Raw genomic sequence first — 72,089 nt, 5'->3', positions numbered from 1 at the left:
GGACAGCATGTACTTACAAGAACAATGCAGAGCTAAAAAAACATTGGCATTGGATATATTCTACACTAATGTAACCATTCATACAGATCAGATAATTTGGAGCAAACAATTGATAAGCAAGCTATCATGCATACTGCTGTCACATAATGAACCAGGTATGTATGCAAGTACAGTGATACAGGACAACAGGTACTAACAAGAGCAAAGCAGCGGGCATCATATTTGCGATATCCTATCGTTCTTGTCAAACCGGAATTCTTCTTCGAGCAGATTTCCTGCAAAAAAGATCCGTAAGGCACATGCGGAAAAGTAGAAGTTCAAATTGTCATGTGATTTCATAGACAGTACCTCATCCTGGGAACGAGACCAGTGCATAACAAGGTTTTTCCATTCAATGTCTTCTAAATTTAGCACAGGAGACTTCACCGGAAATTCGTTTATAGACTTGCCATCAAAGTGTGATTTCCTCAGGTAACACCGATACTGCTGCAATGCTTCCTTGAAAAGCACAAGCAAGCTTTGCTCGTCATGACTATCCAGATTGACCCTCGCCTAGTTACAACAATGTAATGTAAATCATTGATGTGTTCAATCAGCAGAAAACAGGAAAATAATAACCATGAATAATAGCACTTACACGTAAGTTGGACAGGAAGATGTGAAAATGGTGTTTGTCTTCACAATAATCTTCCCATGACGGGAATATATGCACGTAGTCCCTAACAACATTGAAATCCTTGTCTTTTAAACTAGGAATAAATGGAATGGGGTTCCAATCTGCAGGAATTGGCCGTCTCTGCAGTTGGGATAGGTCTTCGGCCGGTGGACTTGCTGTACTTTTTGCTGGAGTGGGATTTTTCTGTGGTACAGCTGGTGCTATGGCAAATGAAATCGGTATACCTTTTGCTGGAGTGCAGGTCCTGTGTGGTGGGGCTAGTGGTGTGGCCAGTGAAGTATGGGTACAGTCTGCTGGAGTCGGTCCTACGTTTTGTGTCACTGGTTGTACAGCCAATATAAGTGGGGTGATGTCTGATTTCTCCGGCACCATCACGTTTTTCAAGGACTTTGCTGGTGCTCCTTCAGGTTCGGCAATCACCCTCTTCCTTTTTGATGTCTGATGCACAAGAACAACATTTGAGTGGAAAAACATGGTATGATGACAGATGGAATATGTATTGATAATGGATGGGCATGGCATCTCGACATATATGATGAGTAAACTAAGCAGATGGCGGTGCAACAAAGTAGAAGAAATGCAAGACAACATATGCAAGATACCCGCAATCAATAAAACATTGCCAAATTAGAACAGGCACCTTGATGGGTGAACAGACAGGCCATCTGCCTTTGACTCCTCGAGGTTAGAATAGTCATTAGGATCATATTCTGAACAAGAATCAACAGGTGGGGAGCGTATGAGTTTCATTGCATCCAGAATGGCACTCAATGCCTTGGTGCCAATTTTGTAAGTCATTGCAGTGTTTAGCTTCAAGAGTGGACTACTGCTAGTGCGACACAAAGCAGCTACACAGATCATAGTGTAGATATAACGGGAAAACCTTAAGCATCAGAGTAAAATCAGCAAAGTGGAACTTGCTGGAATATATGTGCTAGTATTGCCGGTATGGCTAGAAAGGCTTTGGATACCAGCTATCTTCAAGAGAAGGTGCGGTACTGTTAATATCAGTGTAACTCTCAAACGCGACACAGCTCCCCGCATTTCCTTGCTATTCTTATAGGATTCAAGTGGGCAGGCCACTACAAATCCTATTCCTATGTTTACAAGATCCTACGAATCAAAGAGGCTCAAAGTGTCCATCACAACCGACCGTATAGACCTCTACAGTGCAAATGTCCCTGCTCATCTTCAGTATAAGGAACATACTGTACTACTATCATACTCCCTCTGTTCCAAAATATAAGTCTTGGTTGAGATTTCCACTATGGATCACATACAGATGTATCCAGATACATTTTAGAGTGTAGATTCACTCATTTTGCTCCATATGTAGTCCATGGTGGAATCTATACAAAGACTTGTATTTAGGAACGGAGAGAGTACATATTAAAGAAGAACAGAAGAGGAACATGGTAAAGAAGAGCAAGCAGATTTTGGATAATAAAATGTTGGTTGCGCAGTGCCCACACATGATGAACCAGAGCGCATTAAGGATGCAACTCCCAGCTGTCTCTCGACCATTTCAGGCGGTTGGATGAAGATCCTACGTCTCCTAACCCTTTTTCTTCCTTGTCTCTGATTCTTCCCATACAGAACACCGCACAGGCCGCGGGCCGGACCACCGGCCCCCACCGCCTGTGTTCCTCCGCCACCCCCACCCCCACCCCAACCCCCACCGGTGTCGAGTTTTCTTCATTCGGTGAGGCCCCACAACCACCCAAGCCCCTTCGATCGCACCGGGGAGCTCTGAAAAATCGACTGACCCAATTTTGAAATTTAGTCTACTGTGATTTAACTAGTGTGGAATATAAAAGGGGAAAACCATAAGCATTGGGAGTATAGTGTTGAGCGTGCCATGGCGGATCTGAAGGTGCAAACCGGATAAAGGAAACTTCGCAACCAAGACAAGAAATCAGAGTAAAGTAGTGGCGATCGATTTTCTTGCTGCGATAAATAAGTTGAGCAGATACGAAAGAGTACCGCCTCTGGTGCGGCGCCGTGTACGCATCTGCTAAGAATTTGACGGTGCTGCGGTAGCGATGGTTGTCGGCGGCGTGGAAGCAGATCTAGGAGGGTAGACGGTGGCGGCAGGGCGTGGTGGACGAGACGTTCATAGGAGCGGCGCCAGCAAGGTGGACGACGGCGGGGATGAAGCGAGAGGACGGGATGCAAGGATCTCGGTCTGAAGCCGTGGATGAGAGAGGTCGATCTCTTGTAATGGACGGCGGCGTCGGGGTATCAGCTCCGGCATGGTGGAGGAGGACGGCGGTGGATGGGGTGGCGGACGGCGGCGGACGGAGGAGGGTAGGGTGGAGAGGGTGTTTTGGCGCCCACGGAGTACGAATGGGGACAAGGGAGGTAGAGAGGAAGGGGGAACCATGTATTCAGGGCACACTTGTCTCAAATGCGAGGAAATTTACAAACTTAGCCCCCGTTTCAAATTTCTACTACATCACAACAACATTAGTCGGTTGGGGATAGGACGGTAATCTCGCATACACCGAATATTTGCCGACGAGAGTTTGTTTTTGGCGCCCACCATGTATGAATATGAATCAGGGAGGGAGTCGATTTCGGCCGAGGACACACTGTGTTTTGGCGCCCACCGTGTATGAATCCGGGTGAGAGGCGGTTACGTCACGTTTGGGTGAAATTACAAACCTACCCCTATCGAAACCTATAGAAATCCAGCAGATAGGCTTTGCGTGGCAGGGATAGGCAGTAGTGATTTCCATCTCGCAGATTTTGGTTTCGGGCGGTTACTGCGACTTTCCCCGCTTCGTTCAAATTTTGCAGAGTGCACGTTTACCGTGCCAACTCAATTCGAATCCCGTTTGTATTCTATTTTTTTCGGGCGGGATCCATTTTCAATTGGAATTACATTCTATATACATCATTTTTTATATATACTTTCAAAAGCACAACAAAGAATTCTGCTCCTTTATATGTATAATATGATTTACAAATACAACGATCTCGAAATCTTAAGGTTGAATTCGAAAAAATTTAACCAAATTATGTTCTACTAAAATGTATGGATCAGTAATATCTACATATTAAATAACATAGATGTGCGTGAATTCATATGAGTATGCATGTTTGATACATCAATTTTGGTTCGAGTATGGATTACATGTATCATCATCTCGAATTCAAATATTTGAATCCCTTTTTTGTTCACTCCTTTCACGCCCATCTCTCTCGCATGCATGCTCCTTCAGGTAGCTATCACTCTCTTTTCTCCAGCTCACCCGCACGCTCACTTCATGTTTCTCCTATCCTCGCAAACATGGTCTCTCGACGTCTCCCTTGAGAAGTGTCACACTCTCCCTATCATTATACATTACACGGTTTTCATTATCTCTCACGTCTCTACTGTTCTCTGGTATCACTCGGTACCTAAGCTTTCTTTTTCACCGCCACACACACAGTCTCCACTCGTCTTTCACTTTGTCTTTCTCTCTATGGGATTCTCTCACACACCCTATATGTCTCTACATATGACTCATACCACTAAAATTACTCTCTCTCTCTCTCTCCTGTAGACACAACATTTGTTGTGGTCTCCTTTTCGTCTCCATCCCAGACTGACATTATTCATTTGTTTACCAATCAGACAACCCCGACTACCGTCTCCTCTCTCTCTCTCACACAGACACACACACACACAACTCTTGCTTCCACTCCCCTTCCCGACTACCGTCTCTCTCTCTCACACACACAAAACTCTCGCTTTCGCACCCCGACTCGTATTTCTCTCACAAACATTTATCGACTAGCTAGCCTCTAGATAGGTTTATACACCCGCACACTCGTGCTTCCACCATCGCATACATGTCTCTCTCCCGCTCCTTGTATCTATGTAGATTTTTCTTCCCTTCTTGATACACGCCCTCTCGATCGTGCACACACACACTATCGCCTCATTTTAAGCTGATACCTATCGCACACACACTCCTTGTGTCTTTGTCACACATGCACTCCGTCCTCCTCCACTCTCCCTCTCTCTCACACACACATGGGCTTTTTGCAACAACTAGCAAGATGCCCATGCGTTGCACGGAACATCAAGATGCATTTGTATGAGTAGTTTATCTTGTGGGGGAAAAGGATGAACGAGGGAAGGCCTTATTTTCAAATGTGGAGAGGGGTGTGGGTATCTTTTTTGCAAAATTGCCATAGTTTCCTTCCTATCCGTCAGATATAGATCGGACGGCCTATATTGCAGGATGGCAGGCACACGATCATCACCGACAATGCTTTTTATAAGAGTAGGGATAAAAATAGAGTTGGTGATGATGGTGGGCCTGCCATCCTGCAATGTAGGTCGTCCGATTTATATCTGACGGATATGAAGGAAAATATGGCAATTTACCCGCACTCTTCACCACATTTGCAAATAAGGCCTTCCCTCATTCATCCTGTTCTCCCACAAGATATTGAGGTTCCGTGCAACGCACGGGCATCTTGCTAGTAAGAGTAGAAATTAGACATATACCACTTCTCGAATCTTGAAACCAACAACATTCCTCCCTTATCTCATCAAAACCGCCAAAGGAATATATTTTGAGTGAAACATAACATATTTTTAGTGATATACGTATTTCAAAACTAGACTTTTTTCTATCAAATCGGTGAATATGTATTAATCTACTTTGATCGTGTGGCAACGCATTGGCACATTGCTAGTAGTTATTATAATTTTTTGGACACCAGACAAACGGTGGAGTACATATATGAAGAGAAGAGGCGCACGCACGCAGTCGGCCTCTCGCTGTCTCGCACACATGAGTGTTACGTAAAGGCGACGTTAACAAATAAACCCTAAAACCCTAGGTGCACGATTGCTGCATTCACGGGTACCGGGTACGTGGTGGAGCACCTTTGTAGGAATAGTCAGCTGAGCACGCCTCCTCACCACGTAATTGCTCTAACATGGACGCGACCTCTCATAGCGCAGACATTGAACCGATGCGCCAGCCGCACTCGCTGCAGGCCCGGCTGAGCACGCCTCCTCGCCGCGTGCAACCAGCTTAAGACTGCCCCGCCTGCAGGCATTTTAGAACACAAAAATGACTAAAATATAATTGATTTACGCATGGTCTTGACTTGTTGTGCTCGCACTGGTAGCAGGAACTAGTAGAGGATTTTCTTTATTTATAACTCTCCTCACATTTTTTTGGCTTTGAAGTGAATCATGGTTGTGGACATTATGTATGAATGTGCAGATGTCTGTGAACATGAGTTTGATGTGGAAGTTTAACTTGGAATGTCAGGCTTGCGCGTGAACTATACCATGTCCAATGCTTCGTCTGTTATTGTTTGGAAAGTAATTGCTGTTATTACATGACCCGAAAAAATACATTTTGTGCCACATCAGTAGATGCACGGACATCACAACAGGCATTCTGACTGGATAAACATTTGAACCTAGCTATTATGAAGGAAATTTTGTATTGACAACAGTTTTAGATAGCAGGAGACGCCTAGCCTGCTCTGCCTCTGCTAGCTTATTTCTGGCTTCTTCCATCTCTTCTTTGGCTTGGGTGAAGAGAGCATCTGATTGCTCTTTTCGCTTCTTCAGGAACTCAGCTACATTCTCAAGGGCTGCTGCACGCTTTCTTTCAGCCTTTACTAATGCCACGAGGACACGAACAGCTGACGACTCCACCTGGCTTGTGTGTAATCCAGCATCATCTGGGAATTTGCACCTTGTGTCTAATCCAGCATCATTAGGGAACTGGCACCTTGTGTGTAATCCAGCCTCATTTTGGAAACATGATCTCGAGGTTGACCATACTTCCCTCCTCGCAGGAACTGCATCCTGACATGAAGTTACTTCTTTTTTAGATCAATACTCAGAGCAACCTAGATCCATTTAGTAGAAGCCAGATAAACAGAACTCGGAGAAGTGAATTCAAAAGGAAAAAAATAAAAACAGACTACAAGGTGAGAACACCCACTTCCTACATCAAGCTAAAAACGAAAGCATTAGGACGATTAAGACTCTTCTTATTACACATCGAAGAACACCACGCTTAAGAGAAACAGAAACTACAACATATACACATCGAAGAACACGAGGCTACACGAAAGTAATTGAAAGGGTGTTACTTACCAAAGCTCGTTTTACAGGTTCGGTGCAGCTCCTCTTTAACTTGCCACGCTCCTTGAAGATGTCCCGAATATCCCGTGTTTGGTCTTCATTGCTCCTCTGCATGTTCGCACTCGTGGTTTTAAAATCTCAACATGGCAAGAAAAATATACTACTAGTAATACTCGCGCATCTTGTGGGCAACATTAAAGCACTCGTCTGCCATGTTAGAGCATCTCCAACAGAATCGCAACGCGCGGCGCTTTAAAAATCTCAACATGCTATCTCTACTCTCTTCTCTACTGTTATATTTATTTTATATTTAATATTTATCTCTACTTCCTTTACTGTCTACTTTTTTCTCTATACTTTTTTCTTGCAATATAGGCCGTCCGATTTATATCTGACAGATAGGAAGGAAACAAATGGGAATTTTGCAAAAAGATACCCATACCCCTCTCCAGATTTGCAAATAAGGCCTTCCCTCGTTCATCCTTTTCTCCCACAAGATAAACTACTCATACAAATGCATCTTGATGCGTGCAACGCATGGGCATCTTGCTAGTTCTAAAAACCTTTCCATCATTTGCCACACTACTGGTTGCAGATGAAAAACCTACCCAAGCACAGCGCGATACAGGAGCGACGCACAATTACAAGCTGATATTCTGTTGGATAATGGAGGCTATAACCAATTACTTTTACGGAACAATAGCACCCAGGAAATTTGAAGGGTGGGTATGAACAAAATTGGAACTGCACATGTACTGCTAAGTGATTCAATACACACATTACCAATCGAGGAGGAGAACGATGGTCGCGGCGGCCTCTGTGAGTCATGGTCGGCAACGGGAGTTAGTTCATTGTCCACGACGGTGGTACTTCTGCGCTTGGCGTCGGCTTCCGAGAAGCAGATCCGAGACTGTGGAAGACGATGCCGGGGAAGAGGCTCCGTGTACGACGACGACGGTGGACCGGCTCCAGTGCGGCGTACAAGGTCGTCGATGAGGCAGATGCGCTGCGGTGGACGAGTGCGCCGATGTAAAGGGGAGGAGCACGAAGGCTGCGGTGCCGTGGAGAAGTCTATTTTGCGGTGGGGATAGAAAATGGGGAGTATTCAGGTGTACTACTCTGGGTGCTGGGGTGGGGTTGGCTGGGTAGGGTGAACCTGAAGTTACGAAAACAGCCCCCTACCAAGCGTCATCCGTAGGCCTGTTCCGAAGGCTATGATGGTAACTTCCCACTGCTCGAATCAGGGTCGCGGGAGATTTTCCCGCCGACCTCAAAATTTTGTGACACTGGACTCCCCGTGTGGCGTGTTGAGTGATTCGGCTAAGCAACTAGCGAGTAGTAGTAGTAAACTCTGCATATTAGGTTTGACCGAAGTCAAACTTCCTAAAGTTTGACCAAGTTTATAGAAAAATATAAACATTTACCATAACAAATATGTATGATGTGAAAGTACATTCAATAATGAATCTAATGGTATTTATTTGTTATTGTATATGTTAATATTTTTTGTTATAAGCTTTCTGAGAGTTTACAAAACTTGACTTTGACCAATGCTAATACGCGGACTTAAATAAAAACGGAGGGAGTACACATTTGTTTTCTTAGTTTGTAGTGAACTAATCATTTGTTGAAATTGTGAAATAAATATATTAGGCTATTGACTTCGAATGTAATGGTCTATACAATTCAATAGTTACAATCATTGTCGAATCCCAAGATGTATACAAGGTCTATAGTACTTCACAACATGCTCAAACTCACATAATCCCAGTCAAATGAGAATCTAAATGCATTTCATAGTTATTACTTTGTAGGATGCAACAAAAACAACCATAATTCTACATCAGCCATTATAGAAGCAACATTTTGACATATGCCAATGTGTGAATGAAACGTGCAGAGAGAGCTTTTGAAGATGGAGCAGATAGGGCGGGAAAGATTGTATGTATGTGGACGAGAGAGTAGGAGACAAACCTAACGAGATAGAGAGAGAGAGAGAGAGAAAGAGAGAGGAAGAAGTTAGGTCTTTGAGAAAGATGGATACATGTAATATACATGAGATGCGTGTGCATCTGGATTCTGTATATGTGGAAGGAGAATAGACAACATGTTTGAGATGATAGCTAGAAAAACATGGACGAGAGGGGAAGGATCTCGTGGGTTGAGGGATTGACAATTTTGTGCAGGGTAGAGAGGGATTGGTAATTTTGTGCAAGAGAGAGAGGGCGGGGGGAGGAGTCAGTCAGCCGTCATCACATCACCCTGCTTCCAAATGACCCCGCATTCTCTAGCACGGTGTGGTCGCCGTCTTTGATCTGCCTGATGCCCTCTTTGAAGATTGAGGTGTTGTGCATGTTGGGGGTGCAAAGAAGCACAAGTGAGAGTGGTCGCCGTATAACCTTGGATGGGGATGAATTGTGTGCTCGGGGGAGTGTGTGTGTGTGTGTGTGTGTGTTGTGCTGCGTGTGTGTGTGTCAGATATTGAAAGAAAACAAACCTAAGGAGAGAAATGGGTATTCATGAAGAGATTGTGCGGGCCTTGAGGTGGGCAGGGGCCGGGTGAGGGTGTCAAAATGTGCACGTTGATGCATGTGTTGCATGCGACCGTGCGAGGGACGGACGAATCGAGAGAGATGGTTGTTGTGTTACGGATGCTCCTCTCTCTGTCTCTCTCTCCCTCTCTCTCTCTCTCACACACACACACAAGTAAACTAGAAGACCGTTCTCTCATGTATACACAACGTATCGGCATCTGTCTATGTCTCACTCATGCATGATCATTTGCACATTCACACCTCTCTATGTCTGTATCACACGCACAACGTCTCCACATTGCCCTTCCGCCACAACACACATATGGACACATACACACGTTCTCTCTCAGTCACACACACAAAATCAGTATTAAAAAAACTAGGGCGCACCTAAAACGTCCAAATCCAAATAAACACGAACTGGAGCTAAATTCAAATATATGGAAATATTGCAGCGTCAAGAACTTTCACAGGAAAAAAAAGTTGAGTAATATTCGAGGATTGTTTTCACACACACAAAAAGGTTCGGTGGATGTCCTTCGAGCGCGACACGGTGACGCACCGTTCGATCGACCGCGCGGCCGCGGTTCACGCGCTTGCACAGGATTCCGTATCGTGGCTGTGGTACTAACTAATAAAAGCGCTGCCTAAGTATAATGTTTACGTGTACTAGTACGGTTTTCTTTTAAGTTTGACCAACCTTATATATATAACTAAAGTAAGCTCCCACACGCGCACTCATCAATATGTCGCTGCCGCTGTTGCACATGCCGGCGCCCGCCTGCTCCGGCCAACAATTTCTCGCCCATCACCGCCGTGTCGCCGCCATCCCTGTGCCATGAAGCCGAAGGCTCGCCCGCTCACGTCGTCTGCGGTCCCTCCTCGCGATGCCGCCGCGCTGCCAAGCACGTGAGCAGCTGGTGGAGCCGCGTCTATGCACGCAGCGTATGAAGAGGAGGACGAGCACGTGCTCCAGCATGCCGGCGAGGAGGAACTAGCGTTTCATTGTCGTCTCCGCCCACGCGGAGGAGGCGTGCATGGTGGCTGTCGCGACGGAAGCCGGTCGCGCGCGCGTCGAGCCCGCAAACCGGGTGCGGACGCGGAATCTACCTTCGAGACCTTGAATGCCACGTGGATCCTGCAATCTGAAGGAGCAATTTGGGTCAGTCGACTCATGTGAGCCGTTTGATGCAACATGGATGGCTAGAAGGGCTTCTTCCACCTCTTCTGTCGACTTCTTCCTTCGCTCCGTCGAACTTCTTTCACAAATCGACTGACCCAAATTATACTACTAGAACGAACGTATTAAGTACAGTAGGAACACGAAGATACGAGCAGTAGTACCAACTGCAAGAAGAACAGTAGTAAGACATAGTACTAGTACTACTGTACGTACTAAAGAGTTCAAATAACGAGAAAGAACATAAACATAGTTCTGCTGGGGCCTCAGCACAACACACCCTTGAAAATAAACTAAGCAACTAGTCCGCTTGACACTGCAGTAGAACCAGCATGAGCGACGGCACTGCCACCTACTCGGAGTCCGAGTCCACGTCCTCGACTTCGTCCTCGTCCCTCTTCCTCTTCCTCTTCGCCGACGCTTCTTTGCTTGAACCGGACACTGGGCTCTGCTTCTTCATCCAACCCTTGTAGATATTTAAACAAAGGTAGGCATCCATTGCTGCGTACAGGATGTGATCTTCATCTAATGTCTTCGACTCCCATGCATGATGAAACTCGTGATGAGGTTTCTTCAGTTTAGCGTACGAAGGATCAATCATGGCTGCTGCCAGGGTCAGCATTGAAGGTTGAGAGGAGGACACCAGGCTTGCCTTCTGGAGATCGAAGGGCTGGCCTACAACGAGACCTATCCGACGCAGGACATCCCTGTCGTTCTTAAAGCCTACAGTAACGAATTTCACTCTTTTGTCCTTGAGGAAGTTCTTAAAATCCTGGCACTCAACGTCGGCATGGCATATGTGGTAGACCAAGCAAACGTTATGTACGCAAACCTGGATCACGGCGGGCTTCTTCCTCTCTTCGTCCTTTAGATCCTTCTCTCGTCCCAGGACTGTGGTGTACTCAACATCTAGCCCAGCGACCCACTCATCCGTTGAACTGTTGAACATGCGTAGGAAGCGAGCAAGCCATGCTTTCACCGTCTCGGATCCACGTGTGTAGATGACGATGAACTGATCGCCGGTGATGGCTCTAACCTGGTACTCAGCGGCGACCATGGAGATTTGGGAGGCCATGGATTTTGGAGGAGGGTTAGGAGAAGTTGAACTGTTGTACCCCGCAAAAAAACTGGGAGCGAACTAATGTGAAAGGACGGGACGACTGGGAGCGAACTGTTGTAAGGTAGAAGACGGGGACGAGTAGGGCGTGCGAACGGCGTGGGGTTGCTGGCATGCCCGGTGGATAAACGGCTTGCAAGCCCCCAAAGAGTTCTCGAGAACTATGCGGGACCCACTAGATGTCATGTCTACTAGACCCATATCGTAGGCCTGACGGTATAGCTTCTGCCTGTTCGCACGCCATGCCGGCGCGTGGATGTAACTTCACTTAATTCCGTCAAACGTCGCGCCTCCCACGACCTTTGCCTCCCTCGCGCGTTCGCGCCCTTTGAGACTTCGACCGACTATAAATGAGCATTTTTTTGCCTTTTTTAGACAAGCAAATTTTTTGCCACATCAGCATGTTTGCTATTCCCGTGTGCATGTTTGCTATTCCCGTGTGCATGATACCAGCTAAGATACCACCATTATGGCCAGCCTTAATCATCGCATGCAATAATTTAGTGCACCTTGAAATATGAACATGTGTGGGGCGTGTATGTTTTTAATGACTTGAGACTATACCTAGCCCGGCATGCAAGATGACTTACTATGCACCGTTCCCCATGTGTGGAAACAATATGCCTGCCAAACTCTCCTTCTCCCTCTGGCGGTCCCACCACTCCACCCCGTGTGAAAAAATCTGCATGCATGACTCTCCTCCCCCACGCTCGTCTAATCCGTTGTGACTAGCAATATTTCCACCCCTTCGCTCCCCCGTAATTTACTCCAACAAATATGCCCACGTAGATGTTACTTAACTGCAGGTGCATTGGGTCACGGACATATGGGCCCAACAGGGGTCTGGCCCACATGTCAGTGACGCAACTGGACCTGCAGTTAAGTCAGTGCATCTCAGTCCATATCTTACGTAGGTGTGCCATTGCTCGCTATAAATATTGCGCCTCCCACGACATCGCCATCTCCTCCCCCTCACGTTCATGTTCATCGCTATCTCCTCCCCCTCCCTCTCACATCGACCACCATGGCATCGCCCCTCCCAAGCCCTAGGAGCCCCTCGCTGCACCGTGTGGACGGTCACGCGTCGCCGTTCCGTTCCTCGCCGCCACTAGTCGAGGAGGACGCGCCAGTGTTCCGATCCTCGCCACTACACGACATGTCGTTGTTCCGTTCCTCGCCGCCACTAGTCGAGGAGGACGCGTCGGTGTTCCGCTCCTCGCCGCCACTAGTCGAGGAGGACGCGTCGGCGTTCCGCTCCTCGCCGCGACGCGTCAAGGTGGACGCGTTGGTGTTCCCAATCTCGCCAGCACACGCGCCGGAGGACGCGTCGGCTCCCCGCTACGAGGAGAACACCACGCCGCCCGCCGAGCCCCCCAGCCTTGAGGAGCTTTGGAAAGAAATGGATGTCGCCTTGTGGGAGGCTTTGCCTCCAGCGGAGCGCGCCAAAATAGAGGTGGAGAAGAAGGCCGAGGAAGAGAAGCGCACCGCGGAACAAGCTGCCTGGGAGGCCTATGTCGCGTCCGAGAGAGTCAGGCGATTGGCTCTTTGGCAGAAGGCTCGTGCGAGGGCCGTGAGGGTGGCGGAGGACGCCCATGCCGACGCCCTGAGTGCAGTCGGGCCCAAGCGCCTCATGTACGCTTGGCGGTACATGGACCGGGTGCACGCTTCCAGCGAGGAGGAGTACCTGTTGGCGCCGGATCACCACACCGGTGAGATCGCGCTCGCCCGCCGGCAAGCCGCCAATCAGCACCTCGCGAGTTGCGAGGCTGAGGAAGAGGCGTTGTGTCGGCGCGCTGGGAAACGGCCGCGCACCAGGGCACTCGTGGCGTGCCGCAAGCGCTCCTGCGAGCGCCATGGCTTTTAGGAGGAGTATAATTTTTGTTTCATAAGGCGATCTCATTAGTTTTGGGACGCAAATGATAAATCCCGAACGTTCAGGAATTTTTAGCGTCCTTAATTAAGTATGTAAAAGGGAAAGTTTGGAAACCTTGTGTATTCGTACGCATTTTGCAAGTACGTGCATATAGCACAAACTTTACTATATACTATCGCACTACACGTCTCTCTCGATATATGCTTGCAGACTGTGCTACTCCCTTCGTCCATGTAAATAAGTCATCTTTTGTTGTGCACCATGACCAAGAAGGAGGAAAGACTTATATACCTAGACGGAGGGAGTACTACTATTACTTATGTACGTGCAAATGCACGTTTTAACATTACGATGCGGTTTTTTGTAAAAGTAGAAAAACAACACTAGTCAAGCTTGTGAAATGATTCAATGCAAAACAAATGCAAAAATGCTTGTTTGATTGTTTACTTTTAGCTTCCTTCTCTGTGGTTATTTCTCTGCCGTACTTTGTACGGAGTATCTCACTGGTTGGAAAGGCATGCAAATTCCCAAACCGCTTCCTACACACTGTATCGAATTTTTTGCCTAACAAGTTGTGTCGTGTAATTGGAATTCCAACTTGAGTACTACTACTAGTAGGAGTACCAGGGGCCAGTTCTTTTTGGCTTCTAGATTACTAATCCCATAACTACTACCTCCGTCCTGGTTTATTGGTCCCCATTGTAATCTGTGTCAAATTTTGATCATGAATTTAACTAATGAAATGTTAGTGCATGTCACATGCACTACTCCATCCATCTAGGTGAGTAAGTCATCTTAGGCTGTGCACTGTGACCAAGGAGGAGGAGAAAACGAGAAACGTTAATGTTTATTTGTTAATTAATAGTATTGCATGCAATGAACTAACCACTACATGTCGTGTTTGATATCTCAAGTCATTAAAAGCATGCACGCTCTTTATCTCTTATTGGTTGATATGTCAAGAAACAAGAAACGAGGTAGAAGTTAATGCACCGCGCCTAAGTGTTTTGGGATTATTTGGTTTTCGTAAGACGGAGGCATTACAATGGTGAGGAATAAACCAGTTAAATCTTTGGTCAAAATTTAGCACAAATTACAATGGTGAGGAATAAACCAGGACGGAGTAGTAGTTTAGAAGCCCAAATAAATGAGTGAGGCGCCTTATTGTTACTCTCCACTGTGACTAGTCTTGTGGGAAAAGCTGGGGAAGCTGCCAAAAGAACTGGCCCTAGGAGTAGTAGCTAGAGATGAAATGCAAAAAAGACGGAGGGATGTGATGGTTGCTTGTCCGTTTATTTTACCAGGCCACTTATTACTGCGAGTGGTTGGGTTTTGTGATATGACAGCTTTACTGCCGCGCCACGAGCGGGGTGAGAGGTGAGACTCCCGTGCAGCGCCGCCCTCTACACTTGTACTACATCGGTCGTGGTTTATTAGTCCCCCATTGAATTTGACTGAAGATTTAACTCACAAAATGTTAGTGCATGTCAACAAAAACTATATCGTTGGATTCGTATTTGAACATAGTTTTGAATGATATAATTTTAGGTGACATGCATCAGCATTTATCGTACTATATATAATGTTAGTTCAATTTTTGGTCGTACTAATCTATAGTAGTAAGGTGCCCGTGCGTTGCACCGAAGAGTGAAATGCATTGATCGGGGAGTTGTTTATTTTGACAAAGGATGTGGGGGTCATCTCATGTGTAACGGGTATCGATAGGTTTCTTCGGATATTATTTCATCTCTAGAGCTCACAAACATCCGGGTGAAATAGATAAAAAGGTATCTTTTGCAAACAAAAGCGTTCAACTGTTCAACCTGCATCCAAAACTTGTGAAGAAATAACACTTATTGTGCTTTGCAAGAAATGACCTTTAAGAATTAGTTTTTGAGTATCGATTGTTATACATGTTGGCTACATATGACATGGCACTTTCTTATAGTCAACAGTTGGCTATACTATTAAGTAATATTAACCATGCCCTTATACACCTAGACGGAGGGATTAAATCAGGATGACTTGCAAGCGGGCAGAGGAGATATAAGAAATGGTTCATCGTAAGTCTTTCACCAGTACTGTAGTAAAAATTCATACATGGAAGATTCCAGACTAAACAATAAATGGATACACTTTTATTCATGCGCGATACTCCAATAGAGTAAGATCCTGCATGGAAGTCTCCACATGCTTAGACAGCGGATTACATTGAGCGAAGACTAATGATCAACATTTAACTTGAAAATGCAGATGTCCAGGTGAACCTCCTTGGAGTCCCCATGCACATTGTTGGAGTTCAAATAACACCATGGGTTTACCATGTCCACATCGGCGGGAAGGTCCCAACTCGGCAGAGTCCAAGTATGCTTGGCGTAGCCAGTGTCGCCACCCACATACCTCCGAGGGGTAGTAATAGTGAGCATGCACGCGAACATAGGCCTCGTGTTAGTGTCAGCGTCAGCGGCGTCGCCCCTGACGCACACTACAGAGATGTGGCGGTGGCCTGCGCGGGCCTCACCGGTGGCCACGATCAAGAGGAAGACGTTGTCGTCCTCCTCCGAGACTAGCAGGCGGCGCTGATCCTCCAGCGACTCCAGCATGGTGAACGGGTAGCACGTCTCGTACTTGATGTTCTTCTCCAAGGGCCAGTAGTGATTGCCGCACGCCTGCGTCAGGTGATGCACGATGTCCGCCAGCGAGCCCCAAAACGGCACCGGGCACTCATAGCAGTAGACTAAGGGCTCCTTGGAGGCATCGACCAGGTCGTCCATGAAATAGGAGTGGCTGTAGGGGACGTTCCGCCAGTTGAATATATGAGCAAGTTACTACGAGATTTACTACAAAATAAATCATGACAGCTATAACAAAGATTAAACTAATCATGCAGACTAGCATAGTAGATGAACAGATCGAATCTAGGACCTAGACTAGAAACATGAATTCTACCACGATTTCGAACAGGAAGGATAGACACATACGGTGCAATAGGAGCAGCACCATTGACGTTGAGGTTGTCGCCCATGTCGTTGAGGAAGAGGTTGCCGAGGTCGGGGAAGAAGTCATCGTCGGTGAAGTCGTCGCTGCTAGCAGTCGCGAGAGTGCGCTCCCCAAATTTCAACAGCGCCCGCCGAATGGAGCGCAGGAGGGAGTGGCTGTAGGGGACGTTGCGGCCGCCGAATGGAACACAGGAGTAGCCCACAAAGCAGTAGATGGTGCTCCTCCCTAGTCTCTATTCTTATCTCTATCTCTACTACTCTTCTTTGTTTTTTATAATATACTAATTTTAGCTGTCAAATCGAATAGTACTGCGCCGTCCACTGCACGCCCGGCTGAACACGCCTCCTCGCCTCCATCAAACCCCTCCGTTAAACCCGCATGCAAACCGAGAAACCTACTCCGGCCCGCGGGAGGAAATTTGCCGGTTGCCGTTGGAGAACAATAGAGTCACGTCCAATCCATTTGAGTTAATTGTGTGTATGATTCTCCCTCTATAAAAAGTTAATTGCATCCTTAATCTTGTATTCCAAGTACTTTGTGGGTTCCACTATCAGTATAGTGTACATGACTTGCAGGCTGGCTACAGATTCATACAGAAAGTTAAAAAGAAACAAATCCATGACTTGTAGGATTGGAGTTAGCATCGATGGCGGTTCGTAGTCGTTCCACGCTCGAGCATTGAAGTTTGTAACTATTTTAGATTAGAACATACTACTCCGGTGCTAGTAGTAGAGCAGAGTCCTACTCCACTACTACTACTCTACTCAAGCAAGTTAGGGCATAGTAGCAGGTACTGTAGGGAGTACCAGTACTGTGATCACTCAAGCAAGTTGTCTGACTTCGATATGACCCTACGCTGCTGGTATGTGTCTCGTAAGTCAAGCGGCATGCTGTAGTCATCATCACCTGTCCACTTCCCGCAGCACATATTCGCTTCTCCATCTTTGTCCGCTCTTCCGTCCCCGCTAAGGCGCCTCCCCCCTCGTCCTAAACCCAAGCACTAACAATGGCAGAATCGAGCAGCGTCCGCCGAAAGAGTGGCTGGAATTCGCTCCCCACAGAGGTAATCAAGCTCATTGTTTCGCGTGTGGACAATCTCAGTACCATGCCGCTCGCCGCGTGCTCGTCGGGGCTGTACCGTTTACTCAAAGCCCTCAGGCCGAGCTTTTTAAGCCAGCTCCTTGCTTGCTGATGCGCCTGATCTTCAGAAACGGCGTGTCACGCAGCATAACGATCGTAGGGTGGCGAGCATCAACCCCCTTGACTGCGATCCGATCCCCGTCAGCCTCAACTACATTAACGGTATGTACTGGGTCGGCATGAACACGTCTTGGATGGTGCTCGTCGACGGTCGCGGCAGCTGGATGCTCGTGGAGGTCTACACCCGGCGATTGATCCCCCTTCCTTCGATTAACACTGCACTGCTTTGGCACCGCGGCCCAGAATACTCGGAATCTTACAGTAGCCAACATGATACCAAGTTTGATTTGCTCAAGGTTGTAATCTGCCAAGTGCCCACAAGATCTGCGAATTATAAAGACTTCAGGCTAATTGCGTTCTTCAACCGCGGTCTCGCCTATCTGACAGGTCACTGCGGTAAGTGGATAAATCTGCACGTCCATCGCAGGATCATACATCCTCCATGGTTCTCTGATGCCATTGAACACAAGGGCTTCATTTACGCTGTCGACTCCTTCTATGGCTGGACGTATTGCTGGCCTACTCCAGTCATCGCTACAAACGGCTGTTACAGCAGTAAGTTACTTTCCTATGATATCATGATGGCTTGCTTATATTGCTGTCAACATTTGCTGAAAAAATATTCATGCTCATAACATGTTGTTCTTAAGATTGACTAAATCAAGAGCCCTTTTTTATTTGACTCCAACTTGATATGATGTTGTAGGCCGCCTGGTGTCCCTACCCTTCCTAATCCCAGAACCTTTCAAAGAAAAGCGGCATGGCAGTTGCAGGTGGTTCCTGGCTCGATCAGACGACGGCGAAAGATTGATGATCGTTCGCACGTACCGGACGTGTTGTTTCGCGGAATACAATCACAGTCACTGCAAGGTCTTTGAGCAGGATCCCAGCTTCTCTGGGCCTTCAGGAATTTTTGACTGGAGGCTGGTAAGTAGCCTTGGTACACGCTCTCTGTTTGTCGGACTGAATTATCCGATTAACCAGGAGATAACCGACGGCAAGGATCATGATGGCAGCGCGGTTTCGTTCATCAGGCAAAACTGTGTGTACACAGCGTACCATGCGTCTCTGCATGCACCATACCCTGATATGTGCCGCCACGCTCTGCAGCCCAAAGTAGGAGAGAGGGTCGCAAGTATCAGACTTCGACCTGCTGGCTGGAGTTTCCCCCGTCAGGCACCCATCTGGTTCAAGCCGTCAGCCAATCTCCACAGCTTAATAAATAGTAACGTCTAACTGAGCCAGTTAGTTAGATGCGTACACTTGGTGTAGTAGGATCTTTATTTAGTTTGATGCATACACTTGTTCTTTTTTGGTAGCCCTTTTGTAATGATGGCTGATGTTTGGTTTGGAAGAGAGAGCTGCGTCTTCACTCTTCTGGCCTGCTTACTGCTTCTGTTGCACCCCCAGCCCTGGTTGCTGCTGCTGCTGTTTTCAATGTACAATCAGTAGTATATTTCGTCTGTTGGTTGAATAAATGTGTTGTTAGAACGACAAACACAATGTTTTGGAAGTCGTTGCACGGTTCGATCCTTTAGTGCCCCGTACCGTACGTAGCGCATACTATTTTTCGTACGGAACACATTTTCCACTTGTTGATAACATGCAGCCCACTGATGAAGGCCCAATAGAGAAGCCCATAATTAACTGGAAGGGAGGCTCTCACATGAATCCGGCCCAGGTACATGCTCATGGTCCCCTAAACATAAATAAGTAAATAAATAAATAAAGCTAAATGCTCATGCACCAGTTCTTTGGGAAAATAGGTAGCCCAGTATTTCTTTTTGAAGAATACCCAAGCTAGGCCTATTTGTTTTCTCTGAATTACTGGGCTGCAAATCTTTCAAGACGAGGAGGGATGCATTCCGGCCTGGCTTAAGAGTATGGTCAATGTCTGTTAAAAGTAATATCAAAAGGGGTTGAAAATTCCAAAAAAATTATAGCAAATGGGATATAAGTTTCTTTTTTTGTTTTTGTTCTTCACTGATATCTTATACGTATTTCATTGGATTTAACATGACATAGTACTAATTTATTTTTAAATTTGTTTTAGTATGGCTATTAATTTTTGGATTAAGAATATTTCGTTCCCCAGCAAAAATTTGCGAATTTTCAAAATTTCCCACATATTTAGTTAATTTTTTGACCCTGGTACTGACCAGAAAATGGCCAGCAATTCTAAAAATGGAAAACGGGCTGCAATAAATTCCATATGAATTAGAAAATGAGTAAAAATTATAAAAATAATAGCAAATGGGCTGTATATGCCACAGATTTCGAGGCTGACTTGTTTACGCAAGGCTTTGTTAGTGAACACACGATTCTAGCAGCAGTGACTGTTGGATGTCCATCCAACGGCCGACGTGCTGCTTCAATCTCTGATCTTCCTGCTCCAGCCGCCTAAACTAGCGCCGGCGGGACTGCCTGCTCCCTCCTCTTGTGGCCCGCTATGATGCCGCGCAGGCTTCCCCGGCCCACCCTACTCCCTCTGTTGGCCTGGCTGCACGCAATTAACTGCCTCCTTATTACGCGAAAAAATATTCCTCCCACTGACATCTGGGGCGCACCGGTTGGGAGGCTGACCTATGGGCCTACTAAGTTGACGCATACGCAGGGCTTGTCAACTTAGTCAACAAACAATTCTAACAGCAGTAACCATTGGATTTGAATCGAACGGTCCTGCTGCTTCTTCAATCGCTGCTCTTCTTGCACCAGCCGCCCAAACCAGCGCCAGGGAGACCGCCTGCTCCTGCCTCCAGTGGCCGGCTGTGCTGCCGTTGAGTCCTCATCACCCTCTACTACTCCCACCGCTAGCCAGGCCCTGCGGCGACGGCAGCCTCACACAACAGCCGAACCAGTGAACCCTCGTACTCCTCTTCGCGTGGGCATCCACTGCCGCGTCTTCCCCGACTCCGTGTCGCCCCCTTCCTAGGCCTCGCTGTCGTCCACCGCCTTGGTGCTCTCGGCGCGATGTGATCAACTTTGTCAACGACATTCCATCGGAAGAGTATTGTACGTGGAGAGGCTGACAGCTAGGTCCACGGCCACAACCCAGTTTTTTTGTGATTTGCCAAGTAAGTCGCTTTGTCAGGCCTGTTGGGCTGCAAATCTTTCAAGAAGAGGAGAGCTTCCATTCAGCTGGCCTAGAAAATGGCCCATCAGTAATGAGAAATGGGCTGTACATTTTTAAAACACATCAAACCAGTAATTAGTTTCAAATATCTTTTTTTCATTTCGAGATTTTAAATTACTTTAATTTTTATGCGTGGAGAATTTGTTGGGTTTTATATTGATATACATTTATTTTTAAAATCAGTTTGAATGTGAGTCGAAATTTCGGGATTAAAAACAGTTCGGACCGCACCGAAATATGCAAAATTTCGTATAATTTTTAACTGTGGCCACAATATGGGCTGTAATGCTAACAAAAAGAATATGGGCTCCAAAAAAACCTTAATAATTAGCAAATGGGCTGTAAATTATTAGAAATAATGGCAGATGGGATGTATGCTGTTTTCCATAGATTTGAGGCTTTCCTAAAAAAAGGTTGACGCACAAGCAGTGACTGTTGGATGGCCATCCAACGGCCGTCGTGCTTCTTCAATCTCTGCTCTTCCTGCTCCAGCCGCTCAAACAAGCGCCGGCGGGACTGCGTGCTCCCTCCTCCCCGCGGCCGGCTCTGCTGCCGCGCAGGCCTCACCGCCCCACCGTACTCCCATCGCTGGCCTAGCCATCCCTCTACTCACCCACACCTGTTGTTATTCTCCGGTGACGGCAGACGAACCAGTAAACCCTCATACAGTCGTACTCCCCTCCGCGTGGGAAACAACTGCCGAGTCTTCCCTGCCTCCGTGTCGTTCCCTTCCTAGGCCTTGCCGTAGTCCACCGCCCTGGTGCTCTCGACGCGGCCTGGTCAACGTGGTCAACGACCGACATGCATCTGAAGTGGACTGTACGTGGAGAGGCTGACAGCTGGGTCCATGGACGCACGCAAGGAAATGCCTCCTTATTACGCGCAAAATAAGGATTCCTCCACCTGACATTAAGGACCCACCGAAAGGGCCTCTGTATTTCGCGAAAAAAAAGTTACCGCCACTGACAGCTCAGACCCACTAGCTATATCTTCGCACGTAAGGAAGTGCCTCCTTATTACGCACAAAAAATGAATACTCCCCCTGTTAGCTGGGACCAAGTATAGTGGCAGGCTGACTTATGTGCCTACTAAGTTGACGAGGACGGGGGGGCTTTGTCAACTTAGTCAATATGCATGATTCTAGCTCCAGTGACTGTACGATGTCCATCCAACGGCCGTAGTGCTTCTTCAACCTCTGGTCTTCTTGCTCCAGCCGCCCAAACCAGTGCCGGTCGTGCCTCGTGCTCCTGCCTCCCGTGGCCGGCTGCGATGCGGCGGAGGCCTCACCGCCCCCTACTACTCCCACCGCTGGCCATGCCATCCCTCTACTCACCCACACCCCCTGTTATTCTACAGCGACGGCAGCCTCACACCGCAGCGAACCAGTGAACCCTCATACTCCTCTACGCGTGGGCATCCACTGTCACGTCTTCCCCGGCTCCGCGCCGTCCCCTTCCTAGGCCTCGCCGTCGTCCACCGCCCTAGTGCTCTCGGCGCGGCATGGTCAACGTGGTCAAGGAACGGCTTCCATCAGACGTGGACTGTACGTGGAGAGGCTGGCAGCTGGGTCCACGGCCGCAGCAAGGAAGTGCCTCCTTATTACATGCAAACTAATTATTCCTCCACCTGACAGCGGGGACCCACTAGATGGGCCACCGTATTTCGCGAAAAAAACGTTTGCCCCTGACTGCTGGGACCCAGCAGCTACATCTTTGCACGCAAGGAAGTGCGTCCGGGCAAAAAAACGATTTGCCCCCCTGACTGCTGGGACCCACCAGCTACATCTTCGCAGGCAAGGAAGTGCCTGACAGTCGGGACCCACCTGGTCGAAGCGTATGTAGCGTTGTCATTCTGGTCGCGAACGTGTACGTACATATATACTGGTGGATGTAGAGGCGCGCACGTGTTGTAGTAGAGGCGCGTACGTGTCGTAGTAGAGGCGCGCACGTAGCATGTACACGTACGTACAACGGCCAGGGTGCAAGAAAGAAAATACGGCCACGTATGTGTACATACGGGCGGGGTCTCGAACACCTAGGCGCGCATACGTACGGCCAGAGCTCGTGTACATGGCTGGGTCGGAACGGAGAAACAGCGTCGTCGTCGTGCTCATGGGGAGGCAGTGTCGTCTTCGTGTTCATGGGGAGGCAACGAAATGCGTCGTGTTCATCGGGAGGCAACAGAACGCGTGGGAGCCAACCGGCTGGGTCGGAACGGAATGTGTGGTCGTGTTCATTGGGAGGGCTTGGACGGAACAGGCGATGGAAACGAGGCCTGGCGTACCGCAAAACGGAGGAAACAGCCTTGTGTTCGACCGGCCACATTCGAAACGGAATCCTGTTCATCGGAAGGGGTCTGGCATATTGCAAAACGGAGGAAACGGACCTCCTACGGTTGAAACGGGGGTCCTATTGATTGGGAGGGGTGTGGCATACCGCAAAACGGACGAAACGGACCTCCTACGGTCGAAACGGGTGTCCTGTTCATCGGGAGGGGTGTGGTGTACCGCAAAAGGGGACTCCACGGGATACTGTTCATCTCCACCGTTGACCTCCTCCAGCCTCCACGGGCTCCTGTTCATCCAGCCTCCACCACGCGCTACTCCACCAGCTATTGTTCAACCACCCCTCCACCGTCTACAGTTCATCCAGCCCTCCACACCACGGGGTCCTGTTCAACCACCCCTCCACGGGCACCCCTCCACCGTCTACTGTTCATCCAGCCCTCCACCACACCACGGGGTCCTGTTCATCCAGAGGCAACGCCACCGCTCACTGTTCATCCAAACCCCCCCAGAACGCTCACTGTTCATCCCAGAGGCAGCATCGGTCGGCTTCAGTTAGCAGCAGTAGCGAAGGAATCGCTCGATCGGGTTCAGTTAACATCCATCGATCGATCGCTCGGGTTTAGTAACGCGTAGCCTGCAGTGCAATTGCTCGGGTTTAGTTAGAGCCCAATGCCTCGCTTGAGTTCAGTTAGAGCCAACGCCTCGCACACACGCGCGTACGTGTACGAGAGAAACACGCATCGCTCGGCTCCCGACCTCCCACCGTAACCGGGAACTCCCCGAAATTTTCCTCCCCCTCGCTTCTACCACGGTTTTTTCCATCATGGACGGCCCAAAGAATGTCATGCAGCTGCGTCTCCGGCCCGCCCAGGACGAAAAGCCCATTTTCTGTCATGATTTTTTGTCATAGAAGTAGGAGCCCACCACATCTATGATGATACCGGGTTTTATCACAATTATCGTCATAGAAGTGTCATATGTATGACAGAAAAAATTCGCTGGGCCCAAAATGTCATGGATGTGTCTTTTTTTGTAGTGAGTTGCAACGCTCCAAATCTTATTCCACCAATCCGTAAGCATACTTATGCTCCTGACGTTGATCCCTCCTCACTTACAAGTGATGAAGCTATCTTCAAAGCCTTAACTGGGATCGATTGGTCAATCACTAACTTCCAGCAACTGGGTAGAGAATAGGAGGATGAACCGACGCAAGATGATCCACAACCTTCAAGCCAGCCCGAGCAAGATTCATAAACCGATAGCCGGTTTAGCTTCTTCCTTCTTCAAGACTTGTTGAAAAACAATTATTCTTATGGGCATCAAACCGCCTTGTAATAGATTAGTTTAAACTCTTTATCTGCTATGCCATCGTGCATTTATTTGTTGCAGGATACCTGTTAATCCATCATGTTAGGATACATTTGTGTTTGGCCATGGTATTTAACAATATGAAATCTGCTCCTGCATATAACAGAAAGAAAAGGGTGTCCTGGAGGTTTACCGCTAAATAGGTTATCATGCCCAATAACATAGTTTATAACCAAAGCTGGACTTAAAATAGCCATATAATTGAGCATATAGCATACTTGTGATATTTGATCATACTGTTGGTTTATCAAACCAGTATAAGGGTGATAGCCTAAAATTCAAACACTGGTAATTATACTGCCGGTTTATGAAATAAACCGGGCCGCGTTAAGAAACTTCGGTTCATTATAATCATAAAGCATGATAAACCGTATTAAATAAACCTAAAAATGAAGAGGATTGAAGTAGTCATAACTGTGGCATTAGGCCGATCAAGAGGGTATAAGCTATGGTTCGGATACAACCAAAAGCCCCCAAGTGATCATCCTGGTGGCCTTACGCCGATCAAGAGGGTATAAGCTTTGGTTCGAATACGACCAAAGCCCCCAAGTGATCATCCTGGTGGCCTTACGCCAATCAAGAGGGTATAAGTTGTGGTTCGAATATGACCAAGCCCCCAAGTGATTATCCTGGTGGCCTTACGCCAATCAAGAGGGTATAAGTTGTGGTTCGAATACGACCAAGCCCCCAAGTGATTATCCTGGTGGCCTTACGCCAATCAAGAGGGTATAAGCTGTGGTTCGAATACGACCAAGCCCCCAAATGATATTGTGGGCTGAGCCCAAGGGGCACCTACGTTTGAGTTGTGTTGTTACAACAGACTCTCTTTGGTCCCTTTGACCTGGGTAACAAGCCCCCAAGTTTTTTTCATTGGCTTATAAGCCAGTTCAAAAGGTAATCATAACTTCATGCCTAAGCCGGAAGCCTCATGTAATCAACAACTCACTTAAGGGAAAAACGACAGAGGCCCTGCTTTAGCAGGGATGTCGGTTTATTATATCAATCATAATATATACATTGTCTTAAATATGTACATAAGGAGAGCCCGTGGCTCAAGTGTAGTAAGGCCGAAGATGAGCAATATTCCACGGCCGGTGGGTCTCCTCCTCTGATTTACGTGAGTCTTTGTGTTCTCGAACATCGATAAGGTAGTACGATCCGTTGTTCAGATTCTTACTGACCACAAAGGGTCCTTCCAAGGTGGGGATAACTTGTGCATATCAGTCTGGTCCTAGATGAGCCGGAGCACCAGATCGCCTTCTTGAAAAGTTCTGGCTTTAACCTGGTGGCTGTGGTAACAGCGCAGATCTTGCTGGTAAATTGCCGAACGAGCCGCTGCGATGTCACGCTTTTCATCTAACAGGTCAAGTGCTTCCTGACGTGCTTTTTCATTATTGGCTTCAACATAAGCCGCCACACGGGGCGAGTCATGACGGATGTCATTAGGGAGAACCGCCTCTGCTCCATAAACCATGAAGAAAGGCGTGTAACCCGTAGACCTGTTGGGGTGGTATTAATGCTCCATAACACGGAAGGTAACTCCTCCACCCAACAACTCGGCGTCCTCTGCAGGGGAACCATAAGCCGGGGCTTGATACCCCTCAAAATCTCTTGATTGGCTCTCTCAGCTTGACCATTAGATTGAGGGTGAGCCACTGATGATACATTAGGCCGGATATGCTCATGTTGATAAAAATCCTTCATAGCCCCCTTGGAGAGATTAGTGTCATTATCTGTTATAATGTTGTGTGGAAAGCCAAAGCGGAAGATCAACTTCTTCATAAATTGAACCGTCGTTGCCGCATCACACTTACTCACTGGCTCTGCCTCTACCCATTTAGTGAACTTATCAACCACCACCAAGAGGTGAGTCTTCTTATCCTTGGATCTCTTAAAAGGCCCAACCATATCAAGCCCCCAGACTTCAAACGACCAAGTAATTGAAATCATCCTCAACTCCTGAGCCGGAACATGAGCTCGACGTGAAAACTTCTGACAACCATCGCACCTTCTGACCAAGTCCTCAGCATCAACATGAGCCGTCAACCAATAAAAACCGTGACAAAAAGCTTTGGCTACCAAAGATTTTGAACCGACATGATGACCACAATCTCCTTTGTGGATCTCACGCAGAATCTCATAGCCTTCTTCAGGAGACACGCAACGCTGAAACGCCCATGTGACACTGCAATGATGTAACTCCCCGTTGACAATGGTCATTGACTTGGACCACTAGATTATCTGCCTGGCCAAAGTTTCATCCTCAGGTAACTCGCCACGGGTCATATATGCCAAATAGGGAACTGTCCAATCAGGGATAACATGAAGAGCCGCCACCAACTGAGCTTCCGGGTCAGGAATATCCAAATCCTCCTCTGTGGGTAACTTAACCGACGGGTTATGAAGAACGTCAAGAAAAAGGTTAGGGGCACCGATTTATGTTGAGAACCCAAACGGCTTAAGGCATCAGTCGCTTCATTCTTTCTCCGATCAACATGCTCAACTTGATAACACCTGAAGTGACCAGCAATAACATCCACCTCTCGTCGATAAGCTGCCATGAGTGGATCCTTGGAATCCCAAGTACCAGAGACCCGTTGAGCCACCAAATCCGAGTCACCAAAGCACCTTACCCGGCTTAAGTTCATCTCCTTCTCCATCCGAAGACCGTGGAGTAAGGCCTCATATTCAGCTGCATTGTTATTGCAAGGGAACATCAAACGGAGAACATAACAAAATTTATCACCTCGAGGGGAAGCTAGCACAACTCCAGCCCCCGAGCCCTCTAATTCCCTGGACCCATCAAAGTGAATAGTCCAATACGTGTTATCTGGCTTTTCCTTCGGCGCCTGCAACTCTGTCCAATCATTGATGAAATCCACCAGTGCTTGGGACTTGACAGCCGTACGAGGCACATATTTTAAATCATCAGGTCCAAGCTCAATAGCCCACTTAGCAACCTGGCTAGTTGCTTCCCTGTTTTGTATGATATCTCCCAAAGGAGAGGAGCTAACCACCATGATGGGATGACCCTGAAAATATTTCTTAAGCTTTCGGCTGGCCATAAAAACCCCATATACAAGCTTCTGCCAGTGCGGATATCTCTGCTTAAACTCAATAAGCACCTCACTGATGTAGTAAACCGGCCGTTGAACCAGATATTCTTTGCCCGTATCCTTCCGTTCCACCACAATAGCCACACTGACAGCCCGGGCATTAGCAGCCACGTATAACAACAATGGCTCTTTATCAACGGGGGCCGCAAGAACCGGCGGTTCAGCCAACTATTTTTTCAAATCCTCAAACGCCACATTGGAGGCATCACTCCAAACAAAATTATCTATCTTTTTCATCATCTGATATAGAGGGATAGCCTTCTCTCCCAACCGGCTTATGAACCGGCTTAGCGCCACAATACGACCTGCCAGATGTTGAACGTCATTGATACATGCCGGTTTAGCCAGAGAAGTGATGGCCTTGATCTTCTCCGGATTAGCCTCGATGCCCATGTTAGATACCAGAAAACCCAAGAGCTTGCCTGCCGGTACACCAAAGACACACTTGGCCGGGTTAAGCATCATCTTATAAACCCGGAGATTATCAAAGGTTTCCTTCAAATCATCTATCAATGTTTCCTTCTTTCTGGACTTCACCACAATATCATCCACATAAGCATGAACATTGCGCCCAATCTGAGTATGAAGACAATTTTGCACACATCGCTGGTACGTTGCCTGGGCACTCTTGAGTCCAAAAGGCATAAACACACAGCAGAAGGCTCCAAAGGGAGTTATAAAAGTTTTCTTCTCCTGGTCCTTAACTGCCATCTTGATCTGATGATAACCGTAGTAAGCATCCAAAAACTCAATCGCTCACAACCCTCCGTAGCATCAATGATATGATCAATACGAGGGAGAGCAAAAGGATTAGCTGGACAGGCCTTATTTAAATCTGTGTAGTCCACACACATGCGCCAAGTGCCATTCTTCTTAAGTACCAGCACCAGGTTAGCCAACCACTCAGGATGAAAAACGTCGATAATAAACCCAGCCGCCAAGAGCCGGGCTACCTCCTCACCAATGGCCTTGCACCTTTCTTCATTGAAATGCCGAAGAAATTGCTTGACCGGTTTAAACTTGGGATCAATATTGAGAGTGTGCTTAGCGAGTTCCCTCGGTACACCTGGCATGTCAGAAGGTTTCCATCCAAAAATATCCCGGTTCTCACGGATGAACTCGATGAGCGCACTTTCCTATTTTGGATCCAAATTAGCGCTGATGTTGAACTGCTTGGATGAATCACCGGGAATGAAGTCAACTAGCTTAGTCTCATCAGCCGACTTAAACTTCAGGGCCGGATCATGCTCTGTAGTTGGTTTTTTCAAAAAAAGTCATATCCGTCGGATCAACATTGTCCTTATAAAACTTCAACTCCTCTGTTGCACAAACCGACTCAGCATAAGCCGCATCACCTTCTCCGCACTCCAAAGCTATCTTCCGGCTCCCGTGCACCGTGATAGTCCCCTTATGACCCGGCATCTTGAGCTGCAGATAAACATAACAGGCCTTGCCATGAACTTAGCATAAGCCGGCCGTCCAAACATGATAAGGGCTCTTGATTTTCACCACCTCAAAGGTCAATGTCTCTAATATGGAGTCATGATCATCTCCAAAAGCAACCTCCAGAGCTATCTTACCAACCGGATACGCCGACTTACCAGGCACCACACCATGGAAAACAGTGTTCGACGATTTAAGATTTTTATCTGTCAACCCCATGCGACGGAAGGTTTCATAATAAAGTATATTGATAGTGCTCCCTTCGTCCATGAGCACCTTGGTGAACTTATACCCTCCAACCTGAGGTGAACCACCAATGCTAGATGACCCGGATTATCAACCCGGGGCGGATGATCCTCTCGACTCCACACAATGGGCTTCTCAGACCAGCGCAGGTGACGGGGCACTGCCGGTTCAACAGAGTTTACTGCCCTTTTGTGAAACTTCTGGTCCCGCTTGCACAAACTCGTGGTGAAGACGTGATACTGCTCACTATTCAACTATTTCGGGTTACTCTGATACCCAGATTGCTGCTGCTGATTCCCCTGACCTGACTGTTGATGGTAGCCACCCTGATTGCCTTGACTACCTTGATGACTTTGATGACCTTGATGACCTTGGAACCCAGAGCTTGAACCGCCACCACTGTAACCCGGACCCTGAGAACCGGATCCTGAACCGCCACCTGGTCCATGGTTGACTTGAAAAAGATTTGAATTTTTGAACTCCTTCATAATGAAACAATCCTCCCAGAGATGAGTAGACGGTCTTTGCCGCGTACCATGCCTTGGGCAGGGCTGATTCATCAAATGCTCAAGATTAATGCCTGATCCTCCGGACTGTGGGGGTGGTCTACTCTTACGACCCTGGCCATTATTCTGGGCATTGGTATTTGCCACAAAGTCCAAACTATTATCAGCCTTGCACTTACCATTACCTCCTTGATTCGTCGCCGGGTTATGCTGCTGCCCTCTGGTGCTGCTGCTCTTCTTTCCGTTTCCCGACTTTTCATCGTCAGACTCGGGTCCTTGGTACCATCAGAGTCAGCATATTTTACCAGAGCCGCCATGAGCGTCCCCATGTCATTGCAATGGTGTTTTAGCCGCCCTAATTTCTGCTTAAGGGGCGTAAAACGACATTTTTTCTCCAACATCAAGACTGCTGAATCGGCATTGATCCGGTCCGATGAGTGCATGATTGTTGAAACCCGGCACACCCAATGGGTCGTCGACTCGCCTTCTTCCTGGACACAGGAGGCCAAATCCACAATTGACATGGGCTGCTTGCATGTGTCCTTCAAATTCTAGATAAACCGGGCCTTTAACTCAGCCCATGACCCAATAGAGTTAGCCGATAGTCCCTTTAACCAAGTACGAGCCGTCCCTTCCAACATCATATGGTGAAGTACTTAGAGCATGCAGCCTCATCAACATCCAACAGTTCCATCACCATCTCATAACTCTCAATCCATGCTTCAGGAGGTAAATCGGCAGTGTAATTGGGCACCTTACGGGGACCTTTGAAATCCTTGGGCAATCGTACGTTACGCAAAGCCGAGGTCAAACACGGTATACCCAAAGTCCTGAAAGTTACACTTGTCTCGACCGAAGTCATCAGATGAACCGGAGAAGGTTGACAGGCCACGTACTACGCCGCCAGTTCGGCCTCTCGACGTGCTCTACCTTGGTCCACCACGTTCTGAGCATCGGCACCACCACCTGCCGGGTTATGGCCACGAGGCGGATTATGATTCCGCGCACTGCTTGACACGGCTGGCTCATCAATATGTCTGCTGTAACTCCAGCTTGGGCGGGGGGTGGAATGAATCCTCTCACGGCTGTTGGAATAAGCCTGCTGCTGAGCAAAGCTATTGAAGGAGCTCTCTAGTCCGCCGCGTCTCAACCGCTATTGGGGACTCGCCTTCGACTGGGAGAGCCGCCAATCGTGAAGCGGCAGCGACCATGTTATCCAAGGGGTTAGAATAATGACCCGGCGGCGTCGGTACATGCTGCGGAATTGGCACGTGCTGCGACGGGTTATTGTTTTGACGAGGCGGGTCCATCGTGCGATGTTGAACCGGTGCGCCCGTTCCCGGTGCCTCAGTCCGGTTTACCACTGGCTGCTTACTGGTCCCTGCTCCGAGCGTGTTGAAGAGGTTTATCGCCTCGTAAACCAAAGGTAGGCGGGTCTGATGCCGTCTCCTCATGACATCATTTGACGCATTCTGATCTAGCATAAGCCGGAAGGACTCTGATTGAATCCGTTGCACCTGGGCCTCCAACTCGGTCCGCATTGTGGCCATCCTTACATCCTCGGCTGCCAGGTCTTCCTTGGCTTGAGTTATCTGATCTCTCACCTTGGCGAGTTCCGCATTATGTTTGTCCCGGTTTGCCGCGCTAACCTCGGCCGTCATCAGCGTTGCTAAAGCGTCAAGTAAACCGGACAAGACTTGAGCCGGCGGGCATGCAGGGCCACCTGCCTCGGCCGCCGTTGCCGCTGCTGATCCGAAAATCGACGCTGCCGCAGTTGAGGAATTCTGCCCTGGATGTGTACCGGCCATGAAGATTGCGACTCGGTTCGGCGGCTCGTAGGGATCCGGAATACTGTTACCATCAGAATAGCCCCCAAGCTGGTCGTCTTGCAGTTGTTATAACGACTCGGTTTCTCCAGTAGATGACTCGCCATCGGAGTAAACAATGGTCTCGCTACCAGATACCGGTCTATCCTCAGATTCCACCCCGTGGATGAATCCCACGAAGGCACGCTTCATGGCAGGCTGAACCCGGGCGGGTCTCTCACGTTGAGCCGTCTCGATGATGTCGGTGCAGATGTCCGACTCAGGGACCGGTTCGTCGATCTTGCCGATGAAGACGTGAATTCCACCAAAGGGGACCCGGTACCCGTACTCAATGGAGTCAGCCTCGGGGCCCTAGCCCGCGTCGTCGATGTAGAGCTTGCCACAACGACTCTTAGTCATCCGGCCCACAGCGTACTCCTTGATCCCTTCAAAGCTGCCCTTTAAGAACTCGAAACCACTGTGTGCTGGCCCCACGGTGGGCGCCAACTGTCGTGGAATTGTCACGGCAGATGTCCTAGTGTGAGGACTTAGTCGTGGAGCCATCGCAATGAGGTTAGCTTAAAGGGGTTAATCAGGACAAAGGACACGAGGAGTTTATACTAGTTCGGCCCCTTACGGTGAAGTAAAAGCCTAATCCAGTTTGAGGTGGTATTGATAGGGTTACGATGACCAGGGAGTGAATACGCTTGACCTGGCTATCGATGTGTTGTTTCTTGTCCCTAAACCGCCACCGGGTCGTCCCTTTATATACACAGGTTGACGCCCAGTCGGTTTACAGAATCCCGGCCGGCTCATAAACGTGTCCGACTCGGTATCTACTCTTTCCTAACGTACAATACAAGTTACACACTTTATGGCGGTTTACATCTATGGGTCCTAACCCGTCTCTAGGCCTTGGGCCTTGCTATTAAGTGTCTCTTGTAAAGCGCCATCCTTGATGTCTTCTTGGGCTTTAATACAGGTGAGTCACTATGGTCATAACCCGGCCCCTCCAGGGCGGTTTATACTCAATAGTTATATCCCCAACAGTCACCAAAAACACATAACTCATAATACAAATCATCATCAAACGTTAAGCGTGCGAACCCTACGGGTTCGAGAACTATGTAGACATGACCGAGACACATCTCCGGTCAATAACCAATAGCGGAACCTGGATGCTCATATTGGTTCCTACATATTCTACGAAGATCTTTATCGGTCAAATCGCAATAACAACATACGTTATTCCCTTTGTCATCGGTATGTTACTTGCCCGAGATTCGATTGTCGATATCCTCATACCTAGTTCAATCTCGTTACCGGCAAGTCTCTTTACTCGTTCCGTAATGCGTCATCCCATAACTAACTCATTAGTCACATTGCTTGCAAGGCTTATAGTGATGTGCATTGGCGAGAGGGCCCAGAGATGCCTCTCCGATACTCGGAGTGACAAATCCTAATATTGATCTATGCCAACCCAACAAACACCTTCGGAGACACCTGTAGAGCATCTTTATAATCACCCAGTTACGTGTGACGTTTGATAGCACACAAGGTGTTCCTCCGGTATTCGGGAGTTGCATAATCTCATGGACAGAGGAATATGTATAAGTCATGAAGAAAGCAATAGCAATAAAACTTAACGATCAATATGCTAAGCTAACGGATGGGTCTTGTCCATCACATCATTCTATAATGATGTGATCTTGTTCATCAAATGACAACAGATGTCTATGGTTAGGAAACTTAACCATCTTTGATTAACGAGCTAGTCAAGTAGAGGCATACTAGGGACACTTTGTTTTGTCTATGTATTCACACATGTATCAAGTTTCCGGTTAATACAATTCTAGCATGAATAATAAACATTTATCATGATATAAGGAAATATAAAATAACAAATTTATTATTGCCTCTAGGGCATATTTCCTTCAAGAAATATACGGACTGCCGGACTGATGTTCTTTTGGATTCGGGCATGTAAAATCTAAGCACACTTGCCTCTTTTTGATTGTGACCGGGCATACAATCCAGCGCGCTATATGGATCGGGGTACATTTGAATTTGAATTACTAACGGATATATACAAAATATCGTTGGATGACGGCTTTCCGCATCCGTGTCCGTGGATGGATGCGGGAGAAAATTTGCGAGTCACCGTTGAAGATGCCCTTAGTAGGCATTCTACATGCATGTGTGTATGTCGTGAACCATCTGCTCTCCAGTACTCCAATGAGGTAATGACAAGTTAGAACGAGGTGCCAGTCTACCACAATCAGACCAGCCAATCCAGTAATCACATGTTGGACAACCAAAGCCCTCTCGCAAACATCTTACTCTGCTCCATTTAGTACAAAGTTGTGCTAAATCAGCGACACTTAATATAGATAAAAGGAAGTACTTTTTTCTAGTTTTTTTTAAAAGAATGATGTACCCTGGCCTCTACATCTGGGCGATGCATACAGTCATTTTTTTTATTTCATAAAAAACTTAATTAGTTTTGGCATCTCTGCTTCTCTGCTCTTTGATGACATATGTAATTTTGACTAAATAAACCAATGCAGACATGGCGCTATGGCGCTAGCGATGAGTGTTGACTTGATCAATCTTAAGCTCCGTCGGCTTAGCACGACGAGGTTCTGGAACTCGCCATGGCTGCATGGTCTGTGTCCCCGCGACTTAGCACCGAGCATCTTTGCCATCTCCCGCAAGAAGAATTCTTCTGTCCAGCAAGCGCTTACCAACAACAACTGGATCTCCCTCATTGACACCTCCAATGGCCTATCACTTCCACATGTCCAACAGTTTACTGACCTCTGGAAGAAGATATCTACGATCTAGAGATCGATGGCATTGAAGATTCCATCACTTGGAAATTCACCAAGGATGGAGTGTACTCTGCTTCCTCGGCCTACAAGGCACAATTTGAGGGACTCACTTTGTCCTATCTCATTCACTCAGTATGGAGGGTTTGGGATCCGCCAAGATGCAAGTTCTTTGCTTGGCTAGTCCTTCAAAATAGGATTTGGACTTTGGATCGCCTTATACGTCGCGGCTGGCCAAACTGTGGCCTCTGGCCACTTTGCAAGCAATGTCAAAAGTCGGCCGCCCATCTCCTCTTCCAATGCCGCTACACCACCCGCATTTGAAATCATATTCTTCCGTGGCTTGACACGCATCACATTTCTACGACGGTCTGGCAGACGAGGGCTTCGGTGAGAGAATGGTGGAATGGCAACCTACAGATTCACCTTGGATCCCCTAAGGCGTTCGCCTCCTTGATGATGCTCATCTTATGGGAGATATGGGCGGAGCGTAACGTCAGGGTCTTTTGATACACGGCCATCCCTTCCATGGTCCTAATCAGTAAGATCAAAAAGGAGGTGTCTCTTTGGGCGGTGGCGGGTGCGAAGGACATGAGTGTTTAATGCCGCGAGAGTATGACCATTTTTGCCGCTTTGCGCCTCTTGTTCAAAACCTTCTTTCTTAATCAATGAAATGACAAATCTTTTGCCTTGTTTCAATTTTTTTTGTTAACCTCCGTGAATCCATTGCTTAGTTAATCATTTGATGACATGGCATTGCGTGTGAGCTAGCATTCTGATGAGGCTCATTCGCTCTCCACTAGCCCAATGACAAGTCAGAATGAGGCGCCAGTCTACCACAATCAGATTACCCAATCCAGCAATGACATGTCAGCCCACCAAAGCGCGTCCACAAACAACTTGATCAGTCCTGGCAGCATATCTCGGTGGTGCAAACCTTTCCAATCAATCTCCCAGACAGATCCTCGGAAATGTTTTCGTCGATCATGGCCCCCAACCAGTCCCAAGCTTAGCTCGTTAAACTAAATTCTAATCTAGTCGACATCCGGATCCGGTGGTCAGCTGGGGAGCGCACTGAGCTGCTGTGCCAATCAGGCTGCTCCAACCTTGTGTGATCATGCATGCCATCAGATACACCCCAGATTGATAGCTGCTCGACCTCTCTGCTACCTGCGTGCTGCCTTTTTCAGACGTGCACGCACAATGGACATCACAGCAACTCTAACACACCGACTTATTTCATCCGCACGCGTCTGTTTAAATCGGCGCGGACAGAAAAATCGGCCCAACACGCCACCCAAACGGACGTGTGTTCATTCTTCGTCCGCCTGTCGACCCATTTTCGACCCAATTTTGAGTATCATTTACGTCGGCGCGGACACAAAGCGGACGCGCACGGTGCGCGCCAACTACTCTCCTTGGCCCGCCAGTTGGTGGCGCATTGGCCATCCTCTCCTCTCCCACCCCATATCGACAGCAAACCCCCGTCCGCCGTCGCCCCGTCGCCGCCGCCGCCTATTTCCCGTGCCTCCGCGTGAGCCAGTGCCGACACACCCTCACCCCAACGCCGTCACCTCCCACGTAGCCGCGACCGCCACCTCGCCGTCGGGGCACCAAAGCTTCCCACCCCACCCCCGACGCCGCTGCGAGCAGGAGGCCGCCTCCCCTGCCCCGGCTAGCTCCTTCGTCCGACAACGCCCGCTGTCCTGACACCAGCACACTCGTCAGACGTCGCCAGGGAAGCCACCAGGTCCAAGGGAGGCGCGTTTCTCTTCGCCGACCAACTTCTTCGTCGACGCCCGCTAGCCGTTCGACAGTCTACCAAGGTACAAAATTGACTCGGTCGACGAGTTCTTTTTCCACAATTTCTTTTGCGACTCTCACGATTCCTCGAACGATGAGGAGGAGGAGATCTTGGCTGACGTGTTGGTCCATGACCACCTTAATAGGCAGCGGCCATTGTTCCGTGGCTCCATTCCGGGGCATCTTTCGGTGTTGACTCGCAACCAAGAGAGCGGCCATTTCTTTCTTTGGAAGGACTACTTTGACACAACCAACCCACTGTTCAAACATCATAAATTTCGGTGACGTTTCCGTATGGGTAGGTATCTTTTCAACCGTATTAGAGAGGGGCGGTCAGATACGATAATTATTTCAAGTGCAAAGAGGATGCCCTTGAAAAGATTGGCTTCTCATTTTATCATAAATCCACTGCAGCCATCCGGATTCTTGCATATGCAGTGCCCGGTGATCACATTGATGAGTACGTCTGTATGAGCGAGTCTACATGCCTAGACTCCATGTACAAGTTCTGCAAGCTATGATTGTCGTGTTTGGCCCTGAGTACTTGAAAGAGCCGACTGCTTAAGATACAGCCCGCTTGTTGGCGATGAATGCCAGCAGGGGCTTCTCAGGGATGCTTGGCAGCATAGATTGTATGCACTAGGAGTGGAAGAACTGCCCTTCTGCTTGGCAAGGGTAGTATGAGAGCCATGTCAGGGCTTGCACTATCGTACTTGAGGCCGTGGCCTCACAAGATCTTTGGATCTGGCACTCTTTCTTCGGCACGGCCGGATCGCACAATGATATCAACGTGCTTCAACGCTCGCCGGTGTTTGCAGGGCTTGCCGAAGGCAACAGCCTGCCAGTGAATGTTACCATCAACGACCACAACTACGACAAAGGATACTACCTAGGTGACGGTATCTATCCCCAGTGAACCACTATTGTGAATACAATCCCCAACCCTATCGAAGAGAAGAGGAAAAGATTTGCCCAAGAGCAAAAGAGTGCTAGGAAGGACGTCGAGCATGCCTTTGGTGTTCTGCAATCTCGATGAGGCATCGTTCGGTATCCTGCTATGACTTGGAGCAGTAAGAAGTTGTGGGAGGTGATGACTGCTTATGTGATCATGCACAATATGATCGTAGAGAATGAGCGCCCGGAACATATCTACAATCAAGGGTTTCAGTTTCATATGAGAATGTTGTGCGTGAGCATGGAGGAGCGACAACTTTTGAACAGTTCACCCAATTTCATCTTGAAATGCGTGATTAGGAAACCCACATGCAGCTGCAAAATGATTTGGTTCAACATATGTGGGCTCATGTTGGCAACCAATAAATGTATTTTTTTATATGTATTTGAAACAATTTAATTTTTACTCGGCTTGTAAAACCATGCTAAATTTATTTGGTTGTGAAACTATACTTTATTTGGTTGTGAAACTATACTATTTTTGTTTGCTCGTGAAATTGGTTGTGAAACTATACTATTTTTGTTTGCTTGTGAAACTATGTAAAATGTTTGTATATTTGTTTAAAAACGGTGGTCAGTCGGCCATGCCAGTAAATATTGATGGACGTGTTGGACGCATTATCGATCCAAACGATAAACAGGTCGAACGTCGAGCGGGCGGCCGACCCAAATAAATAAAATCGCCGTCCGTTTGAATCGACGGGTTGGAGTTGCTTTCACGGTGTTGACCTGTAAGCTTGGATGGAGCCGTGGCGTTCACATGCTCGATCAGTTGGATTGGGTTCTGGAACGTCTCGGAGCAAGGAATATCGAAGTCGCATGGCTCGTAGAGTCGCCACTCACCAACTTTGCCGCTCCGTTAGTGGGAGCGAGTGGCAGGACTTCTCCGGCACCCTGCCGACCTTGCTTTGCTTACTTGATGCATGTGCCATGTATGTCTACTGTTTTTCTCCTGGGTGGTGGCATGATTTGTGAACCATATGTCATGCATGTGTACGTTTCCCCGATAGGCAGGCATCAGTTTGTGCGCGTGCACTTTCTGTGGCCTCGCTATCTGTATGTGCATTTTGTGTCAATCCCAAAGTATGAAAATCCCGATAATGTTATAGGTACATATATCTGGAGATGGTCGTATCGGTTTGATATAGCCATGCTCGAAAGACTTAAGCACCGTTTATATTGATAAAATTAAACCAATAGATTTAGGGTATTGTGTAAGTAGTTTTCAAGAAAAAATGATAAGCTCCTGGGTTTAAGCAAGTTTGCTCCATTGAGGCGAGGCCCAGAGGCATCATCCATCTTTGCTCACGGCGCGTCGTCGGTGGATGCAAGAGGGAGAAGATTTCAGCACCCCTAAGGAACTGGATGTAATTTCCATTTTTCTGTAAAGATGCGTTTGTAAAGACTTTATGATACTTATAAGATGTGGTCTTAGGCTTCTTCGACAAAAAGAAAATAAAAATACATGCATGTGTCCGTATTATGGTAGGCTTAGTGGTTCTACTTTGAGAGATCAATACCGGTTAGAAGATGCTCGTCAACTCTCAAACACCGTTTATAATGTTCATGGCAACTTGATTTAGCTAACATGGCATTTACGTGTCGATTTGTTTCATCAACATAATATTCATGTGAAAATAAACCTATGGGTTTTCGTCATCCAAATTTTAGATAAAAATGAAAATAAAATAAATAGCTAAAGTGGAGACAAAAGGAAAAAGGCGAAAAAACAAAGACTATATTAGAGGGGGGACATTCAAAAATAATAACAAATTTATAAATTTAAACATATAATTTATTTAAATACAAAATGGGAAACATATATACCCTCAGTCCTGAAATAAGTGTCTTTTGTTTTGTACAACTTTGTAGGGAGTATTACTTATAGTCATAAAATATTGAGGAAATGGTGGAAATTAGAAGTTATACAATTTTCCAAGTCCCCCTTTTCAATTTTTCTAATATTGTTATCATGATTTGTATTCATTATTATCACTATTACTCTTTTATAATTCCAGTTATGTTACGGAGTGCATGTTTTTCATTTTATTTTCTTTTTTCATTTATTTACTGAATTTCCCACATTATAAATGTATCGTTGGCCACTAAGTAATGGGTGGCAAATTTTTTATATTCTAAAAATACTTATAATATCGGTATGCAGAATTCTTTTTTAAGTTCTCAAATCTAAAAAATACCGGAGATCAAAGTTTCTTGTGGTGAAACCTGCCAACCCGGGTTCAAGTCCTAAACTTTAGCACAGGTGGTCGTGTTTTTCTGATTTTATTTTAGACGTCGACTACGAGGCATATGTGGCGACTTCGTCAATTTTAAGATATGTCAGCTCATCTCTAGAAGGTGCTCATGGGGGTAGCGCGTGCATCCGTGGATTCATAGGGATGAGTGTGTGCGTCAGTGCGCGTGTATGTGATCATCTGCGTCTGCATCGTGTTTCTAAAAAAAGATTGAGAATTAACTTAGGATATATCTAAAGCTCTTTTTTAACAGAGGGAGGAAATCGAATTTTCATTCATGTACAGGAGTTGTTGAGCATTCCCCACGTCCGTCCAAATGTACACCCCATTTCCCCCCTTTGATAATGATAGAGAAGGCCACTCAGCTAATGAATCATCAGGTGCACGGGGTAGCTAGCCAGGTTGCATGTCGACCCGCGCCTATAAATTGGGAGTGCATGCTGATTCAGTACAAGGCACAACCACAAGCACCTGCAGCCGTGCATGCACACACAAAGGCGCATCAAGATTACCATCCCAGCCGCTGTTCTTTGAGGGAGCATATCCCAGCCGTTGGGTGCGCGCAGAACTAGCTAGCAGTAGAGCTCAAGCATGGCCGTGAAGATGGCATCGGACGGCCTGTGGCAGGGCGAGAACCCTCTCGACTTCACGCTGCCGCTCCTGGCGGTGCAGATAGCCGTCGTGCTCGTCGTCACGCAGGGCCTCGCCTTCGCCCTCAAGCCCCTGCGCCAGCCTAGGGTCATCGCCGAGATCCTGGTATTCATATGCATATATCTATATGCTCCAACTCTAATTATATGTGTGTGTGTGTCTATATATAGAACGTAATAACCTGAGTCCTTGATCATACTACATGACTTGACATCGGTTGCACGGGTATATATGCTCCCGAAAAGAAAGTCACTAAGGCCTAGCGATGCATATTGCCCGAAATGTACTACTTCCTCCGTTCGAGTGTCAAAAACGCTTTTATATTATAAAACAGACACGTATACACAATTAAATGTACATAGCAGAGTCATGCCGTTTTTGGTCAGAAAAACAAAGTACCGCATAGGCATACTGATAGTATATGGAAATTGCCCAAAAAAGGGTAAATGGAAAAAGTGAGAAACCAGATTTACACTTTAAGTGTACTCATTATTGTAGATAGTATGTTTTTCTTGCCGAGGTAGATAACAGATTATGATTAGGTGGTCATCAGATATAGGAAACTAACAGAGCAGAGAGATTAAGGGTTATGGTTCCTGCTAAAATTCTCAATCTTGGATCTGTGATTGTTTGGCGGAGATTCTACCGTAATTATTATGGATGGCTAAGATTGCTTGATTGGATCAAACACTAACTAATAAAGTACTACATTTTAAAAACAGTATTTTTACTATCTGCTATATAGCCATGACGATATCCACGAGTAGAAGATTCGCCAACATGCGGCATGGTGAGCAATCTCCAAATCATTCCAGAGTAGAGAGGATGCTGGCGATCAATTCAGACCATGATCTGAAAATGACATGCAAAAAAATGACCGCCCGGTAATGCCGCACAATTGGTGCATACACTGTTGCATGTTGGCTAACACATCAATAATTGTGGACTCCCACGACCTGACGTTGTCAACCCGCTCTGCTGCCTTGGATGACATTCGTTTGACATCACACGATCCAGTGCACTAAGAATTTACTAGACGCGTTTTATAGACCTAGAATAAGGATGAGTCATCTATCGTGGAAGGATCCTGGATACAAACTTTTTGAGATGCTAGACTACCGACTCAAGTTTTTCTTTCCCGGCAAAAAAATAAAAGACTCGACTTTTCTGGTAGCTTTGCAATGCTGAGGTCAGCTTGAATTAGAATTCAAACGCTAATTGTTTTTGGCTTCCAAGCTTCATGTAGCCTTTTATTATGATTTTTAAAAATACATTTACCAGTTTTGAAGAAATTAAAAAAAACACCTTATATGTCGATGCGCAAATACAATTATTGCATGAGCAAAAAAATAGACAGTTTTATTTGCGAGCTGCACAGAGAAACAAAATGTGATGAATATAAATCGTTAATGGTACTACTCTGTTGGTTATTTTAGATCAACATAGTTTTCTTAGGAATAATTGTACTTTTATATAGGCTACATTCGAAAATATTTTCCCAATCCATCATCTTTATAGTGCATTCTAACATGAAAAGGCGTGGCTGGGCCAGGCAGCCCATGCCATGGCCTGGACTGTGGGAAAAAAATCCTAGCCTGTATTTCAGAGGGTAACACATTTGGCATGTAATTTAAAGGTTAGCACATGATATTAACAACCCCCACTCAAAATAAACATGATATTAACAACTAGTTTTTTTATCCAGAGGTTAACTCGGTGGCTGTACATTTTTTAAAATTTTAAATTATGTGCAACTTTATGATTAAGGGTTAGAGATGTGTGCACATTTCTAGACCCAAAGTTGCACAAAATTTGTGCTTCTCGGCTAGGCTTGATACTCGGTAGAGGTAACAAATACTGGTAATACTCCTAGATGCTTAGAAGTTTGACCAAAAAATATATAAGCCTTTTTTAGATCGCTTGTAAATGGTTTTTCGTAGAATTGCTTGTAAATGGTTTGCATGTCTAATTTGCGCAGGGCGGCATCTTGCTCGGACCTTCGGCCCTGGGCCGGTGGGGCGCCTTCCGCCGCACGATCTTCCCGGAGTGGAGCACCCCCGCGCTAGACACCGTGTCGGGCCTCGGCCTGCTCCTCTTCCTCTTCCTGGTCGGCCTCGAGCTCGACTTCCGCGCCGTTCGACGCGTGGGGCCCCGCAGCGTGGCCATCGCAGCGGCCGGCATCGTGCCTCCGCTGCTCGCCGCCGCCGGTATCGTGCCACTCCTCGACCTCGCCATCCCGGCGCCCCGCCAAGCCTCATACCTCTCGATGTGCGTGTTCCTCGGCGCCGCGCTCTCGGTGACCGCTCTCCCCGTGCTCGCGTGCATCCTCAAGGAGCTCGGCCTCCTCGGAGTGCCCTTCGGCGAGACCGCCATGGCTGCCGCCGCCGTGAACGACGTCTTCGCGTGGGCGCTCCTCGCGCTCGCTCTCGCCTTGTCCGGCGGGGGCCGCGAGCCGAAGGGACCCCCTCTCGCTCCGGTCTACATCCTCTCGTCGGGCGCCGTCTTCGTGGCGTTCACGTTCTTCGCGCTCCGCCCTCTCATGGCGCGCCTGGCGCGCCGCACAGGCCCCTGCAGCTCGGAAAGCAACCTGACCTGCTCATGCGCCGTCGCGTGCGCGCTCCTAGCGGGCACCGTGACCGACGCCATCGGCGTGCACCCCGTGTTCGGCGCGTTCGTGTTCGGGCTGGCCATGCCCCGGGAGGACGGCTTCGCGGAGCGCATCGGCGAGAAGGTGACGCCGCTGGTGTCCGGGCTGATGCTGCCGCTCTACTTCGCCACGAGCGGACTGCACACGAATGTGGACAACGTCCAGGGCGTGGCCGCGTGGGGGATGGTGGCGCTCGTGGTGGCCGTGGCTGTGGTGGGGAAGTTCACCGGGACGTTCGCGGTAGCGGTCGCCGGGACCGGCATGGCCAGGCGCGAGGCGGCCGCCCTCGGCGTGGCCATGAGCGCCAAGGGTCTCGTGGAGCTCATCGTACTCAACATCGGCAAGGAGAAGAAGGTCAGTAGTACTTGCATACACACGGACGTTGTAAATGTAATTATCAATTGTTACGTACGAGGACTCACGGGCTCATGTGCGTGCAGGTGCTGGACGACACGACGTTCGCCATCTTCGTGATCATGGCGCTGACGACCACGGTGATCGCGACGCCGCTCATGACGGCGCTCTACCGGCATCAGTCGACGGCCACCACGCCGGAGATCGATGGGGTGGGGCTCAAAGGAGGCGACGCTTGCCCGGCATAAACTCAGGGATTATCAAGCGGTCATAGACTCATACTCCATACTTTGGCAGTGATCCTCGCTGCTGATATGCACCTATGTGAATCGTTTGGTTTGTGTGTTCAACTGTTCATGCATGTACTGAAGTAGGAGAGCTACGAGGTCATGCAGGCAGGAGTTGCTCTGTTTTCTTCTTCTTCTTCTTCTTCTTGTGGCTATCAGCTATCCCTGAGCGATGGCCATGTGCCGTAGCACTACCAAGCTTCGCAATGTATCATTTTGGGTTTACCCATGTAATGTTATTAATTAACTCTGAATGATATCACCCTTTGCTCTTGTTACAATAACACAAGGCTAGTGGCAAGTTGTGACATCCAATGAACAAACGAATTACCAGCTCTTGGCTAATAGGCTTCAAGAGATCATTCTCAACTTAGTGATGCAACTGAAACAATATGGTTTCCTTAAGGAGATGTCCATTCAAGACTGTTGCTTGAGCCTTTGAGTTCTTGCATCGGTGTCACAAGTCAAGAGACCAAATCGTGGTTTAAAACTTGATTTTGCGAAAGCCTTTGACGAAGTAGAACATAATGCTATCCTAGAAATTCTCAAGGCAAAAGGTTTTGAAAATAGGTAGATTGATGACTGGATTCATGCCATCTTAAACACTGGCTCCTCTGTTCCCTTAAATGGGGTTCCTAGGAAAATGTTTTACTAGGCCTCAGGCAAGGAGCAGGCGGTTTTGGACAGAGCAATGAATCTTGGCATCTTGCAACGGCCTCTTAATGTTCCTAGCCACACTGTGTTTCCTATAGTTTAGTATGCAGATGCTACTTTAATAATTCTCCCTGCTGATTATAGACATTTGAATTTGATTTACTTGAAGGCACTGGTGTGGCGTTTTCTGATTCCACCGGTCGAAAGGTTAACTACCACGAATCAAATTTGATTCCCATTAACATTGAGGAGGAAAATGTGGATTTATTTACCAATACAATGAGTTGCAGAAGGGGCTTCTTCCCTTTTACTCCCTTTACTTATCTTGGTCTACCTCTTGGACTATCCAAGCCCAGAGTGGAGCACTATATGCCCATTGTGTTCAGAACTGAAAGAAGATTGGCAGGTATTTCTTGTTACTTAACCTATGGTAAGGAAAGGAAGCAAATTTACTATCAGGAACTATCTTTGTTGGGCTATAGAATATAAGGAAATATGCCTCTCTGTATCATTCTTGGCTTCAAGATCAACTGCATTTGTTAATTGTAGATAGATGATTGGATTATCTTAAGCCCCGCAAAAATGTTGTCCTTCAAACAAAAAGACATACGAAAAGGGTAATGGTGAAGAATGGGGGGAAAGAGAAAGAAAGCCTACAAGTCTTCCTATTAAGTAATTCCAACCTATCGCATTACCGTGTTCCTAAGAAAAAGGAAATTCCAACCTAGGTTAACCAAATTTGCCACAGCCAAATTTACATGCCACGATCACATAGTCAATAATCTTCAAGTCCGATAAGTTTTCTTTGAAACTTGGACTATGCAAGGTGATGATTGCTTCATCTCAGCATAACAATGACATAACGATTTTATCATCCAGTTCCTATGTTTTTTTAAATTTATTTCAAACGAGACTTAAAGACGTGTAAAATCAGACAACTCTTAATTCTGCCATGTACAAAAAGGAGTTTTGAAGCCTACATTAGAGTCCCGTAGATGACTTTTAAGTTTCTTTTCCTATCTATCCAACATATCACATGCATGAAATACCTTCAACGTGACAATTACAGGCATGGAGTAGACACAACAGGCAATGTTTCTCTGGGTAGCGCAAAGCAATGCTAGTATCGATCGCAGCCATGGAGCATTTCATCTCGGTGAAAAACCGCACTACTGACTGAGGGGCACGCACTCGAGCTTGATCTCAAGCTCCCCGTGCTCGACGTTCTGAAGCCTCAATGCAATCTCCTGCTCCACCTTACCATCGACGATCGAGATAATGCTGTCCTTGGCTAGAATGCTGTTCTCGCTTGCCAAGAATGTGCATATCTGTGTCGATTCTGTGATGATGGAGCTCTGGTACTCTCTTGCTGCAGAGATCAATGGCTGGATATCAACTTCAGCCTCTCCCATTCGGTCGTCAGAGGTGAATGTGTCCTTGTCGAACACTTGCTGTCATGCAGTACAAAGCAGATTGCTAAGAGTATTTTTGGGGGCAGTTTAGGCCTCGTATGCTTATCAAAAAACTTTCTTACACAAATGTGTCACACCAAAATGCAGCCTATCCCTCATCCACAAAATAAGAATAGCAGATAATGATGAGAACTGACTACGCATATGTAAACCTCAACAAGTATAAATTTAATCACTGGCTACTACTTCCTCCGTCCGGAATTAGTTGACGCTCGATACATCCGTTTGAGCGTCAAAAAATTCCGAACGGAGGGAGTATGTTTTATTAGTTAAAATTGGCAGGTATTTCAATACCCAAGAACAATTTAGACACTTAATCTTCAATACCTTAGACATACACATCAAGGATAAAACTCCATTGCGCACACAAAAGCTATTCTAGGACATTCGGTAAAGATGATAACCACAACTTTCCATTGAGATGAACAAGGTAAAATAAAATAAATAAAATCTAGCTGCTAATAAACTTCATGTCCACAGGAAATAACACATACCACTTTAAGAGGCGGCACCGGTTCAGGGATTGATAGCATCAATCTTTCATTCCATATAGGGTTCAGTGTGTTCTTTATCACCTTTGTTTTCATGGACTAAAACGGAGAAATTGTTAAGTGAATTATAAGAAGAAAAAATTGCACGACTAATCTGCCATAACAAACAATGAATGAAATTTGCTTACTTGGTGTCCTAGCATAATCATGACATATGGATCACTTGACATCACATCACGAACAGCTAAATCTGTGCCCCTTATGATGTCGACCTTAATTAATCCAACGAACTCTACCATGCCCACATCCATCTGAAAAATAATATGTACAGTTACAGTAGAAGTAGTGTAAGACTAGCAATGGCTATGACAGTTTGTCGCACCATTTTTTTTCCTCCTTTGTTTTCGGATTCCTTTTTCCTCCAGCTATTTCTGAAAGTACCATGTTTGCTGCCACTATGTTGCTGGTTATGACGTTTTTCTGCTCCATGTTTGTGCAAAGGGCATGCAAATTGTGGATTAGTCACAAACTGTTGAAGCTCGTATTTTTTCCTGCATATATATAGACAAAAAGAGACAAAATGGTTCCGTCAGACAGAGTCAGAGAAAAGTAGCGATGGTAGATGTTACCTAATGAAAACAGCACGGTCCTCTGTCGCAAAATCTTGTCTTGGCTTTTTGTAGTTTTCGGGTAAAAACGCTTCATATTTGGTGTTCACAGTAGCATTTCCACCTGAATTAGCTAAACAATTGACTTCCTCATCTGTCCATTCGTCTAGATTCACTGAAATCACCTGTGCACACTCAACCAAAAATAGTTGATTAGTTCAGTAGAAGATCTGTCAAGAAAATATTCACCATATTAACTCCGTAGGGATTTCAAAACAAATACAGGAGGCCGTTGCGAAAAGTACGGATCAGCTAATTCAAAAAATAAATAATAATAAAGTTATGCTCATGCTTTTTCTAATCAAAATATTGAGCAACTTCAGGGTACAAGTATAAAGTATTGGTCTTATGGATCGCAAAATGTGGAACAAGTCCAGCTAAAGTAAAATTGGAGACGAGAATACGACACAACAACAAGAACTACATAGACCCCATTGCTTACCTTTGATATGTGTACTCCAAGACTTCTGTGAGTTCCAGAGCACTTGATGCAAATGAACGCACCGAAAGGCAAAGCCCTGCAAATGCCCACACCAGTTAACGGTAGTGAGAAAATATTTGCATGGCCTGAATATGATGACGATCGAGCGTTAAGCATTTCGACATAAATTGTAGCAGCCAAAATTGGCATATGTATAGTGTATTTCCACCACGAAACAACACAATCCTAACGAAAACAGCATCAGACGTAGCAGATACAGTAGGAATTAGTAGGTAAGAATGTCGCGCATCTGAAAATTAGCAGACACTTACGCCCATTTTGGATCTGGCGTGCCACAATCTGCACAGAACTTGTTGGCAGGTTGGTTAAGTAGAGTTTCCAATCTGTCCCTTGCATTGGATGGATCTGCGTCTGTTAAGCATTGGAAGTGATCATTGGCAGGCCACATCATAATACAGACAAAGCAAATTTCATCATATATTCGGACGTGTCACTAGCAATACGAGCAAGAAATGAGATCAACGAGGATGGAAATGAAGGAAGGGGGTCAACAAATGTACTGCAGACAGATGAAGGGATAGGAAATTAGTTGTGCAGAGCGCAGACCGCAAAGGCTCAACGAACGTTGAACCAAAGCCTAAAATAAATCATGCATACGCCCCATCTATCCGAACCATCCACGTTGTATTTAAGATAAATCATGGATTCAAATTGAAATTTGCAGGGGCAGAATCACGACGCCAGGGAAAAAGAAAGAAAGAAACCTGATGTATCGGAGTGATCATCGCCGTCGTTTTGGGATGAATATCCACCGCATGTCCTTGGAAGGCAGAAAAGGAGCATCAAATCACAAATTCACATCGAATCCACATGTAGACATGATTTATGGGGGATTGTAAAAAATTGAAAAATAAAATCAGAGGGGGGAATTGCAGGAGATTGTAATGTGTGCTGCTCACCTCCTGTAATGAGAACTGGGTGTATCATCAAGAAAATGCAGGAGACTGTTCTCCTCGTCCATTCCCTCCTCCTATTCAGATCCTCGTGGCGACGCAGACAAGGACGTGGGCGTGGCGGCGGCCCATCACCACATTCCGCCGATGATGAAATTGTGGATTCGGAGCCCGGCGAGGATCAGATCGGTCGGAGGAAGAGACGGGCCATGGCGACGTCGGAGCTCCTGTCGTTTGGTCTTGGCGCCGTTCCTCGATCGTCGTCGTTTCTGTTTCTGTTTCTGTGGGGGGTGGAAGCGCGGTTGACCAAGAATAGAATAGGCGGTGAAGACGATGTGGACGCCCGAATTATATGCTGACGCACGTGCCCAATATATGTCTGAATCCATCCATCTTCGTCTACTAACTCTGGCAGCATGTGAAATCTCTCAAAAAAAAAAAAACTCTGGCAGCATGCATGCACCGCCGGCATGACGATGATCATTCAGTTTGATTTACTCCCTTCGTTTCTAATAGGGTGCTTGCATACGTTTTAATCTCATGACTAAAAGTAGTGGGACTAAAACTTGCTAGCCTCACCCATGCTTGGATCTAAATACTAAAGAGACTAAAATCAAGTTAATGGGTATTTATTATCCTTCAAACCCTCCAATCCACAACTCGCATGTGTTAAAGGAGAGGAGTTAAATGAGGAGAGAGAGGACTAATCCATATTTTAGTAGGGGTACCCCTGACTAAAATATTTTAGTCTCAAGGCTAGTTTTAGCCCCTTTTTAGTCAGGGGTGCTTGGAACTTTAGCTTCTTAAAGAGACTATTTTTAGTCAAACTAAAATAAGTTCCTTGGATCCAAGCACCCTCTAAGTCTTTTTAGAGATTTCATTATGGACTACATACGGAGCAAAATGAGCGAATCTACATTCTAAAATATGTCTATAACATCCGTATATAGTTTGTAGTGAAATCTCTAAAAAAAGCTTACATTTAGGAATGGAGGGAGTACTTTGTTGTGCTCATGCTACGCCAAGACACTTTGAGATTTGGACTGCTCTAAGATGATCATAGCGTGAGGAATCTCGTGCGCCGGGTTCCCGAAAGCAAAAGCAAAGAGTTCATCCCTTCTTTCCAAGCTTGACATTCACAAACATTTCGGTGAAGTGCTTCAAAAAAGGGTTTTCCAAGCAAGTTTAGATCACCGCCCTACTTGGCGCGTACACGTATTGCTCTCACCCCTCCTCTTCATCATTGCAATTGAACCCCTCCGACAACTTCTTGAATTGGTTATAAGAAGGGGCCTTCTCCACAAGATTAGAGGTTGTGCCACCTTAGTGAGAACCTCTCTATACGCAGATGATGTGGCGGTGTTCATGACACCCATCAAGAGAGACATTGATAATCATTCTGTCATCTTGAAATGGTTCAGTAATGTCACAGGCCTTTATACCAACTTCCACAAGAGCTTCGTCGTTTCAATTGGCTGCGGCTACCTCTTGCTGGACACAAGAACTTCCTCCCTAATGAGATACTTGGGTCTTCCTCTATCCGTTTGGCAACTAAAGAAAGTGGATTAAAATTCCTTGAATACAAGGTTGCGACCAAGCTTTACTCCTTCGGAGGGCAAGACATCACCATCATTGGGCGTACCATGCTTGTTAAGTCCGTGCTCTCCTCCCAAGAGATTTACTGTAATACATCATTCCATTGAGCAATCTCCACAACACCAACAAGCTTGAGCATGTCTTTCTTTGGTCCGGTTCAAACAAGACTACCAGAGCAAAGTGCAAAGTCAATTGGGACTTGGTATGTTGGCCATTTGAACGAGGGGGCCTTCGCGTGCTCAACACCGAGAAATTTGTGTGCGCTCTAAGGTTAAGATAGCCATGGTTTGAATGGATGGAACCAACCAAGTTATGGGTTGGAATGAGAAATCCTTGTGACGAAAAGGACCCTGATCTCTTCTATGCCTCCAACATCATCACCGTCGGTATTGGTGCGAAGACTCCATTTTGGGATGCACCTTTGGTGCATGACCGGAAGCCCAAGGAGATCCCACCTCTCATCGATGGGGCACCCACAAGGAAAAGTTGGAAAGTGAGGGAGGCCCTAAATGCAGTTGCTTGGGTCTTCAAAATCAAGATTTATGCGGTCTTCTCCATGGCTCATATTTGCCAATTCATTGCTCTTTGGGCGCTCCCATGCGACTTCCACCTTGATGAGGATGCCGAGGACGACATAGTTTGTAAGCACACGGATAATTACCACTACATGGTGACTTCCACTTATTTCGCATAATTCATAGGAACTTTCTACTCTCCTATGGAGCACACGGTTTGGAAGGCTTGGTCTACGTTCAAGGTCAAGCTCTTCGCTTGGTTGGCCATCCAAGATAGGAATTTGACTACTGATAAATTAGCCAAGTGGGGTGGTCAAATTGTGCTCCTTATTCCCTATGCAAGAGGGAGCAAGAATCTAGGATGCACCTCTTCTTCAAGTGTCGCTTCACCCTTCCCTTATGAAACTTGGCAAATGAGTGGCTCCACCTTGGGAGCACTGACACGCCCTCAACACTTAGAGCGCTACATCAAGGAGTGGTGGATCAATTTATCCGGCAAAAACATCCGCAATAGAAAAGTTATAACTTCTCTCACAATGCTCATTATGGCCCTGTTTTGTTTGGGCTTATACTTCAGCTTTCGTAGATTTTTCACTTTGGCCTAAAATCCAAAAAAAAACTCCTAAATAGGGGCTTTTGGCTTTGGCTTTTGGATTCATAGTGGAAAAGCTGCAAAAGCCAAAACAAACAGGCCCTAGTTGTACTATTTCGAGTGAAAGGAGCATGCAAGTCTTCCAGCACAACAGCACTCCAGTGCCAATCTTGCTCAATAACATCAAATGCAAGGCTAATCTTTGGGTTAGGCACAAGAGCACTCCATTGCCAATCCTGCACAATAACATCAAATGTGAAGCTAAGCTTTGGGTTACCACATGAGCCAAAATTTGGGAAAAATAATACCCGAAGAGTAACAACTTTTGTGTAATCTGGTCACTTCTAAAATAAACTCTATTCTCTTCTTAATTAATGGACGACTCCGTTTGCAGTCTTTTTACCATGTATTGTTTTTTTTTAAAGATCCAGCAAATTGCTGGCTTCAATTAGATTTAGCAGAAAGCAGCGGAAGAAACAACATGAGGAGGATCCGAAGATCAAAGGAAAAAGGAAAAGGCAGCCCTATTAGCTGCAGAACAACACTACACTTACAAGACGGAACGCCATCCGTCCACCGCAAGACAACGCAGCTCCGACTCCGGCGGAGAAACTACGGAGAACAAAACAAGGTTGGCGTCACAGGAGATCGCCGAACGGACCACATGTCGCTCGTCATCGTACGCTACCGGAGCCCCGCACCACAGCTTCGACTTCACAGCAACAAGCAGCCGAGGTAATCTCACGGACAGTCGGAGAAGAGCCGACTACCATGACCAAAGCCATGCCTACGACAACGCTCACCACCGTCATCGTTGCCACAGAAGTCAAAACCTCCCTCATCGCCGGACACGACCAAGCAGCACGAACAACATCCTCCATCTATCACTGGTCCCCCTGGCCGGTAAGGAGCTCCTGAAACGATGCCCCAAGAGGCGCGACATACATCGCCTTCATCGTCCGATCCCATGGGATCAAGGGTTTCCCTCGAGCAGCCTTGCGTGGTGGAGCGAGCAGGAATGCCTCAGCGACGCCTTCAAGAAGGAAGCGGCGCCCGCAAGCGTCGCCGTCGCCTGCCCAGCCCAAAGACTGGCAGCAAGGTCTTCACCCGACGCTGCACCTCCAACCACCAACCCGAGCCATGCCACCACCGCAGACACACGCCCGACGGCCGTTGGCCCCACGCTCCCAACATCCGCCGCAGCCACCAGATCTGGACGCCGGGGCCCAGGTCTCCATCGCTGCCGCTGGTCCGCGCCGGATAACCGCCAGCCCCTTGCGCCCGACGGTCATCGCAGCCACCTCGCAGAACAGGAAGCCGGGGCCCGATCTTCCTCACACCGCCCTCTGGAGCCCATCGGGCCGACGACCGGCGACGCGCATGAAGAGCCCATGCGCCGCCGAACAGCTCGCTCCCGCCTGACCCCTCTCATCCGCCGCAGCGCTGACCACGACCCCGCACCGCGGTAGGCACTCTGCATATCCAGCTGGGGCTCGCCCGGCGCAGCGCGCCCACGTCCCGCGCGGCCACCGCGCGCCCAGCCCGCAGCTCAACGCATCACCACCAGCCTCGCCTCGCCGCCCGCCCAGCACCAGAGCAGAGGAGCTCCACCTTCGCAGCCCACCGCCGGATCCCGCGCCGTACGCCAGATCCGCGCCCTGCGCGCCCACGCCTAGGCGCACCGCGCCTCCGTGCGCCGCCTCGCCGGCCAGCCGCACCGCCCCGAGCACGCGCAGCCGCTCGAGCTCCCGCCGAGACAACCAGCCCGCGCCAGCCACCTACGGACAGGAGGAGGAAAAGGGGCCCCGCCGCCGCCGAGCCGCGCGGGCTTTGCCCGGCGACCGCTGCCGGCGGCGGCGAGGGGAGGAGAGAGCGGTGGGTGGGCTGCTGGTGGCGGCGGCTAGGGTTTGCTCCCGAGCCGCCCGCGGGGGCGACGCGAGAGCAGCTGAAAAATATTGTTGACTTTACCATGTATTGTGATCATCAGATAAAATGTCCCGTTTGGTGAATCCACGCCTTGTTTTTGTGCTCGTGACAATGCCTGACTAAAATGACCAAGCATACTTACTACCGAGTTCTTAATAAAGATGATTGTGTGCATCCCATAATGTAGATGCCGGGATCACTTTTCTAAAAGAAGAACCAGTCCAAGGTATCCGTGTCGAGTGCACGAAGAACGCTAACATTGAACTAGTGCTGTGCCTGCCACAAGTTTTTGACTGAGATTTCTGAAACAGATCATCAATCCTCTGACGGCGGACAGATGTGTTCGCCAAGACTGAAACGAGAGGTCAAACCAACCACGTGTTAAACGAAGAGGATTTGCCTTGCATACTGAGCAGTAATGCCGACGATGGCGATGGTGATGGCTCGGTCCGTGTCACGTCGGCGGAGATCTTTGGCCGGCAGCTCGCTGGCCACAGGATGTATAGGCCGGCTGATCTGTTGGCGAGTCAGCGTATAGACCATGACAGCTCGGATGGGATCATCTCCTACTCCTTTTCCAGCCCCGGGGCCCTGCAGACGACTCCACACACACGCTACACAGTTTGGCTGCAGCTATCAGACGGGTTAACGTTAGCTACATGATCCAAGCACACGCGCGGCGTCACCTTCAGATTCATTCCTGGGCAACTTAAATTTTACGGCATTCCCCCCCCCCCCCCCCCCCCCCCCGTAAAGAAATACTATAAGATCGTTTAAATCACTATGTAGACTGACTGTAGTACTAATACAACTTTCGAGTGGAGTTTGAGCTGGTGCATTTCTTCAGGCATTGCATACAAGACTAGAAATGAAATGGGATTGAATCCACAGAAAGCAGCCACAAGATTCTAAACATCTGCACATAAACACGAGCACTTTACATAGACGATAACTATCATTTCTCACAGCAAACAAGCAGTCGAGAAGAGTTTTATTGATTGATCGATCCCAGGCAAAGTCAATGCAGCACCTCAGCACCATTGAATTTTTTTGCAACTCTCACAAACATGAGTATACATAAATACCAAGCATCAGGACTATGACACATATGTACACACACACACAGCTCGGTTGTTGAGCTACTCCTTTGCAGCTCAGCAACTAGACTAGACAGGAAACTCTTCATCAGTGAGTAGTTTACCCTCTCCATGTTACTTTAACCAGAGATCTCTAGCAAACGATCGATCGATCTCCAGTGACTAGCAAGTAAGTAGTTATTTCTCGTCCAACTTGGAGTGGATCTCTGGCACTAATATTGCAGCGACCACCAAGTTAGTAGCTCGCGAGTCGTCAACGTACTCCACGATTAGTTCAACCACTAACTGCAACACAAAAAAGAGAAGCATGTAACAGGTTAGTTCGTGAAAAGGGTTTTATGTACAGTTAACTGCAAATAAGTTTTTACGGTTATCACGGCAAACTATGCCGTGAAATATTTCCAAAGTGCTCTCACCTCTAGAACTATCAGTTGCAAGCTTGGGCAGGCCTTGTAGGTGAAATGCTTTTCTTCTCATCCTGCGGTAGGACAGTCTCAAAGGCCTGGACCAGAAGCTCCACTTTCTTCTTCCGAGCAGGGCCTAGATTATTCACCGCCCTCCGAAGCGCGTAGTCAATCATCCACTCTTCGGCATTCTTGCGGTCTTCCGCCGTCTGATGCTTCAGATCAACCTTTTCTGCATCAGGGTCTGATTCCAGAGGAAGAAAATTTGGTGCCCTTGGGTTAAAGCCTCGCATGTATTCATCTTCTTCAGGCATTCTCCTCCTCCCGGCAACGATCCTTCTGTTTCTCGGACAAATCTCGGACTCGGTAGGATCAACATATATGTCGCCTTTGAGGTTCATCTCGCTGAATACGTTGCACATGTCGTCAATGGAAAATTCTTTTGCAACAGTGTCTTCTGCTGGTAGGTTCTGGGGCTCCCCATGGCCGTCAGTTGCTGACAGGTCATAGTTATGCTCAGGTATCTGGACAACGGGTGAGAGATTAGCCTCCTCGGTAATACAAACTTCACAAGCATCTGCCAATTCGGATGCCATGATCTTTGGCTCCTTTAGAGCACCAGTACGGACACCAGCAGTGTTATCATCTGCACCCCCTTCTTGGATAATATAAGATTCTTCACAAGCAGTGTTATCATCTTCCACCCCTTCTTGGATAATATCAGATTCTTCACAAGCAGTGTTATCATCTTCCACCCCTTCTTGGATAATATCAGATTCTTCACAAGCAGTGTTAACATCTTCACCCCCTTCTTGGATAATATGAGATTCTTCACAAGCATGTTCTGATTCGCATGCTATAATTTCTGATTCCTTTTGAGCACCATCACTGACATCTGAAATGCTGTCATCTTGAATAGCTTCTTGGGTAATATCACATGCTTCAGAAGCCTCTGCCAGTTCACAAGCGGTAAGCTCGGACTCATGTGTATAACCACCATTGACATCTGTACAGTTCTGATCCTGATCAGCTTCCTGGACAGTAGCAGATTCTTCTCCCAGTTCGCATGTGGCGATCCCAGAATCACTTTGAGCATCATTACTGACATATGCAGAGTTATCATCTTCACCAATTTCATGAGCAATACCAGATTCTTCAGAAGTGTCTACCAACTCGCTTGTGTCAACCCCTGATTGCACTTGAGCAACCTCGCCGACATACACCAAGTTATCATCATGAACAGTTTCTCCAGTGATACCAGCTTCTGCGGAAGCATCTTCCAAGTTGCAGTTTCTAGTCTCTGGTTCCATTTGAGCAGCAGCATCAACACAGACAGGCTTAACATCTTGGGTGCTTTCTTGGGCAATACCAGACTCTTCAGAAGAATCTTCCAACTTGCAATTTGTAACCTCTGGCTCAGGTTCCGTTTGAGCAGCAGCATCAACGCATACAGGCTTAACATCCTGGCTGCTTTCTTGGGCAATACCATACTCTTCAGAAGAATCTTCCAACTTGCAGTTTGTAACCTCTGGCTCTGGTTCCATTTGAGCAGCAGCATCAACACATAGGAAATCAACTTCCTGGCTGCTTTCTTGGGAAGTACCATATGCTTCAGAAGCATCTTCCAAATTGCATGAGGCAATCTCAATTTCCTTCTGAGCATCTTCTATGACATCCACTGTGCCTTCTGCAGGGATACACTGATCAACCAAGTTGTTCACGGCGCTGCCATACTCTTCAAAAGCATCTTCCACATTGTTCACATCTTGTTCAATGCCACCCTCTGTTGGCTGTGTGGACATTTCAACATCCGGATAAGCAATTTCACTGCAGTCAGAAATTTCACCTTCTGAAACAGCTCTTGAGGTTACATCTTCCTCAACGAAATCCTCTTCGCATGCAACACTGGGCACAGTCTCATAAAGCTCCACTTCAGACTCATGATCCGGCATGTCCTGCTTCTCTGTAACGTCCAAGTTGCCGGTAGATTCAACGTTGCTCCGATCATCCTTTGCCTCTTGATCTGCTGAACTCTCATCCACCGGGCTCTCTTCGAGGACATTTTCCACTCTTTCTGCTACTTCATTCGCAGGAATCTCCAGTTCACAGACACCATTGGAGAGCTGCTCTTCTGACGTGCCCTGGCCATCAGAAATATCCCCTTGGACCACTTTGCCCAGGATGTCTAGTTCATGCTCAGGAATCTCCGGCTTATCGACACCATTGGAGAGCTTCTCTTCTGACGTGCCCTGTCCATCAGAAGCATCCCCTTGGATCACTTGGCCCAGGATGTTGTCTTGATCTTCTTCTTCTTGCTGTTCATTGCAGACCTCCGCCGCACAAACAATGCATGCTTGCGCCGCGGCGATCTCCATTTTGTGGGCAACATCCGAGACACGCTCCTCATCGTCTTCATGTTGCCTCTCTTGCACTGTGGAAGCCGCCTCCTGTTGATCCATTGTGTTTGAGATTTCTTCGCAGATCTCCACTCTGCAATCGGCACCCGCTTCCTCCGCGATGATCCCCGTTTCACGGGGCAGATCGGAGATGATCTCCGATTTTTCTGGTTTCTGTTCTTCATCCGCCTCCTCTTCGTGATTATCGCCCGATCCGCGGGATCTGCCTTCTTCATCTTCACCTTCTTGCCCCTCTGAAACCTCTGCTTCCTGAACATGCTCTTCTGAAACATCATCGTCCAGGCTATCGCACTCGTACCTCATCCAGGGCAGCTCCTCCACGAGGTTGCCGGAGATGAGACCGGAGGCACCGTCATCGCTGCACTCCGACGAACTGTCCCTGCAGAAACCGAGCCTGTCCTCCTCCGGCCTCCCGCCGCCGTCAACGCCAACGGCAGGATCGCCGCCCTTCTCGTCGTCCTCGCCCACGCCGCACCGGTCGAAGACGACGAACTCCATCCTCCTCACCGCGGCGTCCATCTCGTCCAGGGACATGTCGCTGCAGCTCATGTCGGAGCTCACCCTCGGGCCGGCGTACACCTCCACGAAGAAGTCGCCCAGCGCCTCCTCGTCGACCAGAGGCGCGGCCTTGGCGACGGCGGCGGAGAGGACGGGGCTGCCGTTCTTGCCCTCCGGCCTCTGATGGCCGGATCCCTTGCGGAACGCCGAGACGCCCTTGTGCTTCATGCTCTGCTGCGTCTTGATGAGCCGGCGGCGCGACGCGAGGAAGCTCCGGAGCGGCACGGCCGGCGAGTGGGTGTGGCCGTTGAGGGAGCAGTAGTTGTACGGGCAGACGCGCATCGCCGCGGGGCCCTGGGCGTCGGTGGCCCCGGGCGCCAGGTCGAGCGCGCCGGGGAACTTGGCCTCCTTCATGGTGGAGGAGCACGTGGGCGTGGCCCGGACCATGCCGGGCACCTCCGGCGTCGGGAACAGCACCCTCCCCGTCGTGACCGCCCGCAGCGGCCCCCGCCTGGCCGTGGGCGACGCCGACGAGGGCACCGCCCCCGCGCGCCGCCCGGGCCCGGCCTTGGCGCCGGAGCTGCTGGTGGCCCGCATGTAGTTGGGCACGGAGGCCGGCGCCGGGGACATGGCCGCGCCGCCGCGGTTCCTCGGCAGGCTTCCGCCGAAGCCGTCGTCCCTGAACCCCCTGGGCTTGGACGGAGGGGTCATGAGCGGGTCCTTGGGCCTCTTGGGCACCTCTTTGCTCCTCACCATGGCTGCTGCTACTACAGTACTACTACTACTATCCCTCCTTTCGACTTCTTGGCTTCTCTCCCCGGATTCCTCCCTCGGGTTCTTGGAGCCAAAGCTTCCGTCTGGTCTGGAATCTCTCGGCTTGTGGTGGGAGGTTCCGTGGAGTGCTTGGCTTCTTCCTTCTTGTCGAGGTCGAGTTCAACGGCGGCCCGCGGGCGGCAAGAAAGCCGGAGCAAAGGTGATGTGAACTCGGGGAGCGGAAGTTGGGAGTTGGACGAGGGAAGAGACGGGATTAGACTCAAATGAAGAGTGCAAGGGAAGAATAAAAGAAAGAAAGATGGGCTGTGTGCGGGGAGAATGCGATGGGAGGAAGAAGGGGAGCCGCGGCGAGTGGGTGGGCGGCTCAAAGGGACATCCTTGATGGTGAAGCCTGGGCAGAGCGCGACGTTTCTTCCCTCTCTAGGAACGCTGGATCTTCTGTGACGGCTAATCGTGTGAACCTTCTTGGTGACCTTGGAGGGTGGTGCAGGTGCATGGTTGGTTCTAGAGGGTCCATTTATGAGGGCGTTTTCTTTCTTCTTAACGTCCATTTATGTGGAGTTAGCTGGTGTTAAGACTAGTCACAATGAATAGTAACATAGCGCATGTTACTACTCTATGTTACTACCTCTATAGTAGGGAGTAACATATGTGTGGTAACATACAATACTTCATTTATTAGACTATAGACTGATCTTGTCTTGATATGTGTGATGTTACTCATACTAGTGGTAATTAGTTATGTTACTACATGCCTCTTTTTCTTCATTTATTGCTTGCCACATCATCTATTTTATATAGATATGTGGGATGTTACTACCTATGTTATTTTCATTGTGGGTAGTCTAAAAGGCACAGACAATGGACGGATTTAGGAGGTTGTTGCTCGTCTCTCGTAAATTCATTCCTTAACAGCTCTGGGTTCGTACTACTACTAGCAAGATTTTGATGGCACCAACTACTAGTAGCCTTGATGTTTTATCTAGTACACTCCGCTTAAGACCACTAGGTTTGTTGCTGTAGGGTGTACTCAAGTCTTAACTCAAAATCTTTCTTTGGTAGGCACCGTATGCTTTCTCCTTGAACGCATTGAGATTTGAGGCCGTAAACTTGATGCGTGGCGGTACAGATTACACGGGCGTGCTGGCTGCTGAGCTCTCGCCTCAGCTGATCCCGGGCATGAGGATGGATGGAGGCGGTGACGTGGATCTCCAATTTACTGACGGCGATCTGGATTAGCTTTACGTGCCGGGGCGATTGGTCTTTCATTATAGTGCTGCAGATGGGCCCAAGGTTTTCATCAGATCATGATTTGTTTTGTTGTTATTAGTGCGGCACACCATGGTTTGCCTTCCACGTAGCCGCGGCTGGCCTTTCCGCCGCGCCGGAGCGCAGCTGCGCCGCGTGCGTGCAGGTGCATCACGAATAACCTGTGCAGTCAACTGGATATGGAACTAGAAGTAGTACGGACTTTCTAGAGCTACACCAACCAACTTAACTAATAAGAGCATCTTCAATACATGATGTAAATTTAGAGATGTCAAAGTAAAAATTACATCTTTAAAAAGTGTATTTTAGAGCAACTCCAACCGACGACCCAAACGGATAACAATTTTGTCAGCCTTTTGTCCGTTTGGGTCGACTCAGCGGACACCCATGTCCGCTTTCGCGTTTGGGTCAGCGATTGCGCCCAACGTTGGCTCGACTCATTTTTAAATACGCGCTCAAAAAAAATAAGGAGCGCAAACATTTTAAAAATAAAAAAGTTAATTAAACATTAATGCCGGCCACAAAGGCCGGCGACAGGCCACGAGTCCACTTTACGTTAAGTTAAAACATTAAATAACGAAAATATTAACGCCCACACGTGGGGTAGTTTTGCAACTCGCCCACACTTTTGGATCACCGTCCAATCGAGTTTGCACGAATCTTGATATATGAAGGCAAATTTTGAGTGCCACGTAGGACAGGGCTGGTGTGTGGGCGTTGGAGAGTTCGCCCACACGCCCCGCAGCACGCAGTTAGCCAGCCGCGCTGTGTGGGCGAACTAGTTTCTGCCCACACAACCAGCACCTAGTCCACTCGTGTGTGGGCAAATTGCTTTTCGCCAACATGACACTCGTACGTTGTTGGATGCCAACTGCAGTTGCGCGTACGTGGCAACTAGGTAAACACACATGGCAACTATGATTCGTTGCTAGACGGCAACTGCAGTTGCGCGTATGTGGCAACCAGGGTAAACACACATGGCAACTGTGATTAACCATACATGGTAACCATGGTTGTATCACACGTGACAACTAGGTAAACACACATGGCAACTACTGTTTGACCCAATGTGGCAAGTGGTTAATCACACACGGCAACTATGGTTTGATTACATGCGGCAACTATCATAAATTAGACATGACAACTATAGTTAACCAAAACAGATAGAGTTGTCATGTTTTTAAAACTATATTTGTCATCCCGGATAACTACATCTGCCATCCCAGATGGAAACTAAACCGTCATCCCGTGGGGTACCTAACATAGTTGTGGCAGGACGTGTGGGTATTTTTGCTTCGTGCCACACGCGCGGGTGAAGATGATAGTACTTGTTGGACGTGTGGCACGAAGTAGCTGCGCCCATACATGTGAGCAATTCTAATGTTCGCCCACACACAGCCCATGTGCGCTGCCTCCTGCTCACGCCACACATGGTGTGTGGATGGATGTCTAGTATGCCAAATGTGTGGGCGTTATCGGCGTCCTTAAATAAACCTAAAACTAGGAGAAGGCGCGCTGTCCTAGGCGTGCTCGTCGTCGTCGTTAGACCCAGTGAGGTCGATGAGCGTCGGCGCCAGCCCAGTCCAGGGGAATGTCGTCTCCCAGGTTACGGCGACGTCGTCCGCCGACTGGCAGCCCCACCGCAGGCAAGACACTCCTCCTCCACGTTGAGCTCCAGCTGCTCGAGCCACTCGCCCTCGCGCCGCTCCTCCGCCAACCGCCGGTGCCGCCAGTGCTCCAGGTAGGCCTGCTCCTGCATCGCCCCGTACCAGATCAGTGGCGCCCTGACTCACTCGTGCAGCACCCCGTCCCAGGAGTAGCACTCGATGGGGGTCGGCGGCGGCTCGGCCTTGACGAGGGACTGGGGCCTTAATGGTGGCACGACACAGTCGCCGGCCAGAGAGCGCCATGGCCTCCGCCATGCGCGCTTGGTCCGCCTCCTCCTCCTCCTTGTGCTGCTCCTCCTCCTCACTCTCATGGACGGCAGCCGCCTGGTAGGCAGCCTCCACCTCCTGGTCCTTGTCGCGCGCGACGAGGGGCGGCGGCGGGGAGCCTGTCAGGACCCCGATCCTAAGTCACACCGATCTAGCATATAACACATCATATCACTTTACAGCCTCACGCACGGTATTCCCACGGGTGCCACCTTACCTGGCCCGGGACCGTTTGCGCCTTTTGGCTCGCGTATGTGATAGTGTCGCTAACATCCATATGACAAAGAACCCGGGCCGACATGGCTAGTCGTGAACCCAAAGCGGCACTAACCCATGGGGACAGGCATACATGAATCAACTTCGAGCATGTCGGTCAACAGCGTGTGAATTCGGGCTGTAGCACTGGGCTAACAGGACTCCGGTAACCCGGGCTGTAGCAGGCTAGGCAGGACTCCGGATGTCACCGCGTGACATTTCCCCGAAGGGACAGACACAGGAACAAAGTGAAACACATGCCGGCCAGTCAAGTGTCCTGAGCAGTAGTGCTGGGCTAGCAGGACTCCGGTGAACCGGGCTGTAGCGGATTACTAAGGCTCATGGAAGCACAAGACTACATTTCCCCATAAGAGAGGCTACCAAGGATAAACAACTAGGTAGTCGGATCCCACACATACCAAGCATTTCAATCATACACACAATATGCTAGATATGGGTAAATACAACATGGCATCACAACATAACTCTATGACTCAAGTATTTATTCATTAGGCTCCAAGGAGCGAGATATTACAAACATGGGTCTCATGACCCAACATTCAGAGCATACAAGCAACAGGCACGTGCGGAAACTTAACATGTCTGAGTACAGACATCTACAAATGAAAAGGTTGAGAAGCCTGACTATCTACCAGATCCTGTCGAGGGCACAAGATCGTAGCTGAGGTAGCAAGCTAAACATCGAAGTCCACGCGAAACTACTAACGAGACTGACGTCTCTCTGCAAAAACATAAAATAGGCAAACATGAGTACAAATGTACCCAGCAAGACTTACATCAGAACCAGCTACATATGCATCGGTATCAACAAAGGGGGTGGTGGAGTTTAACTGCAGCAAGCCAGCTTTGACTCGGTGGATATCCTGAACTACGACTGCAAGTAACTCTTTTGAGGTGGTGCACATGAGTCCACATATTCACCATATCAATACACCACTATGGATCCGCTCCCGTCTCCTCACGAGAACGCCATCCATAACACTCACACTTATCTTGCGAGTTTTAGAGTATCCACTTCCACTTGTCTATGAACTATGCAAGGGGTCTAAGTTTCCATATCCGAGGAATCCGGCTATTCGAATAGATAATGATAACCCTGCATGGGTGTACTTCTTCACACACGCTCTTGCCACTTACCACCATGTACATGTCATGTACCTCGGCAACCTTCAAGCGGAAGCCTGGCGAGGGAGTCGGCCACGACCTGACTAACCACACAAGTCTCTAGTCCAGGTTTATCGCCTATTCGGGTTCCATCCGCAAGGAGATCCGGCCGGGGTGTCGCTCACGGCCCTAAACGATGTGTACAGGGTTCCAAGCCTACCAAAAGGGCGACGCTTGGTCTACCCGGCCACGGTGCCTAGTATGTCACAAGCCCACCTATACCGGGTGCCACTTGGTAGACTACTAACACTACCTACAAACACCAGAAACTAGTTGCAACTCCTGGACAGAGATCGGGTTGATTAATAAGTCGAGAGAGCTTGGAGCACCCGGAGCCCAATGTGTGGTAGTAACTGTTCATGGATCACAAACACAGAACTCAGTTCCTGAGGACGGCTGCAATGAGACAACCCATCATGTACTCCTACATGGCCTCTCACCGCTACCTTTACCAAATCGTGTTCACACACTTAGCTCTCAACAGTAGGACATGTCCACCACATTCCAATTCATTCCCGATGAATCAGACCCGACTCAACTCTAAGCAGTAGCAGGCATGACAACAAGCATGAATGAGTAGGCACATCAGGGCTCAAACAACTCCTACTCATGCTAGTGGGTTTCATCTATTTACTGTGGCAATGACAGATCATGCAGAGGAAAGGGGTTCAGCTACCGTAGCATGTAACAGTTGAAACGTTGTTGTCCTAATGCAGTAAAAGAGAGCAGGAGTGAGAGAGTGGGATTGTATAGGAATGAACAAGGAGCTTTTGCTTGCCTGGCACTTCTGAAGATGATATAACTCTTCATCGGTGTCATCGAACTCATCGTCGGAACGTCGTCTACTGAGAGGGGACAAATACCGGCAAACACGGAAAGAACACAATCAATGCAATGCAACAATATGATGCATGATCATGACATGGCAATATATTGTGGTTTGAGCTAATGCAACTAGCAACATGTTAAATGGAGGTCGTTTGAACCCTAGGTTCAAATTCAAACTCCATATGTGAGAGTTTAAATGCCATTTATGCAAATTGCCATATACAGCAACCTTAGGTTGTTCAAACATGCATGCAAATGGTACAGATGAATATATTGGAGTTTTCTAATCATTTTTCATATATAATTTGTTTGATTTGGAGTTATGGTTGAATTTCTATGAATTTTAGAAGTTTAAGCAATTTTCTGGAATTTCCTGAATAGAAATAAATCCAGAAATTACATTATTGCATCAGCATTATGTCATGCTGACCTCAGCAGGTCAACAGGGCTGCCCCGTCAAACCTGACCAGTGGGGTCCACTAGTAAGTGAACCAGTGCTGGTTAGGGTCGCTGACGTGTGGGCCCAGTCAACTGCCTCGTCGGCATGGTCAAAGCTGACGCGTGGGCCCACCGTGGTTAGTTAAACTTAAACAGAAAGTAAACTAAGTTTAATTAGACGGTGGGGCTCAGCTGTCAGTGTCATAGGGTTAGACTAATAACATAATTAGTACTAATATAATCTGCCACGTCAGCGGTTGACGTCGGCGACCACAGCAACGGCCGGAACTCGCCGGAGTTGCTCGGGACGGTGGTACGGAGCATCGTTTCACGCGTGGTTTGCGGCTACGGTGAGCTGGAGGTGTGGCGCATCTTCTGGAGCACGGGGGGCGAGCTGGGGTGGCCGGTGGCAGCGACGGCAGTGAGCTGGGCGGCGGCCGGAGCTCGGCTGGTTGCGGGCGCGGGGCTGCAGCTCGATTTAGAGCAAACGAAGTGCACGGGCAGAAGCTACGGGGCAGCAGGAACTCGACCGGGTGCTCATACGTGGCGTTGGCCGACCGTAACGACGACGGCGACATTCGCGGCGGCGGCAAGCTTCGGCGGAGATGGGGAACGGAGCTAGAGAGCATAATCGAGAGAGGGAGGAGACGGGTTCGACGTGGAAGCTCACAGAGAGGCTAACGGAGGGGTCGGCAGGCGCGGGGATGGCCGGTGGGCAGCGAATCGATGACGAGGATCTTCGGGCACCGAGGTTGAAGAAGACATCGGGGACGACATTGTGGTGCTTCCCCGGTTGCTTGGCTCGGCGTGGATGAAGAAGACGACGATGCGGAGCTCGAGGTCCCATCAGCAGGGACTGGGGTGGCCGGTGGCCATGGCTACGGCGAGCGGCAGTCTCGGGTGCTCCGTGGCGCGAGGAAGAGAGGCCAGAGGAAGGGGACGAGGCAGAGGAAGGAGGGGAAAGCGCAGAGTGTCGAGGTGGTCCTGGGCGGTGCAGCAGGACGAAGGGGGAGCAGCTGCGTGGCTAGCAGGAAGTGGCCGCGGCTCGGCTGTGCGCGCACCACGCACAGTGCCAGTAGGCGCGGGGAAGACGGCGCGCGAGGAGGTGGGATGGGCCATCGGCCTGTCAAGGTAAAGGGCGCAGGTGGGTTTCTTTCTCTCTCTGTTTTATATTTTGTTTCTCTTTTCTATTTATCTGCAACTATTTTTGATTTACTAAAAATACTAAACCACTTGGTAAAATCCTGAAAATAATTTTAGGCACCTTTGAAATATTTCCCAACAGCCCTCAAGTACTTTCAGGATTATTTGGACAATTAAAAATATTTATAAGATTTAAATGTCCAAATTCAAATACTTATGGATTAATTCAAAAATCCAAAGTGTCCTAGAAAAATGTGCACCATTTTTGGCAGAGGTTCTAGACCAATCCAAAGATGATGAACATTTTTGGGAAGGCATTTTGGGTTCATTGAAAATATTTTTATTTGAACCTAGTTGAATTCCTTCTAATGCTAGGGTTTGGTCAATCCCCATTTCAACTTTCAAAGAAATTTAGACATGATGCATGGATGCTTGTGCAACTATTTGCAATCAAATTCTAGGGCTGTGACAGAGCCCTGCCGCGCGTCGTGGATGCTGCGCCTCTTGGCCTCCTCGTGCTCGAACGCGAACCGGTGCTCCCAAGTGGGGGAGTTGGAGGCGTATGCAGGATCACGCCGCTGCTCCGACGTCAACAGCTGCCGCCGGTGCCACTCCTCCTCCGTGTGCGCCCTCATCGACCATGACACCGTTGACATTTGGATCATCTCTGGATCCAAGTGCCAATCATGTGGCAGTGTCACATCAGGATAGGGGAGGGGGCGCGGTGCTCCCAGTGCCAGTTCGCCTGGTGCACTGGGACGTTGTAAGTGCATCTAGTGCCACCCCTAGTTGGTTTTTGAGTATTGACGACAAACCTAGTTGAGGGACTAATGTGTTTGTGAGAATTGTAGGATAACACAGGTAGAAGTCCCTCATTGATTCGGTTTTCCTACCAGAGATGACCCCTAAAAATGTAAGAAGACATTGAAGACAAAGGTGGTATGTGAAGACATTCACATTGAAGACTATGACAAGAGAAGACATCGCATGAAGACTATGGAGCGCGAAGACTTAGTTCTTTCGTCGTTCTTTTTCTTCTTTGTTGAGTCATAGGAACCACCGTACTGTTAAGTGGGGTCCAAGAGAACCAGTCAGAATGACTGAAGTGATGCTTAACCAAAATCCTATGTCTTCGAGTGAAGACTATGAGAGCAAATCTTGTCCAGAGTTGGATAAGTCAGCTTTGCTTGTAGCCCAAGTAAAGTTGCCGTGTGTGTTTGAAATCTGACCGTTGGAACACGTGTCAGTTCCTTAGTGACCCAGGGTCATTTCGGACAAATCAGGTCGGGTTGCCTAGTGGCTATAAATAGCCCACCCCCTACAACCATAAACGGTTGGCTGCTCAGAGTTAGAGTACGGCTTTTGTCGTTTGAGAGCAACCCACCTCGAAGCCTTTGAGAGAGAATTCCTTGCGAGGATAAAGCCCTAAACACCCAGAGCCAAAGAGTGTTAGGCATCACTTAAGTCTTCCTGTCTGTGTGATCTGAAGACTTATTACACTTGAGGACTGTGAATCCTCCAGCCGGTTAGGCGTCGCGTTCTGAGCATCCAAGAGTCATTGTGGATCGCCGGTGAACGAAGTCTGTGAAGGTTTGGAAGTCTACCTTGAAGACTTACCAGAGTGATTGGGCGAGGACTGGGTGTCCTTAGCTCAAGGGGAATAAGGTGAAGACGAGGTCTTCTGAGTTGAATCTCAGCCTCCCTAACCAGACGTACAGTTGTCACAGCAACTGGAACTGGTCCAACAAATCATTGTCTTCAACGAGTCACTGGTTTCATCCTTCCCTTCCCTTTGCTTACTGTTGGTCCTTGTGAAGTCATTGTATGATTGCATTATCTTTTGTCTTCACTGAGTGACTACTTGTTCTGATTGGCTTCACAATATCTTCCTACCTGATCTTTACTGCCTAGCTGCTATTAGTCATTATGCTTTCACTTCATTGAATACTTGACTAAGGTTTGCCTAGTGTAGTCTACCTTCCGCTGCATGGTAATAGGTTTATTTCTATCGTTTGTCTTCGAAACTTCCATGTTTTGAAGACTTTCATAAAAATCGCCTATTCACCCCCCTCTAGTCGATCACTAGCACTTTCAATTGGTATCAGAGCAAGGTACTCCCTTGTTCTGTGTGATTCGGTTTAACCACCTGGAGTTTTAGCTATGTCGACTGCAGGGATAATTAAGGTCTCCGCTGCTTGCCCCGTCTTCGATGGAACTGAATATCCCTACTGGAAGAATAAGATGCGCATGCATCTTGAAGCCATTGATGTCGACCTATGGTATGTCATCAAGAATGGCGTTTCCAAGGCTGGTGAAGGTGTCACCGCTGCTGATGTCAAGACGTTCGTTCAACTGGACTCCACTACCAAGAACATCATCTGTGGTCATCTGACCAAAGGACAGTATGGCCGCGTGAGTGCTTTAGAAACATCTAAGCTAGTCTGGGACTGGCTCTCCAAGGTCAATGAAGGCGTCTCAACCCAGAGAGATCAGAGAATCAGTGTCCTTCACAACCTCTTCAACCGCTTCAAGAGAAATGACAATGAGAACGTCCAGCTCACGTTTGATCAACTCATTGACATCACAAATGAGCTTCAAGCTCTCGGCGCCACTGAGATCACCAAGCATGAAGTCGTCAAGACACTCCTAAGATCACTTGACAGCTCGTTTAACACCCTAGCCCTGATGATTCAAGAACGTCCTGATTTCAAGACACTCGATCCGTCTGACATACTTGAGAGGCTCAACACACATGAGTTTCAGCTTTCTGAGAAAAGAGACATCTACGGTCCCAACTATGGGCGAACTCGTGCCTTGAAGGCAAAAGCTGTCTCCTCATCTGAAGAATAATCTGACAGCAGTTCTGATGATCCTGAAGACATTGGAAAGGAGCTTGATATGCTTGTGAAGAAGTTCCAAAAATTCACCAAGAAGAAAGGCTTCACGATCAAGCTCAAGGAATGATGAAGCTTCTGCTCATGACTATAAGAAGAGAACATGCCACAAGTGCAAGAAACCTGGCCACTACATCTCTGAGTGTCCGCAGTGGGACAATGAGAACAAGAAGAAGAAGAAGAAGAAGAAGAAGAGCAAGGAATATGACTCTGACGACAAGAAGAAGAAGAAATACTCAAAGTCTTCTTCCAAGTCTTCCTCGAAGTCTTCATCACACAAGAAGAGCTCATCTGGCAAGGCACGTGCGTTGGTTGGCAAGGGAATGGATTCAGAGGAGGAGTCCGCTTCTGAGGAGGTGGAGGTGGAGTCTGAGGAGGAGTCCGATTCTGGCGTTGCAAGTCTGGCTACAGCATACGTTGCCAAGTCCATCTTCAACACTGAAGACAATGACTTCATCACCGACACCGATGCAAATGACAAGGACTACTCCGCTCCTACCTACTGCTTCATGGCACGCGGTGCCAAGGTAAACACACGCACTACTCACTATCAAACATCTAGTGAAGATGACTCTGATTGTGGTTCCAAAACCCAGCTACAAAACACTTGCTAAAATTGCAACTGAACAACAGAAAGCTATGGAACATATTCAAAAACTGTTAGACAAAAGCGATGATCTGTTAGACGCTGAAATGACTCGATCTCAGTCCTTAATTGAAGACATAAAAAATCTTCACGTTAAGTATGAGGAACTTGAAAGTCGTCATGAAACGCTCTCAACAACTCATGAAAAGCTTTCCTATGATTATCTTCAAAGGAAGCAAGATCTTGAGAAATTGAGAGCGGCTCATGAAGATCTTCAAAAGGAAAACGAGTCACTTCGCGCCGAACAGATCAGTTCCGCTCAGGAAGGATTTGAACCACCATGTCTTAAATGCATCGAGCGTGACAACGCTACTTCTGTTGCTGAGTGTTCTACTGCTGCTACTGTTGCAATATCTTCAACTGTTGATGTGGTAACTAACCCCTCTGCTGAGGATACCACTGCTATTGCTGATGAGAATGCTAGGTTGAAGACATTGCTTGAAACAGGGATGTACAAAAGTCTCAAAGGGCATCAGACACTATGTGATGTCCTCAAAAGGCAGATCCTGAACCGAAACCCTAGGAAAGAGGGTGTTGGGTTCGAAAGGAAAATGAATGCTGATGGCTCTTACTGGAAACCTGAGCAGTACCCCAAAACCACATGGGTTGCTGCAAAGGAACCTTCAGCGGATCCATCCACTCTATCTGGCTTCACTTGTGCTAATCCCATTGTTATTGATGAATCCTTTGATGCAAACTATAAACTGTTTAAGAATCAGAATGGTGAAGTGTTTGCCAGATATATTGGTACTAACTGCAGGAATGGACCGCCTATGAAGAAGGTCTGGGTGCCGAAAAGGTGTTTGGAGAATCTTCCTGTGAATGTCATCATGACACCACAGGTGAAGAAGACAAACCACAGACCACAGGCTTCATACGGTCCAAAGGCTTCATACAGACAGAGGACTCACCTGAGTCGCACTAACGCAAATGTTTTGTAGGGAAACCATACTCAGGCCTGTGAATATGAGCGCGTTTCATCAAACCGCCATGTTCATAAGACCAAGAACTATTCTACTTATTCTTATGAGTACTATTGTCCACCTGCAAGACTTTTTGCTAGGGCTCCAAAGCCAAAGTTCTCAGATGCTGCACTTAGACTCATTGCTTTGAAGCCACCCTTGAAGATGTGGGTGGCTAAGAAAGTTTAACTCTCTTTTGCAGGGAAAGGTCTCCAGCCGAAAACCAAAATCGTCTGACGCTACTGCTGGGGACCTTAAACATCTTGTAGGGCGCAAGATCAAATGCCCAAATGGTCTTATTATGTACTTTGTTCCTGAATCGCTAGCTACTTGCCCTATCAGTCCAAATCTCGATCTAAGCTTTCATAATCCACTGGTTCGTCAAATGTTTTTGCTTCACAATTCTCTTCGTGAAGCCTATCCCCCTAACTGCACTGTAGGGTACGACACCAGCTGCTTCAGAATGGATTATTGATAGTGGGTGTACCAATCACATGACTGGCAAGCGAAGCCTTCTTATGGACTCAACACTACGTCCATCTGACAAAAGTCACATCACATTTGCTGACACTGGTAAAAGCAAGGTATTGGGTCTAGGTAGAGTTGCAATCTCAAAGGATCAACACATGGATAAAGTCATGCTTGTTGAATCCCTTGGTTTCAACTTAATGTCTGTTTCAATGCTTTGCGATTTAAACATGATTGTGATGTTTGGAAAATATCGTTGCCTTGTACTAATGGAATCTGACAAGTCTCTAGTGTTTGAAGGGTATCGGAAAGATGATTTGTACATGGTAGATTTCTCAGCAGGACCACAACTTGCCGTATGTCTTCTAGCAAAAGCTTCTGAATGCTGGCTCTGGCATCGGAGGCTAGGGCATGCTGGCATGAGGAACCTCCACACCCTTGCAAGGAAGAAGCATGTCATAGGCATCGAGGGCGTCAAGTTCAAGAAGGATCACTTATGCGGTGCCTGTGAAGCAGGAAAGATGACGAGGGCCAAGCATCCCTCGAAGACAATCATGACAATGACTCAACCCTTCGAACTGCTCCACATGGATCTTTTCGGTCCCACTCATTACTCAACTCTTACTACTACTGCTTGTCTCTATGGCTTTGTCATTGTTGATGATTATTCAAGATATACTTGGGTGCATATAATCCTCTACAAGATTGAAGTGCGGGATGTCTTCAGACGCTTCGCCAATCGAGCCATGAACAACTATGGCGTCAAGATCAAGCACATCAGAAGTGATAATGGCACTGAATTCAAGAACACTGGTCTAGACACTTATCTTGATACTTTGGGCATTACACATGAATTCTTAGCTCCGTACACACCACAGCAGAATGGCGTCGTGGAACGCAAGAACAGAACACTTATTGAGATGGCCCGGACGATGCTTTATGAACACAAGACTCCAAGAAAGTTCTGGCCTGAAGCCATTGATACTGCATGCCATATCATCAACCGTGTTTATCTTCACAAGCTTCTCAACAAGACATCCTATGAGCTCCTTACTGGCAAGAAGCCAAATGTCAGTTACTTCAGAGTATTTGGTGCCAGGTGCTGGATCAAGGATCCACATCACACTTCAAAATTTGCACCAAAAGCACATGAAGGTTTTATGCTTGGATATGGAAAGGATTCGCACTCCTACAGAGTCTTCAACCTCTTTCATTATAAAGTGGTTGAAACAGTGGATGTGCGGTTCGATGAGACTAACGGCTCACAAAGAGAGCACCTGCCAAATGTGCTAGATGAAGTTCCATCCAGTGAATCAATCAAACTTATGGGAACTGGAGAAATCATACCTTCTGAAGCTCAGCCTGAAGAGGAACTTATCATCTCCGCACCTGATCAACCTGAAGACAATGATCAAACTGAAGACAATGCTCAGCCTGAAGACAATCCTTCTAACGATGACAATGATCAGCAAGAGCAAAATCTTCGTCCTGTACATCCTCGTGTCGCAAATGAAGTACAGATTGAGAGAATAATTGATAGCATCAATGCACCAGGTCCACTCACTCGTTCAAGGGCAACACAGCTAGCAAATTTCTGTGGGCACTTCGCATTTGTCTCAATATCTGAACCCAAGAAAGTTGAAGAAGCCTTCATGGAACCTGAATGGATTCAAGCTATGCAAGAAGAGCTTCAACAGTTTGAGCTGAATAATGTATGGGAACTGGTTAAGCGTCCTGATCCTCGCAAGCACAATATAATAGGCACCAAATGGATATATCGCAACAAGCAAGATGAGCATGGTCAAGTTGTCAGAAACAAAGCTCGTCTCGTTGCTCAAGGGTACACTCAAGTTGAAGGGATTGACTTCGATGAAACATTTGCTCCTGTGGCTAGACTTGAAGCCATACGCATACTGCTGGCCTATGCAAATCATCATAACATTCTTCTGTATCAAATGGATGTGAAGAGCGCTTTTCTCAATGGCAAGATTGACGAAGAAGTGTATGTTGCACAACCGCCTGGCTTTGAAGATCCAAAACATCCTGACATGGTGTACAAGCTCAACAAGGCGCTGTATGGCCTCAAACAAGCCCCTCGGGCTTGGTATGACACACTCAAATACTTCCTGAAGAGCAAAGGCTTCAAACCTGGTTCCCTCGACCCCACTCTCTTCACGAAGACATATGATGGTGAAC

The 72,089-nt window shown here is 47.8% G+C and overlaps 3 protein-coding genes across 3 annotated transcripts; 1 reads left to right on the top strand and 2 right to left on the bottom strand.

The window, feature by feature from the left end:
* The first annotated feature begins 39,900 nt into the window (after positions 1–39,900).
* Positions 39,901–43,687, top strand: LOC123142847 (cation/H(+) antiporter 20). The gene is made up of 3 exons (XM_044561591.1): positions 39,901–40,189; positions 42,063–43,085; positions 43,172–43,687. Exons 1-3 carry the CDS (start codon positions 40,025–40,027, stop codon positions 43,331–43,333), a joined length of 1,350 nt encoding a protein of 449 aa, XP_044417526.1. The 5' UTR covers positions 39,901–40,024; the 3' UTR covers positions 43,334–43,687.
* Positions 43,688–44,949: 1,262 nt separating this feature from the next.
* On the bottom strand, positions 44,950–48,384 carry LOC123053929 (probable ADP-ribosylation factor GTPase-activating protein AGD11). Its single transcript, XM_044477558.1, has 9 exons — positions 48,059–48,384; positions 47,864–47,919; positions 47,411–47,510; positions 47,100–47,175; positions 46,619–46,782; positions 46,372–46,540; positions 46,178–46,300; positions 45,993–46,088; positions 44,950–45,477 (listed from the first exon to the last, which is right to left on the bottom strand). The coding sequence occupies exons 1-9, from the start codon at positions 48,118–48,120 to the stop codon at positions 45,196–45,198; spliced, it is 1,128 nt and encodes a 375-aa protein (XP_044333493.1). The 5' UTR covers positions 48,121–48,384; the 3' UTR covers positions 44,950–45,195.
* Positions 48,385–53,643: 5,259 nt separating this feature from the next.
* On the bottom strand, positions 53,644–58,229 carry LOC123053922 (uncharacterized). The gene is made up of 2 exons (XM_044477545.1): positions 54,195–58,229; positions 53,644–54,063 (listed from the first exon to the last, which is right to left on the bottom strand). The coding sequence occupies exon 1, from the start codon at positions 57,851–57,853 to the stop codon at positions 54,206–54,208; it is 3,648 nt and encodes a 1,215-aa protein (XP_044333480.1). The 5' UTR covers positions 57,854–58,229; the 3' UTR covers positions 53,644–54,063; positions 54,195–54,205.
* Positions 58,230–72,089: the final 13,860 nt, after the last annotated feature.

This window comes from Triticum aestivum, chromosome 1A (genome assembly GCF_018294505.1).
Source record: "Triticum aestivum cultivar Chinese Spring chromosome 1A, IWGSC CS RefSeq v2.1, whole genome shotgun sequence".
Lineage (NCBI taxonomy): Eukaryota > Viridiplantae > Streptophyta > Magnoliopsida > Poales > Poaceae > Triticum > Triticum aestivum.
The sequence above is the reverse complement of the archived record's forward strand: the minus strand, read 5'-3'. Positions and strand labels throughout refer to the sequence as shown.

Excerpts from the sequence above, each read along its gene's own strand:
- LOC123142847 (XM_044561591.1), top strand. The coding sequence starts at position 40,025 with ATGGCCGTGAAGATGGCATCGGACGGCCTGTGGCAGGGCGAGAACCCT. Across the intron at positions 40,190-42,062 it reads GGGTCATCGCCGAGATCCTG|GGCGGCATCTTGCTCGGACC; the intron begins GTATTCATATGC and ends TAATTTGCGCAG. Across the intron at positions 43,086-43,171 it reads ACATCGGCAAGGAGAAGAAG|GTGCTGGACGACACGACGTT; the intron begins GTCAGTAGTACT and ends ATGTGCGTGCAG.
- LOC123053929 (XM_044477558.1), bottom strand. The coding sequence starts at position 48,120 with ATGGACGAGGAGAACAGTCTCCTGCATTTTCTTGATGATACACCCAGT. Across the intron at positions 47,511-47,863 it reads TGATCACTCCGATACATCAG|ACGCAGATCCATCCAATGCA; the intron begins GTTTCTTTCTTT and ends AATGCTTAACAG. Across the intron at positions 45,478-45,992 it reads CGGTGCCGCCTCTTAAAGTG|CAAGTGTTCGACAAGGACAC; the intron begins GTATGTGTTATT and ends ACTGCATGACAG.
- LOC123053922 (XM_044477545.1), bottom strand. The coding sequence starts at position 57,853 with ATGGTGAGGAGCAAAGAGGTGCCCAAGAGGCCCAAGGACCCGCTCATG.